Source organism: Oenanthe melanoleuca, chromosome 28, assembly GCF_029582105.1.
Source record: "Oenanthe melanoleuca isolate GR-GAL-2019-014 chromosome 28, OMel1.0, whole genome shotgun sequence".
Lineage (NCBI taxonomy): Eukaryota > Metazoa > Chordata > Aves > Passeriformes > Muscicapidae > Oenanthe > Oenanthe melanoleuca.
The window spans coordinates 492,456-561,226 of record NC_079361.1 but is presented as its reverse complement, the minus strand read 5'-3'; the positions used below and the strand labels follow the sequence as shown (position 1 = coordinate 561,226).

Here is a 68,771-nt window from a genome sequence, read left to right as displayed (position 1 = left end):
ATGAGGGCAGTGTGGGCAGTGAGGGCAGTGTGGGCAGTGTGGGCAGTGAGGGCAGTGAGGGCAGTGTGGGCAGTGAGGCCAGTGTGGGCAGTGAGGCCAGTGTGAGCAATGAGGGCAGTGTGGGCAGTGAGGCCAGTGTGAGCAATGAGGGCAGTGTGGGCAGTGAGGGCAGTGTGAGCAATGAGGGCAGTGAGGGCAGTGAGGGCAGTGTGGGCAGTGAGGGCAATGAGGGCAGTGAGGGCAGTGAGAGCAATGAGGGCAGTGTGGGCAGTGAGGGCAGGGAGGGCAGTGTGGGCAGTGAGGCCAGTGTGAGCAATGAGGGCAGTGTGGGCAGTTAGGGCAGTGAGGGCAGTGAGGCCAGTGTGAGCAATGAGGGCAGTGAGGGCAGTTAGGGCAGTGAGGGCAGTGTGGGCACTCCGGGCAGCGGCACTGTGTCCGCAGTGGGGTTCGAGGGGACTACCCTGCCCGGCCGTGGCCCTGCGGGGACTGTGGGTTGTCGGGGGTCAGACTGAGCTGGGTTAGGAGGAAAAAAGCTGAGGGAGAGCAGTTGAAGCATTTTAAAAGGTACAAGGGGAACTTATTAAAAATCATGTGCTAGAAATAGTATTTAACGTCTGGTGATTCCTGCAAGACATTTTAATCAAAGAGTTGATTTTTTTAAAAAATGATGGGCTTCTGGAAAGCTTTTGTTGCAGCTCCCAGGATGGCTGTGTCTCTGGGGCACAGACATTCACCTGATGGAAAGTCTCCTGAAAAAGGGAGGTTCAGGTAGATCTGCATCCAGAGGCACCTCAGCTTCCAAGTGTGTGCTGCTTGTGTCCGTTTTCCTGGAAAACTTCTCTTTTTGTGAATTCAAATTGAGTTGTAACTATTTGAATAGATTATTGGGGTGTAAACTAGAAATACTATAGAGCATGTTCTCCAGGTGTGTGTCAGCTCACACATAATTTCATTTTTGTATGTGTTTGAGATTCCCTGTGGACATTCACTTACTTATGAATTTGCTATTTTTGTATTTCTAAAAGAATATTTATAAAAGCACATTTTCCTGCATGTACATTTATATAAGGTGAAGGGATGATAAACATACAAATAATACTTGAAGACTTCCCCCAGAATAAGGAGAACTGTTGTAGCTGTTCTTGAAGATCTGTTATGTTCTATTCATGGCTGGGACACAGTGGAATGTGCAAAGTAGCAAGAAACCTTCTTACACTAATATTATTTACATTAACTTGGGAAAACTTCCATTTTCTTTCAGAAGGACAATAAGCAAGAAGTCCTACCTGAGCAGGAACTGGTTCTGTTGCCTAATGCTTTGTATTGCCCCTTCAGTGAAAAGCAAAGGAAAAGATTTTTCCTACTGAAAAAAAAAGTTATATATACCTATATATGTTTGTGTGTGTTTATGCACATGGGCATAAAGAAATGGCCACTGGAGTATTAATATAGAAAGAGGGACCCACCAGAGACTGGTCACATATTCCTCAGTTCATCTGGATCCAGTTGCAGCAGGAACACCAGCCTGTCATAAATCGGTGGCAGCAGCAGCAACATTAGAGAAAACCACCCCCTTACCCTGGGACATCCTGCAACAGTCCTTGTCCCATATGAGCTGGAGATGTTGTTGAATAGTATCCAACCCCAGCTCTATCACAACAACCAATCCTCCTAACAGCAGATATTCTTAAAAAGATGCAACACCTTGAATCCAGTGAGCCAAATTCCTCTACCTGACAACGGAGAAAGGCATCTTCAGTCTGAGCAACGGATGAAGATTTCCATTAACTGATGTTCCCTCACATAACCCAGATCTAGTTCTGGGCTCATGCCTGCAAGGACAGTGATAGTCTGGATAGATGATCCATGGGGATGCCAGGGACAGGTAACAGAAGCAGAACTGCTCCCAGCAAGGAGTACCACACAGGGAGCAGCCTTGGCTTGTGCTGCACATCTGAGAAGAGAGAAATTAGTTAACAGCTATGCATTTGATACCTGATATTATTTTGGTGTTTGTCATGCAGCAGGAGTGTTATGGAAAGAGCAGGTATTTTTCACATCAGCAGGACAGAGAGTATCTAATGGAGAGGAAATATGAAGCTTGCTACAAGCAGAAACTGCTGTAGTACCTGTAGTACCTTGTCCAGCCCACACTAGAGGCATTACAGAGGTTGGCAGAGGCAATGCCCCAGCTGATGCAGATGTGAAGGCACAGCCAGGCAGTCTCTGGAATTGATGTGCCATTGTGACTCTATCTAATGGTTGTCCAGAGAGAAAGGCCGAATTTGACAGAATTTTGAAGTATGTATGAGAGGGACGCCTCAACAGAAGGAAAGAGAGGATGGGAAAAGTGGGAGGCAACTCAAAATGATGATGGAATATGGTCTGAAGGAAAACTGGTCTGCCAAAGAAATGTTTAGTGGTGAGATGGTTTCAGGGCAAAAAGTGTGGGCAGCTTCAGGAATTTAGGCTGCTGCAAAAGAAATCACTAATAGGTGCCCAAAGTTCTCATGTAACAGACCGAGTTCAGAGGTACAAGGGTTAGCATGGGCCTGCTTCCCTTTCCAGTGGCTGAACAGAGGCTGTGGGCACCTCACCTCTAGCTGGGGATGAGAGTTTGCTGGTGATGGTAGATCAGCTGCCAGGCTGGGCAGGGCCTTTCCAACATCAGGGGTTGGCACGGGAGGAGTAGTAAATACCTAGCTAAGGGTTCCAGAGCTTATTGAAATAGATAGAGATGCTCATTTTACAGCAAATACAATCCATCAGCTGTACAAGTCTTTAGGGAGAGAGAGGAAATTACATATACCACATTACTCATAGTCTTTGGGAGAAGTAAAAGATAGTGAAAATATGCATGTACATTAATCTGAAATGGCCAGAAACCTTAAATTTGGCCCTGTGGGATGTCCAGAATACTCTGTGATAAGCCATAAGGCTGACACAAGTAGAAATTCTCTTTGGAAGACACCTGGCTATGCCAGGATCTTATATTCCAGCTATGACCAGCTTATTGGATAGAGACTGACCCAGTGTGTCACACATATGCAAAAAGGGTTCAAAGAACAAAGTATCCTCAGTGTTAACAACTCAACTCCCTGAAATACAGGTACATTATATACAGCCTGGAGATGGAATTTTAAATAAGGTATTCTGTAGAAAATCCAAATTAAGACCTAGATAGGAGGGGTCATGTGCAGTTTTACTATGTTCCTATTTTGCTGCTAAAGTTACAGGTAAGAAAAATTGGATACACTGTTCTCAGATCAACCAACCAGTAGATGATCTGTTCAATTATTTTCATTAGTGGTGACCAGTGATCAGTGTTGGGCCCAGTACTGTTTATTGATTATCTGCACAAGGGGACTGAGTCTGCCCTGAGTAAATTCACAGATGACACTGAGATAGGTGGGAAGGAAGGTAGGAAGATCTTGCAGAGGGATCTGCAGAGGCTGAATCGATGGGCCAAGACCAACAGCATGAGGTTCAAAAAGACCAATTCCCAGGTCCTACACTTTGGCCACAATAATCCCCTGCAGCTGGTAGAGTGGGGTAGAGTGGCTGGAAAGCTCCCAGCAGAGAAGGGCTTGAGACTGCTGAACACAAGCCCAGGAGTGTTCAGGCTAAGAAAGCCAATGGCACCTGGTCTGTACTAGCCATAGTGAGGCCAGTGGGGCCAGGGCGGTGATTCTTCTCCTGAACTTAGCACTGGTGAGGCAACACTTTGAGTCTGGGTCACTCAATTCAGGAAGGACATTTTGGTGCTGAGTGAGTCCAGAGAAGAGCAACAAAGATGATAAAGGATCTGGTGTCTGATGAGGAGCAGCTGAGGGAGCTGGGGGCCTCAGCCTGAAGAAAAGAAGGCTCATAGAGGACCTTCTCACTCTCCACAACTTCCTGACAAGAGGGTGGAACCAGGTGGGAGTTAGGCTTTTCTTCCTGGCAGCCAGCAACAGGACAAGAGGACATAGCCTCCAGCTGCACTAGGGGAAGTTTATGTTGGACATTATGAAGAATTTCTTCACAGAAAAGGTGATTAGACACTGGAATGGGCTGTCCAGGGAGATGTTGGAGTCACTGCTCCTGAAGGTATTTAGGAAAAGACTGGATGTGGTGCTCAGTGCTCGGGTCTAGTGGACAAAGTGGTGCTCGATCTTAGGTTGGACTTGGTGGTCTCAGAGGTATTTTTCAACCTTAATGATTCTGTGATCAACTGGTTGATAAATAACTGACTTCTAAGAATCCTTTGTGATTTTGTGCTGGTAATCTTTTAAGTATTTGTACACAGGAGTCTATGTTGTACTTCACTCTATTGGCTTTAATTCTGTTATTTTTTTACTTGTGATAATGTTGTCTATAAGGGCAGTACTCAAATGTCTTGCAAGTTTGGTGTTTTTTTTTCCTTTCAATACATTAGTAGGTATGCTCCACTAGAGCAAAGGGAGGGCTGTTGTGGAATGCTCCAGTGCTCAGCTCAGAAAGGTGCAGCACAAGCTGCAGGTTGTGCTCAGAGTGGGGGGAATGGCCAAAGTTCCCAGCAAGGGCTGGGACCTGGCAGTGACCCTTTGCCTGACCAAGGCCTTGGGGCCCTAGGGAGCCAGAAAAGCAGTGGCCAGTCTCCCTGGGACTCTGCAGGAGCCAGGAACAGGAGGCATGCTGAACATCAGCATCACGATACACACAACCCAGGGGGGCTTTGTCCAGGGTCCCTCCCAGGAGCACCATCTTGAGCTGTTCTGTGTCTCTGCACTGCAAAGACACCGGAGTCTGGGACTGCTGTGGGAAACCTGGGGCCGAGCCAGTGAGAGGAGCTGGTCTGACTGGGGGGGTGTGGGGTGTGCAGGGAGTCACACAGGGCCTGTGGGGTCACTGGAGCCACCTCTGCAAAGGGGATCCCAGCATTGCCAGTCTGGGTCTGTGCCGGTAGGACCCCAGAGCACAATCTGAGTGGTCTGACAGGGGAATTTCCTTACCAGTTTGCAGGTGGGACCTCAGGCCAATGCCCTGGAAGCTCGATGGCCTGTGGCCAATTCGAGGACATGTGGAATTTACAGAAAGGTTCTGCAAATGCATTCCCCCATCAATGATACACATCTGGTTTTGGTGACATGACACCAATTCTTCAATGCAAAACATACCACAAGCTCGGGGAACTCCTAGATGTGAAGAATGTGGGGACTATGGGCTCATGCTTCACCCCACATTGCCCCAGGACAGCATCCCTCTTCTAACACCAAGTCATCATCTCCACTCGCTGTAGCCCATGTTAAGACCTTGTCCCAGGGGATTTTGGAGCTGGATGGCACTCACAGTGGTACCACCATCATGTATTGCCCTTTAGAACTTATGGCAAGAACTCCCAGGCATTGGAAGAAGAAAAGAAGAAAGTGATTTTCATCCAAACTGATAACGGTGGTTTTTTTAGGCCTTCCTCCATTAGTGTTCAGTTCAGAACTAATAAAGTTACTTGTAATAATGAAAATATGATGTTCTACCGTGCAGAGCAAATCAAGGGAAGCAAAGGCCTCCTTTGCAGACCAGCAAGGAGCCACCCTCCTCTCCCTCTTGTCACATAGCCACTCACTGGCTGCTGCTATGGGAAACTCAGCATAGGATAATAGCCATTCCTAAGAGATTCTGCATCCAACATGTTCCAGCTTTGTTCCTTCTGATGTTATTTAAGTGTTCATCATTGGATGCTTAACACCCCTGGGTCTGCTCTAGTCACCACCCACCAAGGCATTTCACTGGGGTCCTGCAGGAACAGGAATGGCATCAACAGGAGAAAGTGGTAACACCTTCTTGTAGATCCTGGTGTTAAAACTCCCTTTGGCATGGAAGGATTAAAAGTCCGATGCTCCATGCTGTATATGAGCACCAAAACCCCTAAGAAAAGATTCCCTTCCCACTCCTTCAGCAATCACTGCCTGTCACAGAATAACATCTGGCCCAACCCATTGCTTGGCTGGAGCTGGGTTCCATGAAATTTTGGCTTTTCTTTCCTGCTGCTTCAATTGCCCGATATGCAACAGGGATACCTAGATATCTTGACAGTGAGATTGCAGTGTGCTTGCAGAATGTTGGTTCTCACTCATTCTCAGAGCCTGGGTCATTGACAGTCTGGGTGTCACCCCACCAAGCTATTGTACTGGTTTATGCATCTTTGTCTGCCCCCACTCATTTATTAGCACTTATTTTTGGAAATGGGACCCCTTGGAAACCATGGTCCCGCCTGTCCAAGGTGTTCACGTGTCTGAGGGAAGCTGGGAGCAGCTCAGAGCCACAGAGTCTGGAGGGTCTGAATCTGTCCCCACCCTGACATCGCTCCCTCTCTGAGCATCTCCCAGGGCCAGCAAAAACAAGCTCAAAGCCAACTTTTTTCTCACCATTGTCTCAGTCTTGTTGCTGCTCCCTCTGTGATACTGCAGACACACTAATCCTTTAGCTGGATAAACACTACTCCAGGGAAGAAGTAGGGCAGACCTGTTGTGATGAGCACAGCCCAGAAAGAGGGAAATGTGTGATGAGCAGAGCCACTTCCTTGTACACCACAGAGGGAGGGAGGGAGTCGGCAGTTTCCCTGCCAGGGTTTGTCCAAACACAACCAAAGGTGTCAGGCCAGTGATGGGACGCAAGTGTGTATAGTTTGTATGGGGTGACGAGCAGGGGGCCACCAGGGCAGCAGGGACACCCTTGGGCCCCCGAGAGGCTCCGTGAGGCTGGTCCTGCAGCCTGGACAGCGTTCCCAGGATGACTTGCTCAACTCTGCTGTCGGGAAGGTGAAGGATGTCCCACTTGGAGCCCATAAAGCCGAGGCGAAGGGTGGCTCTCCGACACTGCCCAAGTGGCCACGCGGTCTCTGGCTGTGGTCACTAGTCCCCTCAGGAAACTGCCTAGAGCCGTGCCAGGAAAAAAAGGGAAATGTTTTCCTTGAACAATTGTGTCACCGTGAGGGCATGTTTTTGCCAGAACAGCCTTTTCAGCTGTGTTCAGCAGGAAGGTGTGGCCGGGAGCGCTGAGCGGGGCAGGTAGCAGCCCGAGGGGGAAGGAAGGGGGCTGGAGCTGGGGCTCTGGGCGGCAGCCAGGTGTCCTGGGGCGCTGCTGAGGGCCTCCTCCTCTGTGTTCCTCAGTTTCAGTGCTGCGCTAATCCCCGGGCCGGGCTGGGCCGGTTATCCCCCCCGCCCAGAGATGACACCACCCCCAGCGATCGGGGGTCACTCACAAAAGGAGCGAAACCTTTCTCCCAGCGATCCCGCTCAACTCGGGTGATCCTCATCCCCCTGAGGGCCATTCCCCCCAATTCAGTGTAACCCCCTCACCCGAAAAGCTCCCCCTCCTCCGCGCCCCCGCAGCCCCGCCCGGCCCTCACACAAACCCCGGCCCCCCACTCCCGCCCCGCCCCGGCCCCGCCCCAGCCCCGCCCCGTCTCTCAGGTTCCCAGCTTGACCACCCAAGCACCGCCCCTCCCCAGCTGCCTCCCTTCGATTGGGCAGCGCTGCCCGCCAGTCAGCGGAATTCCCGCCGTTTATTGGCTGTCGTTGATGGGTCTGGCGCACCGCCCGACTCCTGCGGGCTCTGGCGGGTCCTGATTGGCCCGTGCGGAAGAACCCCTCCCCGGCTGGGCCGCGGTCGGTGCCGGGCAGGCAGAGGGTCGGCGCCGCCATCGCCATGGGCACCCGCGACGACGAGTACGACTATCTATTCAAAGGTACGTGCTCAGCAGGGACACGCCGCCGCACCGCGCCGGGCTCGGCCGGGATTAGCGGGCCGCGCGGGCCCGGGGCACCCGCCGCGGCCTTGGTGCGCGGGGCGGCCTTGTGGGCCCCCGGCCTGGTCTGGCGCGGGGGAGCCCCGGGGGAGCCCCGGGGAAACGCGGGAGAGCCGCAAGGGCCGATCCACCCCGATCCGGGCCGCGCGCCGGCAGCTGAGCGGCTGCGATCCCCGGCGCGACCGGAGCCGCCGCGGGCGGGCCGGCCGCGGGCTGGGGCTGTGCCGGTGTCTGTCCGGAGATCACCCAGTGTCGGGCCGGAGTTGCAAAACCATAAGCTTCGGTGGAGGCTCCTTCGCAGGTCCCCGCCGAGCGCCGGTACCGGGATCCCGGGGCCGTAACGTTGTTAGTTTGGCTGTGCTGGTGGGTGTTTTGCCGCGCCTGCCCCGGCCCCTGCCCCTTCCTGTGACATGTCAGGTTGTCCAGGGCTCTCTGAGGGCTCCGTGCTGCTCCTGCGCTGCCTCCGGGGGATCATCGCCGTGGGTGTCATCCCATGGGATGTCTTTGGGCTTTCTGTCCCGTGGGATGACTTCTGAGGCCGGGCTCCTGCCTGTCCAGAGGCTCAAGCTGACCAGTTTCCCGGAGCAGCCCTCAGCTCTGCCTGTGAGGCCCGAGGAGCAGTGCAGGTGAGTGTAGCACTTTCACCTTTGGTTTCCCAGCCTATTTTACATCAGATCTACTGTTGGTAGAGTGGCTGAAACCTGATTTTCATCCCAAGAGCTCACTTAGGGAAGAGCAGGGCTAACGGTGCCGTTGAGGGCTCTGGGGGTCACTTGCTGCTGTGACAATTTCCCAGGAATTTGATGTCTTTGTACCTGGATGCTCCCAAGGGCAGCAGTGATTCCAAACTTGCAGACCAAAAGAAAGAGCAGTTACTCCTCTGTGGGAAATATTTTATAGATGCATTTGCCTATTTGCTTTACTTGTTTTACAGTGGATTGAATCTTGAAGACAATGGAGGGAAAAAAGCCCTTATTTATTCTCTGCCTGTAAAGCAGAAGACCAGCTTGTAAAAATACACTAAATTGTCTGAGTCTAAAGTAGTTTCCTTCTGAAGTCTGTTTCTCAGGTGGTTTAATAGCCAGAAACTTCAAAGCCTAAAAATTGAACTTATTTTTTTCTTTCTCTGAATAGTCAATTAGCTAGGGAGAACTGCATTCACCTTTTAAAAATACTTGCTTTGAAATGTGTTTTTAATTTTACCTGGAATGAGACTCAACCTGAAGCCATTTGGTCAGGATCTGTGCTGTGCTGATGCTGCCACACTTTGTAGCCCTTAGAAAACGGGCTGAGAGAATTGTCCTTTTCTGTGCATCTTTTGGGAGGGGTTGTTGTATGAATAAAAAAAAAAAAAAAAAAAAGATAAGGGTTTCTTTGTGGGTTTGCTTATTTCTCTTTTCCTTCCTCTGAGGCTTTTTGGGATTAGACAAAAAATAATATAAATGGGCTCTGCTGTGGGACCAATCCCCTTTCTTGTCTTTCTGCCTCTAGTATTGGAATTAAACATCAAGGACAATTGCTGTAATGATGTCCAGGACTTTGGTTGATTTGTGGTTTGGCCTTTCTTAGCTACACAGACAACTTTTGAACTCTGTTCTGTCAGTCTGTGTAGTAGTCAGAGGTAGAAATAATGATGTAGGAGGATCTTAGTCTGGGAGAGATTATTTTTATTAAATTTAAGGCTTGACTGTTTCCCCTGCCACCTGTTTCCAAAGGAGAGCATGTGGCAGGCAATGACTAACTTAAGGTTTGGTAGCACTCTGGGAATGTGAGTGATTATAGTCAAAGCTGCTCTGCTGAACTAGTGCTTCTTTGTTCCCCATTTCCCATTTTTTTCTGTGTGCATCCCAGCAAAACTGCTTATTTTATTGATCCCAGCAAAATAAGACTTTTTACCAAAGTGCCTGAGCCAGCCTTTGGGGAAAGGAGCCAAACTGTGTGTGCAGGGCTGTGTGGGGTAGTGAGGCTGCTAAGAGCTGTGGCTGTGACCCAAGTAAAGCCAGTAGTTCTGGCCTCTATTCCCAATTAGTTTTGTAGTGGAGATGGTGAAAAAGCAGTGACTTTTCAGGATGAGTTTTGAATCCATTGATTTGGAATTGAATTAGTGACCTTTGAAGAGCTGTTAAAAATGTTGGAAGCCTTGTACCTATTAAATGTGATCTGCACATTAACTTTGCTCTTGAGAAGATTAGCTATTATCAGTGTTTATTTTAAAAATTAAATCTGAGGCTATGCAGATGTATGCTGGCTCATGAAAAAGGCAAGAAAAAAATCAGCCATAGGGAGAAAGAGCTTTCTTTTACTTTTGTGGGAATTTAGGCTGCCCTGATTAGTCTCTGCTTAGCAAAGGCTGTGGTTATTAAAAACAAATGCGTATCCTATTAGTCACCAGTATCTGGCAACCTTATGTACTTCAGATTTATCACAAACTCTGATTAGATGCTCTCTGCTAGAGAGAGTCTTAATCTTCTTAATCGCTTAAAAGTATATATTCTTTTTTCCAGATTAATAAATGAGTGTATTTACAATTCTGTCATAAACTCGATCTGTTTATTTTCCTTTTCTTACCAATGATGGCACTGGAATTTTAATTCTGACTTTGGCTCCTTTTGTACAAGGATCTCAATATACAGGGCAGGTGTTGCGGTGGGATTGTGCTGTAGTTCTGGATGTTGTAGACACAGGATGCAGGGAGGGTGGTGACTGAGTTGATGGATGATGGATAACCCATACAGTAGCAGGGGATGCTGGAGGAGAGAGAAAATCAGGAAATACTGAAGGATCAGGATTCAGGATATGAACAGGGCACTACACGAGGCTTGTCTGTGTGCTTAGAGCCACGTGAAGATGGCTGGTGCTGGTTATTGGTTCATGTCACTTCCAAGATGAAACCAGTGCATCTTTTCATCATCGGTGTGGCCCTTGGAGGCATTTGCAGAGTGGTTCTGGTAAGATTTGTTTAGGGAGTATTCAGACTCTTAAGCTGTCATTTGGAAGTTTTTTTCCTATTCTTCATGACTACTGAATTTGAACAGGCAATACTGTGTGGTGGCCTGCTACCAAATTTAGAAACTTTCCCAAGATCTAATCGCGTAGTCCAGAATGTTGAAGATACGTTCTTGCTCAACTCCCACAGAAAATAAGTTTGTCCATGGGGGGGGGGGGGGGGGGGGGGGGGGGGGGGGGCGGGAAAGTCTTGGCATTTTTCTCCTGAAAGTGAAAATGCTCTTTTAGTGCTCAAGATTGAGTATTAATAAGAAGCACTTAGGAACTCTAAGAATGCTCTTTATTGAATTGGGATTTGGTTGCCTTCCTTTAACTTCTGAAAAATGCTCTCCTAGAAGCTCTGCTGGAATGTGGGGCAGTACAGTGAAGGGAACCTGTGAATAACCAGCCAAAGTTGCGCAGGACCACTGGAATTTTCTTCCAGTGACAGATGGAATTAATGACCTGAGAGCCATTGGCATGGTTTGTGCCTCAAACTGATGCTTTTAAAATGCCAGAGGCCTGGGAAATGGCTAGTACATGGGAAGGCTGTGCTTTCTCCAGCTGCAAAGCCATGGGAAAATAACTCCCTTTGGTAACAGTTGGAAGCCTCAGAGGTCTTCCAATCTGGTCTAGCTTGTGTGGTGGATATTCTTATTTTTTGTTATGGTCAGGGTTTTGCTGTAGGACAGAGCCTACTCCAGCCAGCAGATCTCTGTGCAAGATGGATGACCTCTGCCTATTCTTGGAAGGTCCCATGGAATTAGTGTTGAAAAACTGTTTGTCTGGAAAATAAAGCTAACAAAATCCTGGAGTTAAAACTTGTAATAAAATCTTTTTTTATCTATCTGTTCTCATACCCTAAAAAATGGTTAGGGCCTTTTGCCAGGGAAGGCAGAGCACTGTGAGGAGCTGTTTAAGTTCTCCTGGGTGGGGAGTTGTGGTGCCTCGCCACGATGTGCTGGCTGCCCGTTCCTGCCTCTGTTGTGTTTTGCCTGTTCAGCTGTGCTAGCACAATTGTCTGTCTGTGCTGTCAGGCAGATGAGATGCTGGCGGGGCTCTCCGGGGCGTTTCAACAATGCCCCTGTGCAGCTCAGGAGCTGTCGCAGCAGAGCCAGGCTCCAGCAGCAGCCTGGGAATGTGCTCCAGGGGTGGGGTGGCAGCAAGCTGGAGCAGGGCACTGCCAGAGCTGCATCCTCTAACAATGGCCTGAGCAGAGAAAAGCTATAGCAGCACTAAAGACAAGTGTGATCCTTGGCCCTGGGAGAGCACTGGTGAGCTTATTCTGGAAATGTGCAATGAGAAGATTCTTCTGTAGTTGCTGGGGGAAAATTGGGAATTTTTTTTGCCCATGTCTGCTTTTCTCTAGGAAAAACAGACCATATGAATGAGGAAGATCAGCAAATCTGTATTTAGGGCTGGAGTAGAAAATATTCTCAAGGTTGGAGAAGCTCCAAGCCAGAGGCTGGCTGCCTTTCTTCCTTTTGCTTGAGCCAGGACACTTGAATTCCAAAGGGTATGTGATACAGTGTTTGCGACAGGAAGGGAGCATGGCTCAGCTTTATCAGCTTTGTTTCTCTCGGTTGTTTCTTGCTCTCATCGATAAGCCAAAAAGTAGAGGGAGCCTCCTGCCACAAAATGTACCTTTGTTTTCACAATTCCTTTCAAGAAAGCTGGGCTTTGTGTGTTGGAAGATCTCTCTGTACTTACATTTTTCTGTTAGCATGGCAGCACCACATGTGGAGGCAGAGGTTTCTAGCTCATCTCTTCTCATGCAGTCTACTACAGCTTGTTTTGCTGGATGAAGTTCTGCTTTGCTTTGTGTCTTTTTTGTAGTATCAAATGTCTCCTGTTTTCCCCTTTCTGTGGTGAATGTATTTATTAATTAAATTATTGAAATAAAACACCCTGTAGGACTCCAACAGGAACTGCAAATAATTGTTTACTTACCATGTTTTCAGTTTTTTAATAAAAATAGAGTATACCTATACTGTACAAAGGCTTTTGTTGGGCAGACAGGTCACCATGTTCTTGCCTGTAGTGTTTCTTAAAATTTGGGTTGCAGCCTTCCTGTGCCAAAGGTCGAGTGTGTGAGGGGCACCTCTTACCTCAGCCTGCTGCAGTGGTTGGGGCTTCCAAAGCACTGTTTGGCTTTGACAGTCACTGTAGCAATTTCTCATTTTCACCTCTGAGGACTGGGCAGCTGCTGACCACAAAACAGCTTGGGGCTCTTCTGGGGCTGGAGAAGCAAGCTGTGTATAGTAGACTGCGGTGTTGTCTGTGTTGGCTCTCCTGTATTATCTGACTGCATTCCTGATGGATGCCAGGCCTCACTGCAGTGTGGGGTCTCTGCTGCTGGTACGAGAAATTAATTGTGAAAATAATGTCTCTTCTTTCAGTTGTGTTGATTGGAGACTCTGGAGTTGGGAAAAGTAATCTTCTGTCACGTTTCACACGCAATGAGTTCAATTTGGAAAGTAAAAGCACCATTGGGGTGGAATTTGCCACCAGGAGCATCCAGGTGGATGGGAAGACGATAAAAGCCCAGATCTGGGATACTGCAGGCCAGGAGCGATACCGTGCCATTACCTCAGCGTGAGTACTGTGACTTTGCTCCACAGAATTCTAGCAGAGATGCTGCACATAAATGTATGGGTAGGGAATGAAACATATCTGGCACATGTGACAGAGTCATTGTCACAGACTTCAATATGGATCCAAGTCATAAGATAGCAAATACTTTTGTGTTCCCTTGATTAATATAATGAAAGTAAATTTTAGATTTTCGTGTTACTGTAATGGAAACAAGTGACAGCTTAAATCAAAACTGTGGGAAATTCTGTTTGAGTTCTGGGATTTGTTTTTTTGTGTGCGCTGAATGAACTGTTTTCATTATGTGGAGTGAGTATCATTTCAGATGGAAGCTGGGTACTGTTAGTATCAAGTTTTGGTCTAGGCATACTGTAACACCCATGACTTCTGGTCTCCATTGCCCCCTCAGTCTTGAGATTGAGGGAATTTTTAGGAAAATGTGCAGCACAAAGTCCCTTGAAATCTCAATGACTTTGAATTAGTCACAGCCCTGAAAATTAGGTCCATGAGCACACACATTGAATAGCCAGGAAGTAGGAAGGCAACTATAATAGTGCTGATTGTGCAGCATTAGGCACAGTCCCTGGAGGTGAGAAGCTTTTTCACCTATGGGACCTTGTTAATCCACAGAGGGCTTGAGGTCTACCTGTTTCTGTGCAGGCAAAAGTATCTGGCAGAGGGCAAAAGTATCTGGCAGAGGCCAAAAGGCAAACCCTTTGGTCAGGCCTGGTTCTCCAGGGCATTTTCTGATCAGTGAGTCGATTTTCTTACATTACAGACGTGTATCTATCAGTTTTTAAAGGTAAAAACATGTTTCTCAGTCATAAAGTGATTGAGCCATTAAACTCAAAGTAAGGGGAATTTTGTCAAGATGGGAGAAAACCAGGAGAGCCCGGAGCCCAAAGGGAGCAATCTATAGGAAAAGGGATGCAGAAGCAGATATGACAATTTCAAATTGCATCTTTTCTGGAAAAAAAAGATAGTGTGACTTTCTGAAATTTTTTGTGACTCTTGCTCTTCCTGTAAAAACTACTAGTCTGGTCTGGGTCAACAACAACAGGTTTTACTGCTGGGAGCTATTGCAGCTACAGTCCTGTGACCCTGCCTCTCCTTTGTGCTGGCACTAACTGCTGCTTGACACATCACTCAGCCAGTTCAGCCTGCTCAGCCAGCAAAATGCCAAACATCAGGGAAAAGGGAATGTTTTCTGATGACTTGGTGCCCTGACTCAGTTCAACAGTATGTCAGACAGCTGCTGCAGAACTGAGGAGAAATGGTAGGATTGTGTGGAAGAGAGATATGGATGTTACAGGATTGCTGATGCAGAGAGGCTTGTGGTGAGCTGACCCCTTGGCTTGTGTTGAAATGGGCCCAAACCTGTGCTGAGGGGGCAAACTCTGTTCCTGGATTAGAGGTTTGTGGATATATATACAGTGAGAATATAGCCCAGAGTCCCCTGTTTAATTTGTAGGACGGACAGGAGATATTTGAAGGATCGGGAACAAGTACTGACATTTTATTAAGGACTGTTTTCCTAGCAGAAGATTAGGTTGGAACTTCAGAGCAAGTTTCTGCAATGGTGGGTTTCTGCACACGGTTGGAACAGACAGGACGTTTTCAGTCCTGCTTTCTGTAGGCTCTCCAGCATATTGGTACACATAGTGGATTATTTTAGAAATGCCATTAGGAAAAAACACTGCATTTGGGACTTGGTTTTAGGCTTCAAAACCACTCCAGCTGGAGTATCTGCATCAGCACAACCTTTTCCAAAGTGGAAAGCATGATAGAAAAGCTAGATGGCCTGTTTGTGGCTGTGGCTGGGACAGAGCTCTGGCTGAAGGGCTGTGCCTCATGGTTTCAGATATTACCGTGGTGCTGTTGGGGCTCTGCTCGTCTATGACATTGCCAAACACCTCACCTACGAGAATGTGGAGCGCTGGCTGAAGGAGCTGCGAGACCACGCCGACAACAACATCGTCATCATGCTGGTGGGCAACAAGAGCGACCTGCGCCACCTGCGGGCCGTGCCCACCGACGAGGCCAGGGCCTTCGCAGGTTTGTGCTGGGGATTTGGGGCACAGGGCCTGCTGTGATCCCTGCTCAGGGCCTTTGCAGGTTTGTGCTGGGGCTTTGGGGCCTGGGGCCTGGGGCCTGCTGTGATCCCTGCTCAGGGCCTTTGCAGGTTTGTGCCGGGGCTTTAGGGCCTGCAGTGATCCCTGTCCAGGGCCTTTGCAGGTTTGTGCCGGGGCTTTAGGGCCTGCTGTGATCCCTGCTCAGGGCCTTTGCAGGTTTGTGCTGGGGATTTGGGGGCCTGGGGCCTGCTGTGATCCCTGTCCAGGGCCTTCACAGGTTTGTGCTGGGGATTTGGGGGCCTGGGGCCTGCTGTGATCCCTGTCCAGGGCCTTCGCAGGTTTGTGCTGGGGATTTGGGAGCCTGGGGCCTGCTGTGATCCCTGCTCAGGGCCTTCACAGGTTTGTGCTGGGGCCTGGGGCCTGCTGTGATCCCTGCTCAGGGCCTTCACAGGTTTGTGCTGGGGCCTGGGGCCTGCTGTGATCCCTGCTCAGGGCCTTCACAGGTTTGTGCTGGGGCCTGGGGCCTGCTGTGATCCCTGCTCAGGGCCTTCACAGGTTTGTGCTGGGGCCTGGGGCCTGCTGTGATCCGTGCTCAGGGTCTTCACAGGTTTGTGCTGGGGCCTGGGGCCTGCTGTGATCCCTGTCCAGGGCCTTTGCAGGTTTGTGCTGGGGCTTTGGGGCACAGGGCCTGCTGTGATCACTGTTTTGTACAGGCCTGAACTCTCACCTCAAGTTTTAATTTGAATCCTAAAAAGGACATTTAAGTTGTTGTTTTTTTTTAATTAAAATATTCTGACTTATTAACTAGCATGTATAGTTAGTTTTTTTGGAGAATTTTTTCATCATTTTTAGTTTGTGGTTTTCTGTTGCTTTTTAAATCTAGTGGTAGTTCATGTTTTTGAAACATTGTCTTTGAGCTGCCTGATAGCTGAAGATTAAATACTTCCTCTAACAAGGCTAGAAACAGTAAGCAACATTTAGAACAGAACACATCACAATAAAAACATAAAATATCACAATACAAAATGTCTGTCCTTCCTTCCTAGAGACCTGCTTCTGCTGAGTAGGTATCAATGTGGATAGCTACAGCTGAATGCTGAACCTTCTCTTAGATGGGGTTGTTGCTGCTCTAGGACACTGATGCATATATTAGTGTCATCTAGTCTCTCTTAAATGCAGCAGTCATCAGGCTTGAAAATTATCATTTGTTGGGAGAAGTCAAGTGGGTTATAGAAGATGCTGCTACTGCATTCCTTACCTGGCAGAGCACTGGTCAGATATTCTTTTTCCCTGAAAGGCCTGGGGACATTCAGCTTTTGTGTGGCTGTCAAGCTTGGAGGTGGAATGTAAGTGTACAACCTCTAAAACACCTCTCGAAATACTGCAAAGGCTTGCTTATACACACTTTCTGAAGTTTGCTGGTAAGCAAGTACCCTGAGGGTAATGAAGCTGCTTCAAATTTTCAGATGGAGGAGAAGTGACGTTTATCTAAGAGAAGTGAAAACAAGTTGGTGGGTGCCCCAGATAGCCTATTACTTTGGTCACTTGGTTCAGCTTGTTACCTTTGTCCCTCACTTCTTCCTAAGGCTGTTTTAAATTGCTAGTGATGGTCTAATTGTTGCTGTTTAAGCTCCATGACTGAAATGTGCCTGTTCCTGGGCACGTGATGCAGGACCATTCTAGGTATGATATTTGAGTGTTAATCACTCTCTTTTTTAATTTAAAAAAAATATTTTGCACTGTAAGAGGAAAGAAGAAAATAGACTGTGTTCCAAGGGGTGATTATTATTTGGAAGTGGGGTCTGATTAGGAAAGTATAGTTCTGTTGATCTTCTTGAGGTTGCAGAGGAGAATTGTGTCTCTGTAGTAGCAGATGTGCTTTTGCTGGGGCTCTTGCTCAAGGTACCTCTGTGTGATCTGTAGCCAGAACAGAAGGATATTTTGTGTTGCTTGACTGAGCAAGGGCTGCAGTGGGGAAAATGTTCTTGCACTTTGGGCAAAAGAGATGTTGTTGAACTGCAGCACCGAGGTGTTCTTGTGCAACAGGGAAAAGAAAAAAAATTACTGTGCCCTGGATGGTTTGGCCTAAAATAAAAGATAAAACCTCAAAGTAAATGGGAAATAAAGTGTTATTAAAGTTTTTAACTGAACCACTTTTTATTTATTACAGAAAAAAATAACTTATCTTTTATTGAAACATCTGCTCTGGATTCAACAAATGTAGAAGAAGCCTTCAAGAACATCCTTACAGGTATGGTTTGTTATGGCTTCAGAGGAGCTGCTGAGGTGGTGGATGTTCTTCCTGGGCACGTTTTGTAGTTTTGGAATTACATTGGGAACGATGGTTAGTTTGCAAGCTTTCTAATCTCACCTTTGTGTTCTGCCTCCCACCCCATACACTTGTTTCTGTCTCCTGAAAGTGTCTATCTCCTGATGTTCTATAAGTTCAGGCTATTGCAATAGCACTGTTGTAAAGGAATCTAGTAATTGTACTTCCATGCCTGCACAAAATCTCAGCAGTGAAGCCCTAGCCATGTTGGAAATTAAATGTTCCAGTATCTTCTCTTGCAGCAAAGCAGACTGGTACCATTTTCAGACTACTGAACTCGTTCTCAGCTGATTGCAAGGGTTATAGGTGACTGCACCAACAGGATCTTCTGCAGAGAAGGACCCAGGGATTCTGGTGGATAAAAAGTTGGCAGTGAGCCATGGGCAGGGACACGTTCCACTGACCCAGGCTGCTCCAAGCCCCGTCCAGCCTGGCCTTGGACACTGCCAGGGACGGGACAGCTGCAGTTGCTCTGGGCAACCTGTGCCAGTGCCTCACCACCCTCACAGCCACCAATTCCTTCCCACTATCCCATCTAACCCTGCCCTCTGGCAGTGGGGAGACATTCCCCCTTGTGGTGGCACTCCAGGCCCTTACCCAAAGTCTATCTCCATCGCTCTTGGGGGACTGTAGATATTGGGAGTCTGCATTAAGGTCTCCCCAGAGCCTTTTCTTCTCCAGACTGAACAACCCCCAGTCTGACTCCAAGGTGCCCAAGAAGAGGCAGACAGGAAAAAAGGGGTAGCCAAGCTGCCTCTATAGGTAAGAAACCTGACAGATGAGGAATGGGTTGTATTTGCTGCCCAGCAGATCTGTGTTATTAGAGCCACTAGTGAAGGAACTGGAGTGTGAGGCAGACCAACTGCCCAGAGCTGGAGCTGGGCTGGGTTCGCACCATGTAGCAGATTCATGGCTGATCTGGGACACTTGGCTAGGTCTGAGGCAACTTCCCTGGCACTTTGAGAGAGGATTTTAGTGCTCTGAGTGTAGTTCAGCTGTCACCATCCATCCTGTCTTCCCTTGCAGTGTTTTCTTGAGACTGACCATGGTTAGAGATGCTGGCCTGAGGACACTCTAGAAGAGCCACAATGCTATAACAACTCAAACTGAGGTCAGGCCTGGAAAAACTGAACTCAGACCCCTCTCTCTCACAGCATCCTGGGCTCCCAGATGTGTTGAGATTGTCCAGTTTGGGTAACAAAGGTACATGGATAATAAGAGTGAGAAGTCATGAAAAGGCTATTGCTAAAGTGATTACTCCTGGGGAAGAATCCTCCTTCTGAGAGAGAAGGAACCTTTGCTGTGTAGAGTAGTGAGTTGGGAGCCACCACAAGGGACTTGGTGGAGGGAAGAGTGGGAACAGCAGGACAGGAGTTTCTTTACTGGCCACTTGTTTGAGGAACCACTAAGGACTGGAAGAAAAAGCCCCCACAAAAAAAAACCCAAAGAGTTGCTCCCCCAAAGCAAAGGGGACTTGACAACAACTCTGAACAGTTCAAATTCAAATACAGTACTGAGGAGGAAAGAAAGAGGATGTGACAGCCTCTGAACAACCCTCCTCTTCCTTTTCAGCAAAGATCTATAGGCAGCCAGTGGCAACAAGATTGGCCTTGAGTTAAAGGTTTTCATTTTAAACATAAATATGTGCACATTCTTAAAAAAAAAAAGCAGCTTAACAAACAACCCCCAGAAACAAGCCCTGCAGAGTCCTCCGTGATTTTTAATCCTAACTAAAAGCTTTGGGTGTTGCTGTTTTAGGGTTGTGGCTGTATAAATGTGACCATAATATTTACCACAGACTTCCAGGGAGGTATTTGCCCTTTTCCTGTTTCACAATGAAAGGAAGTTGGATCAAGGGCTTATAGTCAGTGAAATAAGTAACTTAAAAACCTTTCCACTTACAAGATTTCTCCTAACTGTGCAGCTGAAACAGTTTGTTTCTGAAAGCTTTTAAGCTGGCAGTCTCTCTTCAATGGTTACAGCTTTTTGGATCTATGTGCTTTCAAGCCTAAGTTAGTTTGAGTCAAATAAATTCATTTGGAGAAGGATGGGGCTTTATGGACCCATGCAGCTTTTTGCTGTCATAAGTAGGAAAACTGATGTGTTGCAGAGAGGAGCATTGCTGTTACTTGGCAGTAGCAGGCTGCCAGGAGCAGAGGTGGGCATCAGCTAACTTCTTGCTGCTGCAAAGGTTTCCCAGCATCCTGGTGATTTGTGTTTCTAGAGTGTGCTGCCCAGTTTTTCTTAATTACAAAGACAATGATTTCCTGTTTTAGAAATGAGCATTTCTGCTCCTTTCCCATTTGAAAACCCTTTTAATAATCTCAATTTTCACAGAGTCATTGAAAAAGAATGGGATAGGAAGTGCTGTTGCAGAAGACAGTGGGGACTCTTGTCTTAATAACTTTTCCAGACTGAGCTGGTGTATTCATTCTGGAACTGGAATGGCAGCCAGATGTTACATGCCACATCTGGTTAGCCTAGATTCCCTTTCAGAGCCCTCTTCCTTGTTCAGGTGGCTCAGCGCTGTGCCCGTGGCAGCCGTGCCCCGGCTCTGACCCCTGTGCTCTCCTTGCAGAAATCTACCGCATCGTGTCGCAGAAGCAAATCGCCGACCGGTCTGCGCACGATGAGTCTCCTGGCAACAATGTCGTTGACATCAGCGTCCCACCAACCACCGACGGACAGAAATCCAACAAACTCCAGTGCTGTCAGAACCTGTGACCTTCTCTAGATGACTCTTGTGCCCTCCACTTTGTCTGTGCTTCATTTAGAAACTTGTGTGCACTTCCTATCTCCTGTGATTCAGTGACTCCCTCCTCCCTCCTTTACTCCCAAATCTCCCCTCTCATATTAGAGCTTTAATTGTAGGGCTAACATCCCCCTGCCTTTGAAACCCCTTCCATGTGGTGACTTCTGGGCTTGAAATGTAGTCACTGATCTGATAGACATGTTTGTGTTGGAACATCTGCTGCTGGATATTATCCCATGAAACACTCTTATCAAATAGGCTTGTTTTGGTTTTGCTAGGGTGTTGGTTTTTTTTTAGTTTGGTTTTGTTGTTGTTGTTGTTTTCTGGGAGGGGAACAGTGGGACTTGACTCTACCAGTTGAAGAAATAACTACATTTAGGTGACAAGGTATTTTCCTCCCATAGTCAAATATCTCTTTTTCTTGTGTTTCTGTAAACATGGGGGAGAAATTAAACTAGCTGTCCTGCCAAATGCTCTGTTTTCTGTCCTGATGAAATCTCACAGTGAGGATTTTAGTGGTTGCACACACATAAGGAAATAACTGTTGAAAATAACATTACTTATTCTGTAATTACCCCTAATACAGTTAGTCTGGCTGTGTAGCTTACTGTTTCCTGCTTGGGAAATCTTTCTCTCTTCTTATTTTATTTGGGAACAATGAAATATGTCTGCATCATTTTCTTTGCCACCATGAATGCCTGTGCAGGCTTTATGAAGTGGTGTAATATTTATTCATGGCTTATGTTAATCAGTTAACATTATTGTACAGTAAGTGCCAGCGTATTGATTTCAGAAACTATTTGCAGCCTGTACAAGTAGGCTTCTTTTGTACTGTAGGTCAGTGTCTGAAAGCAGGATCTGCTCTAGTTCCAGGGTTGGTTTTTTGTTTTTTTGCATGCTGCTTTTTCTCTAGATCTCTTCTGCCCCTGTCTGAGTGAGTGAGGCAATATTTTCATGTCACATATATACCTGCACTTGTAAGGGTTTTGGTTGTTGTAGAGAAACACAATACTTTATACATTTTGTAAAACTTCTGCAGATCCATAGTATCTGGAACTTTCTCTTCATGATCTTTCACTATTGACTGTACTAAAATGCATAATATTAGGATTTCACATAATACCTACTAACCTGTTGTTTTCTTACCGTTTTACTGAACTGCAGACTGTAATTCTTAAATGATTGTACTTCACTGATGTAACAAATTTGTCATCAGCAGGCTAACTACTCTAATTCTTTGTTGTGCTGAATGGGAAGAATGTTACCACAACTTTGTGTAGTCAGTCTCTTGCTTGCTTGTGCTAATCTCTGATGGCTTTTCATCACTCACTAGTTCTTGCACACTTGTATCCCCTCCGGTATCCACTGAATGTTCTGATGGCAAATATTGGGTGAAACATCTAAAGGAAGAGCTGGAGACCATCTGCTGCTCCCTGAAGGCTTGTGGAGCCATTTGCAGTGAGTTTTTGCTCTCTATTCTGAGCCTGTACCTCACTGGATGAATCCCAGCTGCATATTAGTGAGTTGATTTTTCTTTACTGATACAAAGCAAATATGAAACTGTGAATTGTGCTTGAAGAGGAAATCTGACATTCCAGTCTCAACTGTTCTGTCTGGTTACGTAATAAAATTAAGGGCAGTTAACTCTGATGGCTTTTCTTTTATAAGATTTCCTGACCAATGCCTTTAATTTTGTACCTTATGCACTGAGAGGGCTGCAGCTTACAATGCAGGATGCACTTAGTGCCTGGCACTTCCACTGTTCAGCTTTGTTTAGAGGTTACATTCAAGGTTAAAGGCTGCATGCTTGCAGCCTATTCCCATTGAATGAGGGCATGAATTCCCCTGTAGGCATCACAGGCCTGTCCTAAGGGTGTTCCTGTCCAGGAAGCACTTGCAACACTTGGTATTTACTTCACTAGCATTCTGTTGAGAGAAGGTGGGAACTGGGAAGTCTCCTTTTTGGTGGTCCAAGACCAGAACATAACATGCAGTCAGTGTTCAGACAGCTGGCAATGTCAGAAAATTCTGAAATATTGAAAATATTTCATTCAAGAACAAATGGACACTAGTGGAGCTGGGCTCCTTAATTTTTTAACAAACTTTATATAAAAGAAATCAGTTGGGTAGCATAAGGAGGAATTCTACTGTTAAGAAGACTTATTAGTTCAGGGTGATGTATTAACATTAACTTACTCTGCAAGTCCTGTTCTTAACATGAAGTTTCTAAAATCAGTCTGGCCTGGTGTAAGAAACCAAAAAACAGTTTAGTCACTTGCTTGTCTCTTGAAAGATTTTCTTTAGTCTTTGACTTTGTGGAAGGCTCTAAACTTTGCTGCAGAGTTCCAGTGAAAGGTCAGTGTCTAGGGTTTAAGTGCTGTTAAATTTATGGGTATTGAAGAGCTCTTGAACAACTCCATTGTCCAAAGCCCCCTCAGCACCAGTGGACCTTGGACCATTCTGTAGTGTTTGAGATACGTGGTGTGACAGGGAACAGCCTCATGCCCTTTGCTGGGGGCACCCAGGACAGGGGAGCTGTGTGTGTGCACATGTGCACCCACACAGCTCCTGAGAGCACTGGGAACAGCCTGGGGGTTTTAATGCTGTAGTCCCTCAGTATGGGACAAGGCTCTTCCCCAGGCTGCTGTGCTGTTCTCCAGGCAGAGCCACAAGCCCTTCTGTGGGTCTGATGTGCTCCTGCCCAGACTAAGCACAGAGCTGTTTGTGACAATAGAAAAAGGACAGTGGACCAGTTCTGCCAGGTTAGGCCATCTTCCTCTGCACAGGCTGGGGAAGATTCTTCTGATTTGGGGTTCCTGGTGTTCTGATGAAGCATTTTGCCCTCCTTAGAAACTTAGAAACTACATCCACAATCCAGCCCTCTACTGTGCTGGAATTGCTTAGGGGAAGACTTGGAAGAATCATGAGGAAGCTGGAAATGCTGAAGAGCTGTCTGACATTCAGAGCAGCTCTCCAGTAGCCCAGACTCCTTAAGTATGCTTTCCTGATGTGGAAATTACAGACTACATGTAATCCCAACTGAACTGCTTCATCCCACAGCTTTGCTGGCTGTGTCTCAGTATTACTGTAAGGAAAAAAGAAAAGGTTACAACTCTCTTCCATCTGCCACAAGGGATTTGAGGGCTGAATTTGGCTTTTGTAAAACTGGTAACAGGAAAGATGCCTATGGAAAAAAGGAATGTGTGCTCTGCCTGCTTTACTTGGATGTTGAGGCTGACTTTCCTTTAACTACTGAAAACACTACAAAGCCCTGAGTGCTGTCAGTAACACAACCATCAGAGGGTCCTCTTGATGTCTAGAACAGGTCTTTTAATGCAAAATTAGGCAGAAGTCTGTTGTGCTGCCTCTCTTCTTACTGATGGGAAGGGTGAAGGCCAAGATGCATACATAAAAGTGACTTGGCCCTGAGCACACAAACAGCTACTTGGTAAAATAAATACCTTGGGTAGATCAGATCCATCCAGCCTCTTTTTCTGCAAAGTCAGTGCTTCCAGACAGGTGAGTTAGTCTGGGATCTTCACTGGAGCCTGCACGGAGCAAGGAAATTTGGCCCATAGAAAAGTTTTAAAGCTCCAAACTTGTATAACTATAAAAATGCTGTTGATGGGTGACTGCTTGCTACTTTGTTAAAAAGATTTCAGTGCGTGCTGTGGAGGCCATCGAGGTTCGGTAGAAAGCAGGCAGTTTGGTGCCTTCCTGCCCCTGTGGCAGGTTTAGAGGCAGTAAAAAGATGATGGGATCCCAGAGATATCCCCATCTGGGTGCAGTTCTGTGACCCCCTGGTGACCAGCGCCTCTTGTGTGAACACAGAGCTCTTTGCTGGGCTGGGAAGGGTTGGGCACAGCCTTTATTTCAATCAGTTATTTAACAAAACCTGTTGGAAAAATATACAGGAGGTATTTTTGCTCCTGGTGATTTGATCCCTGCATGCTGTACTGCTCCAGAAGATGGGGGTGGGATCTGTTTCTGGCTGAGTCTTACCAAGGCTTGGTGATCATTTCCATTCCAAGCAGAAGGAAGAACTTGCTTTGAGGTTCTGAACTCTGTAAAAGAAAAGAAGATCCCAATGAAGTGGGTCAGTCACTTAGGGAAGATTTTTTCCTCCATAAAAAAATAGAACACTGTTAAAAGTAGGAGCCTGAATTTCAGCTAAGGCAAATCAGACAATTGGAGGTGAAGAATAATTGTCCTTCAAGTAAAGCACAGTAAGTGGGGGCTGAAGGGTAGATTCTCTTGACTTGCAGACTCTTAAATGTAGTTGGTGATTTATGGATGTTTCCATGGAATGAGTATCTCCAGGGCTGCACTGTTTCAATAAATAACAGCAATTCCTATTTTACACTGGTCAGATAATGCATGGTAGTGTTGACTATCAGGCTTTGTAGGCTATAAATAGTAGTGGGCCTTTATGCAAACCAGAGGAGAGGTTCCTTTCATTTACTTTTATTCCTGGTTCCTGTGTTAAGTGCAATTCACTTTGTAAATAAACACATCACTCGATTTTTGTGCATGGTTATGATGTATTGTGGATATAAAGATTGCCAAATCATACCGTCTGTGTAAAGTTCTGTTCGAGACACAACTGCAGAATAAGATGGGGAGGCTCGCGAGGCAGATCGCGGGGTGGGGCGGGGATGCGTGCCCTGCCAGCGCCCCCGGGGAGCGGCAGGACCGGGTACACCCTTCCCCCGGGGCTTCTGCACGGCCGCAGGGTGCCGCGCGGGGCGGTGTCCCGCTGCCCCCGAGCCCCGTATCCCCGAGCCCCGGTGTCCCGCTGTCCCCCAGTCCCGTGTCCTCGAGCCCCGGTGTCCCCGAGCCCCGGTGTCCCGCTGTCCCCCAGTCCCCTGTCCTCGAGCCCCGGTGTCCCGCTGTTCCCCAGTCCCGTGTCCCCGAGCCCCGGTGTCTCCGAGGCCCGCTGTCCCCCAGTCCCGTGTCTCCGAGCCCAGGTGTCCCGGTGTCCCCCAGTCCCGAGTCCCCAAGCCCCTGTGCGCGGCCACCGCGGGGCCGGGCCCTTCCGGGGCTGGGGCGGGGGGCGGAGCAAGAGGGGAAGGGCGGGGCCCGGTGCGTCGGGGGCGGGGCGGGACGGGGGCGGGGCTTGCCTGCAGGGGCGCTATTGGCCGCCGGCTGTTGCCAGCGGGGTCGCGTTGCGACGCTGGAGGGTTGCCCGCAGTCCATTGGGCGCTCGGAAGCTGCGTCAGCGCGGCACGGGCGGGGATTGGCGGGCGGACGCTGGGGGCGGGGCCCGGCCGCCGCCGCAGCCGGCGCTGGGGCGGCGCGCGCCGCGCTGAGGGGCCGCGGGCGCCGGGAGCGCAGGTACCGGACGGGGGGGGCGGCCGGGCCGGCCCCGCGCCCACCGGCACGGGCAGCGCTCCGGCGCGGGGCTGCGGCGGCGGGAGCGGCGTCCCGGCCGGGCCGGGCCGAGGCGGGCGGGCCGTGGGCCCGGGAGCCCTGACAGCCCTCCCGGTGTCCCCGCCGAGGGCTGTCCCTGGTGCGCGGCCCCGCTTGTGCTCGGGAGCCGGAGCCGCGCTGCAGGTCTCGAGGCCTCGCCCGCGGAGCGACTGCCGCCGGCTCCGCTGCCCGCGCGGGCCCCGAGCGAGACGCTGCCGCCGGTACGGGCTGCGCTGTGCTCGCTGTGCTGGGTCCCCGCGCCTGACCGCGGCCCTTCCCGGCCGGGCGGGCTCGGGTTGGGTTGGCACTGTCCCCGGCAGCGCCGGGGGTGTCGCGTACAAACATCACCAGGGACAGAAGTGCCGGAGGTTTGAGAAGCGGCGTTTGTTCATTAATTATTCTTCCCCGGGTATAAGCAGTTATTAGGAAAAGTTTTCTTTGCCAGTGGGCAGCCGTACCTGTTTTTTCACGTGTTTGGGAGCGTTCTGATGCTTGTTTTGCCTCCCGAGCACACGGACACGCTGCCTTGTGTGCAGAGATTTCCCAAGAGAATGAGCTCGGTGGCACAGCACAGCTGAAGAGGTTGCTGCAGTCCTGTGTCCGAGCAGCAGCTGCTTTCCTCTGGTGTAAGCTTAGGGTTTGTGATAGACTTTTCATAAACCGGCAGTCCTTAACTTTCTGTAATTTAAACTCAAATTTCTTGAGCCAGCTGAGTCCGTGACAGGCCAAAACTGCTGGTTTGTGGTATTCATCCAAGGGACAAGCCTGTGGCTTGTGCAGGAAGGTGATTGTGATGGGAGGTGTTTTTGTTGCAGTCTCAAACACTTGCTTTTGTTACATGTTCTAGATCTCGTGGGGGGACCAAGATTACAAAACACAACTCTATGCCGTGGCCTTGCAGGCTTCTGGAGTGTGCACTGCTTGCATGTAGTGCCCTCAGAAGTGGTGCCACTAAGGCGAGGTGTGATACATCTGCACTGCATGGTGCTGCTGGACCAAGGACAATTTAGGCTGTTGTCCTCTTGGAGGGAGCTGTGCAGAGCTTGAGTTTTGCAGGCAGGCAAGTGGGGTGTTGGTGATGATGATGGTGAACTGGAAGTGTTGGGATTATCCAAAGCAGCTCTGGCTTTTTATCCTGCTTGTTTGTATTCAGTGTTCTGTCTCTGCCCTGATGTGTGTGATGAAGAGCCATCAGTGGGAATGTGATTCTCATCCCACTCTGTGCCCTTCATTTGCTTATCCCTAAGGAATTGTTTCTATCCCTCTCTTAACCCTCTCTATTACCACTTCTTCATTTTCCTTGGCACTCTCATTCATTTGCTTCACTCTCCTTCCAATAAGCATTTATCTCTGTGTCTTTCCCTTCTGATGCAGTTTCTAGCACTTTCTTGACCTTTTTCCAGGTTCTTGTTGAGAATTCCTGTGATGTCACTGTGGTCAGCCAGCTGCATTGGCTGTGGCTGGTCCCCTTTGTTGCCCTGCTTGTGGGGACATAAAACCCTGCTTGGCTGCCACTCACACGTGTGCAGTATAATCCCTTGAGCAGCTGGACGTTAGTCTTGGCTTTCCAAGTCTAAAGTGTTTGAATACTTTTCTACATCTCCAAAGGATTATGCAGGGGAGTGTTTGAAGGCTGGAAGTGCCCTGGTTTTTCAGGTGTGTTTGAAGCTGTGATGGTGTCTCACCCTTCAGAAACAGGCTCGAAGGGAAGGGAGCTGGGACTCTAAAATCCCTTTGTCACTTGCATGGTGACAGTGAATTTAATAATTCTGGTTGAGAACAGAAGGTCTAACTACCCCCAGTGCATGCACTGGGGAGCGTTGCAGGCAGCCTCCATCAGTAGGGAAGTCTAAACTTCGCTAAGAGCAGAGCAGGTGGCATAGGGAACAGCCAAGTGTGAGCCTAATGTGTAGTTCATGGACACTCTACACCAGCTATAAAGCTGGGGGTGTCTGTGTGTGGTTAGCTGATCAGCACCACTGCCTAAGTGGAAACAGAAAATAGCATTGGAACTAATGTTCCTTGTTTTGGATGTGTTTGCTCTTTTTTGCTGTGGATTGCACAGAAGCTGCAGGGTGAGCTCACCCTGTTCTGGACTCCAAGGGGACCATGCAAATGAGTAGAACTACAATGTACTGACTGTGAGCAGCTTCCGACTGAGCTCTTGCCTTCATGGATTCTGGGACAGGGCCTTTCCTCTTCTAGGTGATTGATGATGGCCCACATCAAGCTCGTGTAGGACACAATGTGTCCCTGGGAGGAAGTAAGCATGAGTTTTCATGAAACAGCATGACCAAGAACAAGTCACAATGCATTCATGGCAAGCTGAGCTGGGTATGGACTCTGAGACTCTGTGAGTCTGAGGGACTGTTGCAAGTCCTCAGGATATGACTTTGTAGTGGTTCTGCAGATAGAGGCACAAAGCAAAATGGGCATTTGGGGACATTTTTCACTATTGTTTAAAATATCCTGGTTTTTCACACTATGAACCCAGAAGCTTTTCTTAGAAAATGTAGGGAGGCATCCAGCATTGTGAACTATAAACTACAGGATGAGTTTATTTTTTTATCCACTTGACTTTGACTCAGCTTTGGATATTTGGAGATTTCAGAGTTTCCATTTCCAAACTGGAAAAAACCTCCAGACTGAGGTTTGAACTGGTGTGTCTCTTCTCCCTCCTATTCTAATTTACTATGGTTAATTTATGCTTCTGTCTGCTCTTAGCTCCCACCTTTTCCCCAACAGAGAAATGGTCTGACACTTGTCCCCTTGGAAGCATTCTGGGTATATCTCAGTGAATGACATCTGGGCACACAAGCCACGAGGAAGTCTAAGCCTTGGGACTCTTTTCTGTGAAGGAAATGAGCACAGCACCAAACCAGAGTAGACAAGTGCTCTCCATGAAGTCTGTGTCCAAGTCTCTGGTGGTAAAAATGACGCATTAATCTGTGCTGAGGCTTATCAGGTGTGGCTTATCAGCACAGTCATGTCATGCACATAAACAACAGGATCTCAGCTTCTCCAGTCCTGGTCTTGTTCTCTCTCCAGCTGTAGCAGGTGTTCCCTGGAACCTGTATCTTTGTGCCATCTTTGTTGTAAGTAGACCAGGTCAGCTGTAGCTCATTGCTGCAGCCATGCAGCTCAGCTGGGAGAGGGGGTTTCCCACTGCACCTGGCTTGGGAGAGCTCTTGGGTGCTCCTCTTGCTGGGTGAAAGCAGGCAAGTCACTACTGGGTGTCTTAGGGTCTTGTGCACCTTTCCTGTGGGTGGAATGTGCCTCTCCTGCTGTGCAGTTACAGCCTGTGAGAGCCCTAAGCACTGAAGGTGAAGTGCAGAATGACAAAATCCTGAAAGCAGGTACTGCTGGCAGTCCTGAGGCAGGGACTGAACCCTGTGCATCCTCCAGTGAAGGAAGCAGCCCAACAGGAGCTGTACTAGCCTGCAACTCTTCCTGCCCATCAGCCTTGCAAATGCCTTTGCTGCCCCAAGCCTCTCTTGAGCAGTGTTACTCTTTGGAATCTGTCATTTGCCCCATTTCATATAAATAGATGTAAGTTTTAGTCCAGATTTTATGTAGCAGTTCTAACTAAACTTTTGAATTCCTGATAGAACCTGAGATGATTATGTGTGGTTAACCTCAAGGACAGAAGTGCTGTAACTGCTGTTGTGATTTTAAGCAGTTGTCACAAAATTACTGATGAACTGAAGGAAACATTCTCCTCCAGTTCCTAAAGAGAGAACAAGGGACAAGGAGCAGTACTGGCTCAGGAAATAAAAGTATAAACAGATCAAACTTACCTTCTAAAGCACTTTTCTGAAAAAAGGAGAATGCACCAAGCTTGTGTAGTCTTGGCTTAAACAGTGATTTCTTTGTTTGAAGCTTTGAGAGCTTTAGTCCTGTTTTAGCTGAAAGCTTTTTGGGATTGGATTTGAGAGTGGTGGGAGGGGAAAAGTAAACTTCAGTTCTGGACTGTTTTCAATTTATTTCCTCCCAGTTTTTCTTGTACTTCCCTGCAGACAAATCAGACAAGGCCTGTGTCCAGAACAAGGAATGCAGCCTAAACAAAACATTGCATACTGAACTAAGAGAGTTTTGCAGCACAGATACCAATTGTGGAGTTTCACTTGAGGATTGAGGAGGGAATCTGTAGCAGTAAGGAGTGGGCAGAAGGGAGACACTGGTACAGTTGGCTGGGATCAGTGAATCCTTCTCTCTGGCTGAGCATGGGGATGCTCTCTGTTGGTGTCTGGAGCCCTCCAGAGCAGAGTGGTGAGTCACAGGCACCAAAGTGGTGCCTTTCCCGGAAAGCTCTTTGAAGGCTGGATGTTCTGAAGAGATTTGTGATACAGCTAGGTTGAAAAACATGAAGAGTCAAGTTAAATTCCAGATCAGATGTCTCGTGGGAGCTGAGTGTGCTGCCTGGTTTCGTGCAGTGGTTGTGTGCCGGCCGCGCTGCTCTGAGCAGTTGGGGGAGCACAGCTGCTGCATGCTCTGCTGGGGGTTTGTTCCAGCTGCAGCTCACCCCCAGCACAGTGTTGTTATTGTATAGCAGTGTAAATGCTTTAGAAACCAAGAAGGAAAACACTGGGAAGAATGCAATGTTTTGCATCCTCCTAAGTCGAGCCCTTCAAGGGACTGACCAGTTCCATGGTGTGTGGGCACTGCAGTCTTGACCTGGTGCATGTGTTACTGCTACACTAAAATTCTATTTCCATAGGTATTATGCACAGCTGGAAAATCCATTTGTTCTGAACAACCTGCAACTACCTGGCAAGTGACTGTGCAGGGTTGGGGAGCACTTGAGCTTTGACCTTGCTGCAGAGGCTGCCTTTGTTTAAAGAGGAACTCCCTGGAGCAGTAGAGCTGGGAAGCAGAAGTGTCTGCTGCTGGTGTTTTGTAAAGCATGTGGGTGCAGAGAGATGTGAGAGGCACCATGGCTCTGGTCCCTGCAGCACTGCAGGGCTGTGCTTGTGTCTGGTGGGCTGGCTGTTGTCCTCAGTGATAGGTAGCACTCTGGAAGAATTGTTTTGTAGGCATGATAAACATTTTTTTTCCACCCTGGTTCATGGTTTCAGTTTCAAGTCCTTCTAGTGCATCTTTCTTTCCCTGGAAAGAGTGAGAAAATGCAGAGGGAGGTGGGTGCAGAGACTGTGTAGTTGCATTATGTAGTGAGTTGTGCTGCTATTCACCTCTAAAAGCTGATGTCTTTTGAATCCTCAGAGGAGTAGCAGGTGTTCCTCATGTCCCAGCTGGTTTTTGGTTGTTCCCTTATGAAAGTCATTATTAAAGTGACTGAATGTTGATTGGAGGTACTCTCTGCAAAGAGTTTTCTTCTAGTGTTGCAATTCATTTTTTCCAGATGTTGGTAATTAAAGTGCAGTAAACTTTCATACAGGCTTGTGGCAGATAGAAAGTCTCAAAAGAGCTGAGATAACTTTGTTCATTTTGGCATTCCAGCTGTAGCATACAGCCTAATCGTTCCCAAGCACAGCAAGAAAAAAATTGTCCTTTAGGCTTCTTCTTTTTATACTGATTTTTTTCTCAATATCTAAGCTAGAATCTTTTACTTCTTTTTGAATATTGAGTAACTTTATTAGGCAATGAAGAAATCTCGTTTGAAAAACAGTTGGTGAACAACATGATAGGTACCCTGAAGTCCAGGGAGCCCTGCTGTGTCCACGTGAGACCCATGCCTTTGGCCTTGTTTAAAAGTTAGGGCTCTCACCTGCTGGGAGCCCTCCAAGCCCTACAGGAGCTCTGCCACAGGAGCTTCATCTTTGCCAGCCAATAGTTTAACATTGCTTCAAGACATGGAGATGAAGTGAAACTACATCATGTTGATCTACTATGGATGATCCCATATGCTGAAGTTTTGAAGAGGAGGGATGTCTGTGGATGCTGGCTTTGGAAAACAGCAATTACTGATCACCAGAGCTTGCTGCAGTATTTTTCTACCAGTGGGGAACAGAAGTCAGATCCTGGCAATGTAGTCTTCTTGGAAAAAATGGAAGTGGAAGATTATCTCTTCATCTGTGTCTGCAAGCCCATTTGCCATAATCTAAATAATCAAGTCTTCAGAGATCTTCTAGAATATGTTTGAATAGTTTCTTGGTATAGAGAAGTTGTTTGTCCCCAGCAAGCAGCCAGTAAGTGAAGCCTTGAGTTACCATTGACTGCTGCTGTGTTTTTGGAATAGTGGAGAGGCAGCCCAGCCAAGTCTGGCTGTGGTCAGATACAAATGTGACAAGCACAGGAGTCCAGAAAGGCTGTGTCCTCTAAGCTTCTGACCTCCTCCTGGCTGCTACAGGGTTAAACTTGGAGCATGTGTTTTTAAACTCAGCCCCAGGGTTGAGGCAGGTGAGCCTCTGGAGTCACTACAGAGCTTTTGCTGTTAAAGATGTAGGAGGAGTTTCCTGGTGTGAAGCTTTATCAGAAGGTTCACAAGCTCCCAGAATGTTATGCTTTGATTATTTTTTTCCCTGGCTTTTTGGGGTTTGTTTTGAGCCCAGGGTCAGGGCTGTCTCCTGGCTCTGATCCACAACATTGCTCCACTGGCATCCTCTGAAGAGTAAATCATGGCTGAAGTTTTTACAGCACCTCCTTTAGCTGCAACTTCCAACCAAATGTTGCAGGAGGGACAGGAAATAGGGAAGCTCCTGGAGAGTGAAATGCTTTCCCAAATTTTAAAATGTTTTAGGAGCTGTGGCATGGCATCAGATGTTATTTTGAATATTGAGGTATATGCCATAAATGCTGTGTCACTTCTCACTGGACAGGGCTCCTTGCACCTTGACTTTAGAGCTGTTGTGTTCAGATGACTTCTGAGCATAGGACTAATGAGATTTCTTTCCAGACCCTGAGCAATGGGAAGAGTTGCTGATGGGTCAATTGTGGGCAGATCCTGTGCTGGCTTTTTGGGTACTTTTAAGGTGTTACGTAGCAAACCTTCAGGGTAACTTTGGGGAGTCAGTTGATGTATGAAATCATGTATTTTTATTAAAGAACAAAATAATACTGTGGTTTTCAACCCTCAGCAGAAAGTACATTTAAGCAAACAAAAGTGAAAACAAAGCCCTGCACAGTTTGGACCAGCTCTTGGGGTATTTTCTTTGCTGTTTTTGTTTTGGATTTTTTCTTTAGATTAATCCTCTTCTACAACCTTTTAACAGCAGGGAGCACTTCAGGCCACACATCACATCCCATCTATGTGTATCTCTGGTGGCTGTGTCTTAGGTGTGTGATCACTTGAGTGTGAGGGTCTAGAGGCCAGATGTAGAAGAGGGGGTACTCTGCCAGTAACAGGTACATCAGTGAGGCTGATGCCTCAGCAGGCACAACTGGTGCTGGAAGTATGTGCTGCACACCTGGGATTGAATCTGGGCCACGGGAAGATGTGCATTAGCTGGATGAGATGGGGTGGGAGCAGGTACTTAGATGTGTGCAGCAAGCGATTCTCTCGAGAAAGCAAACATCTCTCGAGATGGAGAGAGATGTTCAAATGGTTGTAGGGCCCAGGATTTGGGAAGTCCAGTTTTAGTGGTGAAAAGCAAAGCACTGATGATTGGAAAAGTCCTGTACCAACTGAAAACCTTCAGTTCACTGGTGACATTTGAAATGACAAAACTCCGGTGTCTGTGTGCCCAAAGTGGCTAAAATGGCTTTGGAAAGCAGGCTGCACATGTGGCAGGGTCAGAAAGTCCCCAGCCTACAGATGGGTGGGCTATGTTAGCTACACAACCTGGTTATCTCTGGTGACACCATGGGTGAGGTGCCAGGGCTGGGGTGCAGTAATCAGGGAGGTAGGTTGCTCAGTGAGAGGAATGGACTTGGCCTCTGGCAGCCTCACGTGTTGGGTTTTTCTTGGTGGAGATGTCCCAGGGAAGCCTGGTGTGTACACACTGCACCCAAAGCAGGTACAGCTGGCTCTGGTTCCAGTTTACTCTGGATCCTGTCAAAGCTGCAGGATTGCTCCAAGGCTTTAGCCTGTTTGGGATATTCATTAGAGGACAGGCCATGAGCAGCACAGCAGAGCCACGACCTGCACCTGACAGTCTCTGTTTCTGCCATCATTTGGCTGAAGCCTTTCCTGTTATCTTTCTCATCTTGACTGTGTTTTTCCCTTTGTGGCTTTGATCCAGGCATTCATCTGGCCTGCTGTAGTTTCCCTGTCTGGAAGAAATAACTGCTTTGTCCATCTTCATAGTCCAAGAGAGCAGAGCTGGGGGACCCTTTAGCTCCTTGACTCTTGCTTACTTCTGCTGGGCACACTCATTGCCTTTGGATGATAGAAACTGGATTACATATATCATTGCAGTGTGTGAGGACTGATGAGGGGTAGTATCTTGCAGGCTTGTTTCACTTCAGCTGTGGAGCAGGATCCTGCACCAGCACCCCAGTCTCTGCCTTGGAGCAGTGACAGAGCACAAGCTGCTCTTCAAGGAACTGGCTCATTTTGCTGCACGTGTTTGAGTTTTGGAATTCTAGTGCAGAATTCACTCCTCTGAGACAGCTTTCCACAAACAGGGTTTGGCTTTTTTCAGTTTGAGAATTTTCTACAAACTCAGCCCTTTATATTCTAGATATTCTGGATCTGCTCAGAAGCTGAGGATGCAAAATGTTGCTGAGAAGAGACTTCCCATTTATTTACTTATGTCTGACTGTGGCAGCAGAGGGAATGTTGATAATAAACCTAGTGTTTCTGAGAATTTTTTACAAATGTGGACAAAAAATGTATCCCCAAGGAATGGGCTCAGAAAACACAGGTGCTTAGGAAAAAAAAAGTGTGTGGTTCAAATCAGCTGTTTGGGTCTTGTTTCTCACCCTGGGATTTCAATGTTTCTGCTATAAATGGAGCTGGGGAAGGGGCTAGAGCACAGATCTGATGATGAGTGGCTGAGGGAGCTGGGTGTTCAGGAAGGGAGGTTGAGGGGGGACCTTCTTGCTCACTAAAACACCATGAAAGGAGAGTTCAGCCAGGTGAGGGTCAGTCACTTCTCCCAGGTAACAAGTGACAGGAAGAGAGGAAACAACCTCAAGTTGTAATGGGGAGGTTTAGGCTGAAAAAATTCCTTTATGGAACAGGTGGTCAGGCACTGGCACAGGCTGCCCAGGGCAGTGGTGGAGTCATCATCCCTGCAGGGATTTTAAAGCTGTGTGGATGTGGCAGTTGGGGACATGGGTTAGTGGTGGGCTTGGCAGTGCTGGGGGAGCAGTTGGACCAGATGATTTCAACCTGAATGATTCTGTGAACACTGGGTTTGGGTTGCATTAGCTGTTGGTAATTGTGAGAGAAGGCTGTGTGTTGATGAGCTGATCCTTCAGGGATCAGGAAAGGGACTGACTTGGCTGTACACCATGGTTCATGTTCCACGGGGTATGGAACTGGGACCTGAGTGCACTGCAGATGTTGTCTTTGGATTTCAGTTACTTCTTTACTAACCATGAAAAACTTGCTGCTTTTCCTTCGTATTTGCTGAATGGCATGAGTCAGATGTTAAAGCAGTGACTTCAGGTTCCACCCTGGGCTGGACCCTGACAAGGAAACACCACATAACTCGTACCAGAAACCCACGTGTTTCCTAAGAATGGCAGGGTGGCCATTCCCTTCCAGCCCGGGCAGGGCCATGGGGCTGCCTGTGTCTGTCAGATGTGCAGTATAAATACTCCCAGGACACAGTCAGTGAGGACAGTTTTATTCCAGTATGCAGAATGGACTTTTTCCTCTGGACTTTAAAATAAACAACATTTTGGCCGAACAAATGGATCTGACCTTTTTATTAAAAGCATATATCTTCTCATGCTTGTTTCAGTAAGAGGTTGTTAATTTTAAAGAATCCCTTAACTTGAAGAACAGCTGACTTAAGTAATTCCAACAGTATTTATCATCTTACTTTTTGCTCCTTGAAGTTAGAGAGTTTGTAGCCTTTTTTTTTTTTTTTTTTTTTTGAGGAAGAGAATTAAGAAAAGTACCTCTTTGCACAGGTGGAGAGAGAGGCTGAGTCTATTAGGTTAATTTCTAAGTTGATTAAAAGATTCATATTCATTTTGATCTGCCCACAAGCTCAAGCTTATTCCTGCTCAAATACAAAGGAAGGATTACAGATAGTTATCAAGAGCAGCTTTAAAAAAAGAGATTAGAAAATCTTCTATTAGAAATTAGAAGCTATTCTGTAAAGTGAGGGGATGCTACCAAGGTTGGCACTGGTTCTGAGACACCAGTGAAGGGTTCTCTCTCTTGAATGCATGTGCACAAAGGAAGCTGTCCTGGTAGATGAAGCCCTTGGTTGTGTGAGTTGCTTAATTTCCAAGATGTGAAAAAGCACTTGTGCTTACCAAAATCAGTGTTTTCAGGGCTCCAAGGATCATTTTCTTGTACCAGCTTTTTTGTGTTTTTTCCTCTGTAGTGTGGCCAAGCCTCTAACCAGGAACAAACCATTATTGGCTTAGTTGTACCTGACAGAACTGTAGTTTCAGGGGAATGATTGACTCCTGTTGTGCTCAGAGATCTCAAAACAAAAAAGCCTTTCCTTGGATGGGATGGTGAGAGTTTGTTTGCCTGCTCCTACCTCCAGGATCGAGGTCCCCCCACTTCCCCAAAACTTAACAAACCTAATTGTTTTCATATATCTTATTTGGGGTTGTGGTTATTTTATTTCCTTTTATTCCTTCCCTTTTTTTCTTTTCATTGCTTTCATTTGAACTTCTTTTGTGGATTTATTCCATCTTGAAATCCAGCCACCAGGATGAGGCAGCATTCCAGCTCTGATCCCAGCAGCGCTGGCGCGCAGGGATTACTGTGCGTGCCTTACATAAGGCAGTTCTGTTTACAGACACAGGGATTTTGGTTTTACCAGCAGTGCAGTGTTGCTGGATTGTGTTCAGCGTGACTCACTGTAACCTCAGCTCTTTATTTCTGCACAGCTGCCTCTCAGGGACCAGGTTAAAGGCAATTGACAAAACCAGGATTTTTCTAAATCTGTGGAGCATACCTGATTTTGGGGATGGGATGCCTCTGCCAGGGAGGAATGTGGCTGTTTCTGGCAGCTTGGGCGAGCTGCTGCCTTACCTCAAAGGCAGAGCTCTCCTGTCCACATGTGGCTCACCAGAGCCAGCTCCTGGTTTGCTGTGTTGGGGTTTTCTCTGCATCTTCTCTCCATTTTTTGCATTTTCTGTTTGGTCCATATCTTCCCTTTGCTGGGTAAATGTTGAAAGTGTGCTGGTGTGCTTTGCTGTTTGCAATGGCTCTTGCAAAAGTCATGATAGGTCTGAACAGTTGAATGGGGAAGAAAGGAGGCAGGCTGGCATGCTGCCCTTCCCAGGGAGGATTTTTGGTGCTTTTGGGAGGTTCATACACACACATTCACTGTTGGGTGTACCACAGGGGATATAGAATGATATGGGATAGATATGGGAGCATGTGCATTTCTTTAATGAAATAAAGAGAAACAAGATCAAAGATGGGATGGGGAAGCATTTTGGGCTTGGACAGTCTTTCAAGTGCTCAGAAAGCTCCTGAAGGCAGCTGAGAGGGGCCTCCTGAACCCAGCCACATAAAGTGGTTTAGGTGCCCTGTTCAGGTGAAATTTTGCTGTATTTATGGATAGTATGAACGTAAGTTTTCAGGATGGCTCTAGCAGCACAGGCCCTAAGGGGGCTTCTGGTTGCCTCTCCCATCTGTGTGTCAGCACATTCAGTTTGAAAGGCTTCATCAGGTTAGAGGGTGATTACCAAGAATTTTCTCTGGGAAAGGCAAATTTGCAATTCTGATGGTAAGTTATATAAGTAGAACACTTGAAGCCTTAATTTTATGGCAAGGCAGCCTGACAAAGCCTATTAAAGGGGCCAGAAGAGTCACAAAAGGCGTGTTGGTTGGGGCCCCGGGGCGCTGCTAGCGGGAGCGGGTGGAGGATAGCGAGGGGTCGGGCACTGCGGTTCTGGGTTCTGACTGTGGCTGTTGCTGCAGGTCTCCCGGGTGCCGGGCCCGGGACAGAGGGCTCGGAGCTGCCATGACGACGGGCGACTGCTGCCACCTGCCCGGCTCCCTGTGCGACTGCCCGGGCAGCGCGGCCCTGGCCAAGGCGGTGGAGGAGTCGGCGCTGGGCCGCCCGCAGTACATCACACAGGTCACCGCCAAGGACGGCCGCCTGCTCTCCACCGTCATCAAGGCGCTGGGCGCCCAGAGGTGAGGCTGCTGCGGGGACGGGCTCGGAGCTGCGGCCCGGCTTTCCCCGCCCGTACTGGCTCAGGGCTGCGGGGGACAACCAAGTCTTGTTTGGTGAAGGAGTTTGCCAGGGCACTGGTACTGGGTGTGAATGCTCGTGAGCCGGCTGCGCCCACGCGTGCCCTGCGCTGGGCTCCCGCTGTCCCGGCCTCTGGTGGGTGCAGCTGGGGCGGCACTGGAGGTGGGGCCGTGTGCTGTTCGTGGAGATGCTGGAGGGGCTGGCAGGGGAGCACAGCCCTTGTTCCAGAACGTCCATGGAGTGAAGGCGTGGTGTTGATCTTCAGCCGCAGGGAGGGGCGTGTGTTTGTGTTGCTGGAGCTACAACATCCAGCTCTTGCTAGAGGGGACACATGGCAGCTTCACTGGCTCAAACTCCTCCTGGTGTGACTTCTTGTCATTTTGAGTGTGCTCCAGCGTAGAGGACATTTGGCAGCATTGTTCAGTCCAGCTACTGAGAGTGGTCACATTTTGTGTTCAGAAATCCTGTCTGAACAGCTGTTACTGTTTTCAATTTAGTCAAAATTTCAGTTTAGTCAAACATTAATGCAAGGTGGAAGCAGTGATTGCAGACCTGGAGGAGGGATACAGGGAAGCTGGAAGAGTGTAGAGGCAAACATAATTGCTGCATCTGGCAAACCTGGAGCAGGTCAATAAGAATCTGAAAGTAATTGAGCTTGTTCTTTGGCAGTAGATAGTCTAGGTCAGAAGTTGTTTAACCCTTTAGAACTTGTGGGCTTGTAATAATTGCAGGGAAAACTGCCTGGAAACAGGTTAAAAAACCCCAACAAGATTCCTTATGTTTCTACATGGACACCAGTTTGTTTCTTTTGGTGGTGGATTTCAGTGCCTTCCTTGTCACCAGCACTTAGTACAGCAAAGCCAGGATCAGCATTACTGCATTGGAATGTTGAATTACTGATAGGGTGTCTTCAGCCTGCTGGGAAACTGTGTCTGGATGTGTATCATGTGGGAGTGTGAGCATGCCCCCACCCTGGGGGAGAAAGGAAGGAAGGAAGGAAAATTAAGTCTGATAAGAATTTTTTTTCATGCACTGTCAGCATTTTTTTTCATTTTGGATTGTTTCTTGGTAGCCAAGGTTATAGTAATGCTCTGGAAATATGAAACTTCTCAAACAGGAAGAGAACGGGTGAAATATCTTACAGATGCTTTTCTTAGGAAATGACAGATGCATGAGAGCACTGGAGGCTGTAGGGGATTGTCTGTGTCACTAGGGCTCTGTATGCAGGCTGTTCTGGTATAGCATTTTATGGCAATAAATGTTACAGAATCATCAGTAATTCAAATTGGAAGGGAATTCCATACAATGTGTGATCCAGCCTCCTTTTAGAGTAAGCCTGCTCAGAATCTTGTCTGATGTAGTTTCCAGGATCTCTGAGGATGAACTTTCCACCACCTCCCCAGATTCCTGTTGCACATTTTGCAGGGATTGTCTTGGCTGAAGAAGTCCCCTCAATAAAAGACATGTAAAAAGGAGGAGAGAACATGGGTCAGCAGTTCACCAGTGATGTTTGGCAGAGAGAAGGGGATGGTATACATTGGGTATAACTTTCTTCACAGCCCTAAATATGAATAAAAGTCCAACTGGGATGAAACTGGCTAAATATTGAATTGAAAGTGGTAGAGGTTTGCTGTGGCACACAAAAAGAGGGATCTTACTCCTTCTTTAGTAAGCTGACATGCACTTCCTTGCTGGCTCTTCTCTTTCCTTCATGTCCCACCAACCTGTTTCCCCAGCATGCTCCTTTTCCTTGAACTGTGCTTCTATGCCTCACTCTTGCTTTCTGTGCAAGCTAATGGAAGTGGTGCTGCTGCTTTTGAAGATTGCTAAGTGCTTGCTCTGACTGTTGTGTTGCAATCCCACAAACTTCTGCATTCAAGTGGAGTTTCTTGAAGTCAGAATAGCAGTGCAGTATGAACTGTGATATGGGTTCAGTGTGACTTTTGTTCTGTCAGCAGTATCTAGAGAAAGGTGATATCTGATACCTCTCTCCTGGACTTGGAGAGGGCCTACAATAGAGTCTTTGAAATAAAGATGTTCCTTTTTCACCCTCTCTCAAACCCCCAAATTGGCATGTAAGAGGAAAACTGTGAAATAAATGGCTGTTTGGAAGGTGGGAAGTGAGATACTAGTGAGGGCCTGGTTTCCATGGTCCAGGGAAGGCAGTCCTGCCTGGGCCTCTGCTGTCCAGCATTTTGTTCCTAAATTATCTCAGTGATTGGTGAATGCTGAAGAGATGAACTAAACTGCTGAGAACAGCAAACTTTGGTGTATAGAGCCATGTGAGGCTTCCCAGGGGGCCCAAAACTTCCTCATCATGGGCCTGCCATATGTGGCACAGGGCTGCTAAGAAACCTGTGCCCTGGGATGCCAGCCGGGGTGCCCCATCCCTGTAAGTGTTCCAGGCCAGGTTGGCTGGGGCTTTGAGCAAGCTGGTCTAGTGAAGGGTGTAGCACTGCTTGCTGACAGTCAGTGGTGCCAGCTGAAGGTGTGAGGAATATCTTGGGCACAGATTTGACTGTGATGAGCAGCTCAGGCCTCCCGCAGGGAAGGTTGCAAGTGTCTCTGAATGTGTTTGTTAGTTTCTTTGGTAGGTATCTCCAGTTCTGTGAGGTTCTGTATGATTCTGTAGTTGGAGCTCGTGCCAAGGAGGTGTTGCTCTTGAAGCACCAAAGCATTTCTGCAGGCACCGAGAGGCCAAGAGCAGCAGAGCAGTTGTTGCTCTGGGGAGGGTGTGGAGAGTTACTGTGTAGTGGTGGGCAGAGGGTTTGTATTCTGGAGATCTTGGTCTGGGTGCCTGCTTGCTGTGAAATATGTTGTGTTCTTGGAGGTGAGCTTTCAGGGTCAGTTCAGTTATGTCTTGAGATATTGCTGTTCCTTGTGCAGTTCCTGCTGAGCCCAGGTTGCAGAGCCAAGGTGGGCTGAGAGTGGCTGGGTGAGCTGGTAAATGTGACCTGATTGCCAACCTCCTGAGTGGCTGTAGGTGGCTGGGGCGTGTTGTGGCTACTGTGAGTCATTTGGCTTTGCTTTGGGCTTTTGGATTTGCATGAGTGCTTCAGGCTTGGTGTTGAGTTCAGCCCCTGCCTACTGTCAGCAGAGCTGCGGACTGCAGGATGTGTGCTGCAGTCACTTCTGGGGCCAGCTGAGCTGGCCAGGCTGATGTGCCATCTCCTCTTGTTGTTATGGGTCTTCCAGATTTTAAATTATCTAAAAAGTCCTGAGCAGCTCCATGGTCCCCTGAGACCAGGCTCCTGGCATGCTGTGCCACACTGCCTGCTGTTCATGTGCCTTTCTGGGGCTTGGTGGGAGCAGACTCTGTGGCTGTGTTGTTCTGCCTGCTCTGACTGTGATTTCATTCTGTTTGTCTCTCGTTCTGCCTCTTTAGTGATGGTCCCATCTGTCGAATCTGTCATGAAGGTGGAAATGGGGAGGGACTGCTTTCCCCATGTGACTGCACAGGAACACTGGGCACCGTGCACAAGAGCTGCCTGGAAAAATGGTTATCCTCCTCCAACACAAGTTACTGTGAGCTCTGCCACACAGAATTTGTTGTAGAAAGAAGACCAAGACCTTTGACAGAGGTACCATTTTCTTCCTGCTTCATTTTTATTTCCATATCATTTGAGAGAAAATGACTGATTGCCCTACTGTTCTTGTAGTTCTTGCTGTCTCCTCCTCCTTGCAGTACCTTTGTATTCACAAAGAAGATCTGTTTGGAGAGATAGAGTCCCTTGTCAGACCAAGTGATGTAGCTGCAAACACTCAGTAGAGGTGTTTGGGGCACCTCCTACCTGTGACCTGCCCATGTGCTGCCTGCCAGTGGCAAACACTGTGCTTGTGGCTGTGCTTTAATGCCTGAGCACTCCTGCATGTGCCTTCCTTGTTATGTTCTGTTCTGAAGAGTGAGATGTGGTGATTGCTGATACTGTTTCTAAAAGATCTGTCTTCACAAACTAGTATTGATGTGTGCTTCAAAGCCTTTAGGTCTTGCTTCTTCCTGCTGCTTTGGGCTTCTCCCAGTTGAAGGAGAAAACAGGACAGGGCTCAGCTGGTCCTTATGTTCCTCCATTTATTGACCATAGGAGGATCAGTCCATCAGCCTCCCAGAACTGGAACATACAACACAGACTCTGGCTGGTGGGTTGGGTTTTTTTGTTTTGGGAACAAAAGGCAGCATGGACCAGGCCATTGTGTGACCTCAGGGTTCAAGTGTACATCCCCAAAAGAGGAATAAGTAAACTGGTGAGGTACAATACAAAAGGCTTAAGGGTTTGTTTTAGAAGATGGTTTAATATGTCTGCAGTTGAGTGAGCTCTCCTGTGTCAGTGTGCTGCTCTTGGCTTGAGGGTTCCTTCAACATACTCTGCAACTGCAGAGAAGCATCACTCTGCAGCTGGAAATTTACACTTAACAGTTTTGGGTGCCCCACATTCCTGCAGCCATCAACAGTGGGAGGTATGGGAGCTGATCCTTAGCAGCAGACTCCTGTTAGCTGTTGGCTGTCGCAGGTTTGTTGCTGCCTGCCAGCAGAGTGTGTGTGTGGAGGCAGGGTTATTTTGGATTTGTAGTGGTGACTGCTCTTGTCTACTCTTTCCTTTCCCTTGTCCCATCAGTTAGGTCAAAACTGAGTCACAACTGGAATTCTAAATTGCTTTTCACATTTCTCTTTCTGTTCCCATCAATTCCAGAGATTGCATCTTTTCTCTCTCCACCTCCCTCTGGAAACAATATTTGTTCCCTCCTCCTTTCCACAGTCCCCAGCTGTTTCTCACACTCCCATTTTCTCCTAGTGAACCTTGGAGTGGAAGAGAGTCCACCAACTGGGGAGGCATTCAAGCTTCAGTTTGCAAAATGGATATTAAGTTTTAATGACTGTTAAACTTAAAACTGACTGTCATGGATTTGACAATGCCAGACCAGGAGGAGGCTTTACCCTACAGTGCTAACCCAAACCATCTAGCACAGTAATTTGTATGAGCATTACCTCAGTGATTACTGCTGTTGAGGTCTTACTGCTTCTCTCCTAGCTGCTCAAACATGTAAATTTACATTTTGGCCAGTATCTCTCAAATGGTTGTTTCAGAGGCTGCAAAACACTGCTTTAAAACGTTTTGGAAGGGCTATATCTTGGCTTTGAGAGCACAGTGCAGGCAGCCTGGGGCAGTGAGCTTGCTAGAGCTTATGCAGGCCAAGTTGAGAGTGCAAGTCTCATATGTTTTAGTTTAAGAGCTGGTAAAATATTCCTGTTCAGAAACAAACACGTGGGAGTGTGTTCAGTCAGCTTTCACGATGCTGTGGCACCTCACAACAAGCAAAGGCTTGGAAACTGCACCCTCAAATAAAAGCTCAAAGGCCAGTGTGTACTGGGTAAGTTTTTCCTGTGGCACCAGCTCTGTGCCTCCATCTGACATGAGGAGCTTGCTAGGAGAGTGGGACAGAAAGGTCTTGTCTGTACTCCAGTGTGGGTAAATGAGTATTCCAAGACAATCAATTTTAATTCCTGTTGAAATTTGTGAAAAGCCCCTCTGGGCTAGAGCCTGTAAGGGGTATCCTGATCAACAAAGAAACTGTGAGTGCTGAGGTGATGGGTGGGCAGAATTTAATTAACTCAAACACAGGAGAACTGCTGTTGTGCTTTCAGAAATGAGTGGACTCCCTGAGCCATTACTGCCAGCTGGCAAAGGCTTTGGGATTCCAGTGATTTGTTACTTCTGGTATTTTGTGAGCATAGTGAAGGGGATGATCTACTCTGTTGTGGTGTCTGCTGGGGAACAGCTTGCCTAAAGTGCCTTGTGAGCCTGGAGGCTGGTAAGTCTGATGGAAAGTCACAGGTAGCTGGCTAGAGTGATCCCTGCTGCAGAGCAGAGCCTAACGTGCAGCTCACCTTCATGGTACAGCCCCAGAGCAGCTTCCTTTCCAGCAGCTCAGGGGCAGTAAGGTTTTCCCTGGCTTGGAAAGCAGCATATAGCCTGGTTTGATAGAGCCCATGGCAGATGGAGTGTGCTGGGTGCTGTTCCTAGCAGTGTGTGCTGGGACGTGGCAGAACCATGGCAGCTCATCAGCACGTGCTCTGTGCCTGGCACACCACGGCTGGGGGGCTCCAGCTAGAGCAAGATGGTTCACCTGCCTGGAAAGCCACCTGGTTTTGTTGTATTACTTCTACCATGCTATAAACCCTCTGATCCTTGCCTGGAGCCTGGGGAAGTGACCTGGAGTTCAGTTTCTCATTTTCCTTGGGACCTATTACAGCCACTCTGAGCTCCTGCACCACTGCAATCTGTGCTGGGCAGAGGCAATGGCAGTGAGTGTGCTTCATCCTGTGAGCTTTGCTGGGGCTTAGAGGTCAACTGACAAAGTGTGACTGCTTTGGGGAGCTCCCACTGGTAGCAGAGGCCCTGCCCTTGGTGCAGAGCCCTTTGGAAGGAGCTGATAACCCCTTGGCCAGCTGGCTGCACTTTCTATTAATGCTCTGCCTGCAGTGTGGTGCGATCTCATCCCCCTACCAGACCCGGCTGCAGCTCTTCACCAAATATTTTTAAGAAGTGTCACCTCCAAGTTGTTCATCTGTTTCTGAGAAGAGGGCTGGGGAAAGAAGCTGCTTAGTCATTTAAAAACGTCACAATTCCCCCAACCATCTTATCTGGGAAGTTCTTTGCCTCTTGGTTGTGAGGAGGGGTGGGGAAGGTTTTGAAACTTCGGGGGAAGTGATGTTTGTGGTGAGTGTGCTGTTGAGGAGCCCTGATAAAAAATCCACTGCTGCCAAAGTAAAGCTGTGAAATCAAAATAGAAATTAAGAGCAGAGGATAAATGGGTGGAGACTAGGACTAGGAATGATGTGGGAGCGTGCTGCATGGCAGAAGAGTCTGTTCCATGTGTGAAAGGCTGTCCAAGCATTCTAGCTCTCTTTTGCTGTCACCTGGCCACAGGGGAATTTGGTAACATGCTATCTGCTGCTGCTGGGCCTCTGAGGAGAAAGCAGCTCATGCTGTTGGTTCTGCCATCTCCTGCCTTTCCAGCCTGGGAAAACTTAGAGTTGGTTATAGTGGCTGTGGCAGTCACTGGTCAGCACAGCTGATCTCTGGGAAGGGACCATCAGCTTCATTAAGAACTGGCTTTGTCCATGTGGTTTTGAGATCCTTCAGAAGGAGAGGGCCTGAGGCTGATTTTGGGCTGCCAGAGACATTTTGGTGAGTGCTGGGGGGAAGCTACATGGCCAAGTTGAAATGCTTCTATGTAAACTTCCTGATTTCTTGGAAGTCAGGAAATGTCACGGCCAAAGTTGCCTTAGGTTTTACTTGGGGCCTCTTGTCTATTTGTGTTACAGTGTGGTCTTCATGGTCACAGGCTGTCTTCCAGAAGCAGTCCATGGATGGAAGATGCTCACTCACTAGCTAACTGTGTTAATCCTCCTGTGTTAATCCCTGTTTACCAAGACCAAACTATTTATTTTCTCACAAGCTTCTCTGGAAACTTACTGCTGTGAAATCCAAGCACTTCACAAACAGTAATTGAATTTTTCAGCCTCCTTTACAGAGGAAGGTGTCGAGTTTGTCCAGCATGGATGAAAGATAATTTGTTAATAAAATTGTATTTTTGTTTTCTTTAAGCAGGCATTGATTTATGTTGTGGTCCATTCAACATAAAAACATTAACAGTGTTGACTGCCAGTGTGCTTGATCTCTGAACCCAGAGCAGGGAACTTGTCTGAGCCCAGAGCCAGCTCTGGCAACCACAGACTGGCCCATGGGTGTGGGGGGAAATATCTCCTGCAGTTCAGCCTAATTGTGCTATTTTATAACTGAGAAGATGGTTGAAAGCTAAAAAAAACCCATGAAAGGATTTTGAAAACTGTCAGGCTGTGAGATCACTGGGCTGAGTTGGGGGCATGTTTTGAACACCTGCAGGTGGAGATTGAGAATTCACCTGGAGCCCTGGGTGGAGAGTTTTGTAGCAAGAAGTGCAGGATGCTGCTGCCTGTGCTGTGAGAGGACAGAATGGCTTCTGCTAGGCTCTGGAGTGGTCTCCAGCACAAGACAGTTGTGGACCAGGGTTCTTGAGTAAGGAGCATGTCCCCAGCAGAGAATAAAATGGCCAAGCCGTGGAGAGGGATGGTTTTCCAATGCTTATTTTTCCTATATGATTGTTAATTAAATGGGCCTCTATATGTTTGCAGGGAAGTGCTATGATTCCAGGACACTCTAGCCAGCATGGCTGGCATAGTAAAAACAGGCAGAATACTTTCTGTGTTCCCTGAAAGATTTCAGCATTTGATATTTAGATGAAGTGTTTGAAGTGTAGGTTGCAGCAGACACAGCTCTCCTGGAGGAAGTACTTTCCTCTTTGTTCTAATAATATAATGCACAGGAAATGCCCAGTTGCTGCCCAGGATTCTTCTTCAGGGAGTATCTGTACCTTTGCTGGCTAAGTTAGGATGTGCCAACTTGTCTGGAGAAGCATGCCTCCTCCTGGCTGTAGGAGAACCAGGATAAGTGGTGTTACAGGCAGCTCGTGTGTGAATCAAAATGTTGCCTCCCCTGCCTCTGTCCTTAATGTTCTCCCTTCCGCATAAACTCTTCTCTTTGGTCTGAGGTAAAATCCATCAAAAACCTATTTTCTCTTACAAAGTGGTTTTACTGCTGGAGATACTTTATTCTTTGGGATTTCAGGCAGAGCTGTGTGGATGGAGGCGTTTGGGACTGTGTTGGATACGTTGTGTATTTCCAGAAAGCCTTACCAAGGGTGACTCTCTACAGCCACAAGTCCTGCACAGCTCCTGGCCTTCTCCCTGGCTGCAGCCCTGCCCACAGAGGGAGGTGGGTGTGTGGGTTGGTCTGTATTGATAACACAGACCTCAGGCTCAGTACCTGAGCTCACTCCTGCCCATTTTTACTTTCCCACCTTACCAGCAAAAGTATTTTCTTTCCATGGCTGCCTTGTTTTGTGTGTTTTGCTGTGGTACCCACCCTCTCATTTCTCTCTTCAGTTCATTAACTGCTTGTGAAGTGTTTTAGCTTCAAGCTATTGTTAATTTTATCCCCTCTGAGCGTTTCTCGGTGGGCTGAAGAGATATACCACCTGCAGCCCAAAGACTCCTGTTTGGGGCCATCTGCCCCTGCTGTGAGCCAGCTTTGTTTCCAAGGCACAGTCCTGGCATGGGGAGGGGTCAGGTCAGGTCTGTGCCCAGGTCTCTTTGGAAATGTCCCAGGATTGCAGGTCAGGCAGGTGTCAGAGCAGCAGCTGTTTAGTCCCAGCAAAGATCACTCTGTACTCCAGAGGAAGGGTGTATTCACACATCATGTAAATACCAGGCAGAGGAGCCAGGAGGTTTCAGGTCTCTGTTCTGAGAGAGGACACAAACTGCTTGTGCAGAGACCAAAGGCTCTGGCTTTGCTGAAATTACTGGGATTTTGAAAGTCAACATACCCTCATGGTGAAATCTAACAAGTATAATGCAGTATTTGATCATAATGCTTCTGCCAGCATTTAATACCTTTGCTAAGGCAAAACTCATTTAAGACATCTCACTAATTCCAAAAAAGATTTCTCTGGTGAACCAGTCACTGTTGGAGCAGTCCAGCCACACCTTTTGTTTCCCTGTTTCTGTCCTTGCAAGCAAATCTCTTCAGAGAGTCCTAAGAAAATTCTGCTTCCATGTCTTGAGTGCTGATATTTTCCAGCAATGTGTGTTTTAACAGCTTTATTTATAAATGGGCTGCTTTTGTGATTCTGATGTGCTCCTTTGCCTCCTCAAAACAGCTCCTCATTCCAAGGGTACTGTGCTGTACAGGAGCCTGACAGTTTTTTGCTCCTACTGTTTTTCTTGGAGTTTATGGTGCAATTTTGATTAAAGATGGTTACTTTTCAATGATTGCTAATACTTCTGGTTCACTTAAACTGGATATTTTATGGTCAGTGGATTTTTTTTTTTGTCTCTTGAAAGTACAACTTTAAAACACAATGTCATACGCAACAAAATGTGTTTGAAATTCTCTGAGGAGTGACTTGACTGTGTGGATCACACGAAAGTAGGGGACACCTCCCATGGTCTGTCACTCTGCTTCATCTCCTGAGTCTCCTGCACCTCTGTGGCTGTGGGAGGTGCTGCAGAGATGTCCCTGGAACATGCACAGGGAGGTTGGCAGGCAGGAAATGTGATGTTACTCCTGCTTACATTATTAGGGAAAGAAGTTTTGCCTCTGGGCACAGTGCCTGGTGCAGTGCTCACTGCCCGCCCTCCAGTTCAGAGAACTGAGCTGTGATATAAGCTCTCCCCCACCCTTCCTCCAGCCTTATCTTCCTTGCAGACAGACTTTTCCCTTTGCTTTCCTCGAACTCTTGTGCTGCACTCACTGCACTGTTGTCTAATCCGTGTTCACCTACCCTTCCCCAGCCCACGTCTCTCCTTGCTCAATGCATGCCTCTTTTAGACTCCTGGATCTAGTGAAAAACAAATCCTTCTTGCTTCCAGCTGTTTTCCCACTCCTCTAATCTTTTCCTTTCTCTCTTTACTTGAGTTTGTTGTCTGGAGATGCTGGCCATAGGTCCAGCCATGAGATCCTCTTGGTACTTCTCTGTGCAGTCCTGGGCACTGCTCTGCACAAAGCAATGGCCTGTTTGGGGCCAAAACAGGAAATACTTCACCCCTGCACTCCAGGTACTCACCAGCACTACTTTTCCTTACCTGTCCATCTTCACAGCTTGTCCAGTCCTGTCTGTGCTGATCCAGAAGAGCAGTGAGTTTTCTCTGAGGTGCAGCTGCTGGCACTGCTGTGATCCCATATTGGCACATGTCGTGGTGTGGCATGTGCCACCAGCCATGGAAGCACATGCTGCTCTGGAGGGAAGTGTCCCAGTGACCTGCAGCACTGCTTGGGTCTGTTCCTCTCCTGTCCACCATTTCTAGTGCTCCTGAATCCCTTGGGTCAGCCCAGAGCCCTGTGCTTCCAGCAGCTGAGGGTGTAGGGAAAGCTTTCATGCCTGTACAAAGAGAGATTTGGTTTGTGGAGCATTGGTGGCAGGTAGTTGAGGAAAGGAGGATGAGAAGGGGCAGCTTTGTGCTGCAGCATTTAACTGCTCTGTTTGCAGGGCTAGGGGTATTTCTGGGTCTTGACTTCCTGAATTCTGGGTACTCTGTTAGAAAACATCCCTTCCCACCTTAGTGAAGGTGTTCCCTCTGCTGGGGCTGCCCATGGAGTTTGATGGCCTGCAGAAAAGTTTTGGTGCAGGCCCAGAGAAGGGATATGAGAGTCCCTTATATAAAGCTGTATTTTTTTGATTCAACATGTTCCTCAGGACAGCGACAGGGCTAAGAGTGCTGCTGTGATCAAATTAATGTGATTTTTTTTTCTGGCTTTTATAGCCAGGCACCAGGTTAGCAGCAGAAGGAAAATCAACAGGTACCTGAGAAGCCACAGGCTAACTGTGTCTCATGGGCAGAAAGCATGTGGGATGTTTTGTAATGCAGCCACATGCTTGTGTGGTACTGTGGCTGTGAAGTGCATGGGGAACTCTTGCAGGGTCAGCTGGTGAGGCTGGCAGGTCACACTAGTCCTGACTCTTGCCCACCAGAGCAAGTGGTCCAGGTGCAAGGCAGGGAGAGACATGAGCACGTGGTGGCTGCAGAGCACTGGTCCCTCCAGTGCCAGTACTGTGCTGTGGATGTGTTCATGAAACAGGCTGACAGCTCACAGCCATGGACATTGAGCCACATAAGGGAAGCCAGCTGTAAGAATCAATGAAAGCTCATTTTTAAAACACCCATTTTTAAGCCCCCAGACAGACTGCAAGGTGCTGAGTGCTACTGGGAGAGTCCCTCTTCTATCCACTCCCCTTGGTCCCAAGGGACAGAATGCAGCCCAGCCTTGAGATACATGGCACAGCAGGTGCTGGAATGGTTGGGCTGAGAGACTGCTCTGATATGCTTTGAGTTCTGCTCTTGGCTCCCAGAGGAATTGATGGTATCATGGTGCCTTTTACTGCCTGCTCCCCTCCTGCCTCCCATCACCTGGGCTAACCCAAGCTTCATGGGCACTGCAGCACCCAAATGTCAGCTTCTCATCATCCCATAGCCCTGCTGTGGCTCTAAGAAATGAGCTCCCTTCCACAACCCTGCTGATCCCAGTATCTTGAAAAGCCTCAGGATCAACCTGGAGGACAAAGAAATGTGGTTGTACCCAGAATTCTGTCACACAAGCAGAGAGAAGTTGTTGCAAGAGGATCTAGGGCTCAGTTCTCAGTTCAAAGCCCAAATGGCAGCAAGCAGCCACCTCTGCCTCTTTCCTTTCAGTCTCAGACATGATTGCAGTGTGGAAGCTGCTGGAAGAAGACCAAGTTATGCTTTTGTTGCTTTCTCATGCTTACTTGATAGTTTTCCCTACAAAAAATGTTTGATCTGTCTGACCACTTTATGGATTGTTTGCAAAGTTTATTTGAAGTCCCATATGCACCAGTGTGTTGCTGTGCCAGAAATTCTGCACCCTTAGAGTGGCTTATTGTATTGCATTCTGTTACTGTGTCAGTGCATATTAGCAAAGTAAATCAACTACTTCAAAAGGAAATTAATTTGCTTCCTGCCTTTATATGTTTGTCTCCCATCTTGGGGAGGAGGAAGGAGTTTCAAAAGGCACAAGGAATATAAAACAGAATTAAGATGCAGTAAAATACCTATCTGCCTGAGTTTCTTATTGTACAAAGGTCAAAAGTGCCCCAAGATGTCTTTGCAGGGAATAGGGTGCTCTGGGCTTGCTGCTAGAGGGAACTTGGTCCAGATGGGGTGATTGGCACTCATCTGGGTGCTATATCACAGGCAGCCCTGTCCTGGTTGGACTGGGGAGAGCCTGGCACGTGGCTGGGTTTGAGCCTAGGGCTGCCCAGGAGGTGCAGTGTATGGGAGCAGCTTTCCTGTGCCATTGAGTTACTGTCTACCCTCACTTCCTCCCAGGACTGCTCAGACTCCATGTGTGGTCTTTATTGTCCCCATCAGCTCATCACACTGATTCCTCTGCAGAGCCATACAAGGGGGGACCTGCAGCTCTGCCTCCCTTCTCCTGTCCAGACAACAGTTCTGCCTGCTCTGAAAGCTGCCCAGTGGAGAAGGACCTGGTAGTGCTGGTCAGCAGTGGCTGGATATGAGCCAGATAGCCAAGAAGGCCAATGGTACCTGGCCTGTATCAGGCATAGTGTGGCCAGCAGGACCAGGGCTCTGACCATCTCTTTGTGCTGGGCACTGGTGAGGCCCCACCTCAAATCCTGGGGTGGCCCCTTAGTCCAGGAAAGACACTGAGGCACTGGAGTGTGTCCAGAGAAGGGCAGCAAAGCTGGAGAAGGGGCTGCTGGAGCAACTGGGGGAGCTCAGCCTGGAGAAAAGGAGGCTCAGAGGGGCCCTTCTGGCTCTGCACAACTCCCTGACAGGCATATGCAGTCAGGTGGGGGTTGGGCTCTGCTCCCAGAGAACAGGGGACAGGATGGGAGGAAATGGCCTCAAGGTTGGCAGGAATGATTTAGGGGGAATATTGGGAAAAATTCTTCTTGGAAAGGGAGCAGGCTTCAGGACAGTGGTGGAGCCACCATCCCTCGAAGTGTTCAAAAAATGGGTGGATGACTTGAGGGCATGGTTTGGAGGTGGTTCTGGGTTGGTGGTTGGACTTGATGACCCTGGAAGTCTTTTCCAACCTTAGTGATTCTGTGATTCTTTGAGGTTTTCTTCTGTCTGTCCATCAAGTCACATTCGAAATGGTTTTAGAATCAGTGAAAGTTCCTTGACTGTTACCACAAAAGTGTTCAGGTGATTCAGGTCACACCCCTAAAATATCGTGGTTATGAGTCCTCCCAGCTGAAATTCCTGGTCAGGCTCAGTGTCCCTCCCAGGTGCTGCTGTTCCTGTGGCTCTAACCAGTCCTGCTACCCCACTATTCCATGCCCAGGTTTGCCAGCTCCCCCTTCTTTTTCCCATTTCCACAGAAGTTCGTTGTGCTTCCAGTCCCATTCTTGCCCTTTTGCTCTGTCTCACTGATCATCCCTGCTGCAGTTAAATCTGCACTTGCCTGTGTGCCCCCTGCCCTCTCCCCTCTGGGCCTGCTCTCTCTGCATGCCTCTGGCCAGCCACATCCTCAGTTTACCTGTGCTAAGGTCTCACTGTGTATCTGCCACCGCCACTTCTGCATTGCTCCTTAAATCGTGGTTTCTGAGTGGGAAAGGAGCTTTTTGTGCAGAGTTCCCAGATGGATCCCTTCTCAAGCTGTCTGTTCCAAAGCAGGTACTGCACTCCAAGTCTGGCAGCAGGATTGGCCTGACAGCCCAGACTCTGACAGTCTCTTCCCTGCTCTGCCTGTGCCTTTTCAATAATATTCTCCAAGCTGTACTTAAAAATAAAATTTAAAAAATCCTGAATGAGGCAGTTGTCTTTGTGAGGAGAAGGAAGAATCTGCAGGCCAGCACACACAGATCCCAGTAAAGATGTGCTGTAATGATTTGGTATCTGTAGGAACCACAGCTTCTTACTATTCTAAAAAAGGAAAGGAAAGGATGAAAATAGCATAATCCTAGGAAAACAGAACAATTGCTGTGAAGTTAACTATCTAAAATGAACCCAGACTGGAAGCAAGTCAGGACTCCCAAAAGAAGGAAACACTTGGAGATTGCCTGTGAAACTCTAAAATGCTGTGATTCTCCCAAAGGAACCCGAGGGCTAGATTTGGGACAGATGCTCTTATAGCTTGGCCTTGCTGCAGACCCCAGTGCCCGTCTTTCCCACAGGTCATTCACCAGTTTGAGTCCTGGGTCTGTTTCTGTTGAAGCTCAATCCAAGACTTGTCAGATCCACATTAGGCCAGGCTTTACTGGACTGACATCCTGCAGTGCCTGCTCCTCACCATCCAGAGGAGAGCCCAGGAGCTTCTGTACTCATGACTGCCTTCCCCTGTGCACATTCCCTAGCTGTTTGTTCCATTCCCATGTCAGTTGTTGAAGCTGGCGTTGGCAGTGTCCGGTTCTGTTTTGGAGAAGGTGCTGTGGGCGAGGCAGGGCAGAGCTCCCCAGACTGACCGCTGTCCCTCCCGCAGTGGCTGAAGGACCCCGGGCCCCGCAATGAGAAGAGGACGCTGTTCTGTGACATGGTGTGTTTCCTGTTCATCACCCCCCTGGCGGCCATCTCGGGCTGGCTGTGTCTGCGCGGGGCCCAGGACCACCTGCAGTTCAACAGCCGCCTGGAGGCCATCGGGCTCATAGCACTCACTATTGCACTTTTCACCATCTACATCCTTTGGACACTGGTAAGTGCCAGCTGCAGGGTCCTGCTCCTGCTCAGACAGGAGCTGTCCTGTGTGAGAACACCTTGGGCCCTTCCCTTCCTGTCCATTTAGTTATCTTCACGTGCAGGCTGCTGAGAATGGAAAACCACTTCCTGGTCACCTGCTTTCCAGACTGTCACAGTGTACCCCAAGTGTCAGGTATCCAGCACAGGTGCCAGAGCTGGGATGGGTCTGGGTCAGGCCGTGGCCCATCTGTGGTTCAAGAAGAAATACAAACTTGGTACCTGGGCAGTGCAGGGGAAAAGTAAAATATGGAACACATTTGACTCCTAAATAATTTACCACCGTGTCCCTCTGTGCTTTTGCTGCTCAGCACAGACTGGCTTTGCCCAGCTGGGGTGCACATTGGCCTTGGGGGTCTCTGGCCACAACTAAACAAACTCCTGTGCAGTACTTTTCAGGTGCATGGAAGCAACTCTCTGGCCCTGGGGAAACCTATGGCTTCTCTGATGCTGGGTTGTGTAGTCAGCCATGAGTCAAGGCTTGGTAGCCAGCCTGCCCTGGCCCACTGCTTCATGGGGGGTACTGGGGATTGGCAGGAACCTGCACTTGAGCCAGTCTAGGTGTTGGACTGATCCGTGCTGGGAGAGCCTTGTTTGGCATCTTTGGATGTGCTGAATTAGGGGGCCAGGAGCTTGTAGCTTGCTGAGAGCTGAGAACAGGACAGGGAATGCGGGTTTGGGTGTGGCACAAGCAGAGGCTCAGCCCCTCCCCAGGGCCCCGGGGCTGCTCTCTTCACGGGCTGCCAGGCCAGGGACTTCCGTCTGTTTCCCATTCAGTTACTGGGTGGATTTCTGGATTTGGATCTTGATTTTGGCAGTCCTCTTCTAAGCCCTGTGTGTGCTCATGCCCTTTTCCAACTGTTTGCTGGGAAGCACCATTTTGGGAAGGGAAGAAGTGCACTTGTTGCATGAGTAGTGGGACCCTGAAAAGCTGGCAGTCCTGTGGGCAACAGAAATTCCCCAGTCCATTTCCTTGTTATCTCATGTTCCAGTTTCTCAGAGCTACCCCTTCCCCTGGGGCTGGACACTCCTTACAACTCTCCCCCACAGACCTGGGAGTCAGGGCAGGATGAGCTGGTACTTTAACTGGGGCAAAGCTGGAGCCACGTCTTGCATAGGAGCCATGGAGGAAAGTTTCCATGCTGCATGTTCCTGCATGAAGTTTGTTTCCGTAGGAAGCCAGGCTAAAATTGGAAACCTTAAGTGTTTCCGTCTTCTCTATCTCAGGGCTGGTGGGGAGGAGCTGGAAACCTGGAGGAAATGGAAAAATGTTTGTGCAGTAACGAGTCCTGACTAAAATGGCTCTAATTGTGCTGTGCTTTTCCTCGAGCAGAGGAGGACATTAGGTGAAGCCCCTTTATTCCTGTTCAGCTCATTCAACCCCAGGCTGTGCAGTACAAGGGGCCAATATGTGGGAGGGGGTTCCAGTGTGAGGGCTGTGAGAGAGGCTGTAGCCAAGGCTGCATCTCCTTTGTGAGAAGCAGGAGCCTTCCTTGAGGTTTCCACCATTAGCTCCCCCATTCTCTGAAAACTGGGAGATGAGTTTGTCAGCAAACAGCCAGACTTATTGCTACAGTCCCTCTGCAACAGTAAGGAGGGGTGTGCACTGATCAATAAGCTCAATTACCTCAGTGGCACAGCTTCATTTCTCATAAAATGTGTCATAGGCCCATCCAGAAGTATTAGTTTTACTGAGTTTTCTGTGTCAGATGCACTTCCTGGTACATCCTCCCTGCCAGCTAAAGGCTTCCAGTGAGAAAGGCTAGTTTAGATCAGTGGCTGACTGGATTCGGTGTTTAAGTCGAGCTCGAAGCTCCCCTCGCAGGGCTGCTCTGAAACTGCAGGCCCAGCTGGTGCCTCTGCTGGGCTGCTCCGGGTCCTGCAGCCTTTACATCCTCCTCTGTTCTCCCTCCGGGTGGACAAGTCTCCCAGGCCACGTTGTTGTCAGGAAGAAACGAGTCCAGATGCTGTCCTGTTGTTGCAGACAAAGAAGGGAAGGTTTTTGTGCAGGATGGAGAAGGTCACCTGGGATCTGTGAGATGGGAGGAGGCTGCTTGGACTCAGACCCTTGTTTTGCTCACCCAAGGTGCTGGCTGCAGCTTGGGGCTGGATGAAGAGGCGAGTTGTAGCTCATCCCCACCACATTTCACCAGCCCGGACCCAAAGGCAGCTGAGCAAACCCCGCTCACTCTGCTGGTGCTGCCCACAAGGCCCCTTTGGCTGTGCCCCCTCAGCCTGGTATCACCAGGAAGGGAGGATGGCTTGTCAGAGCCTGGGGACACGGGGTGCCCCAAACCCTGCTCAGTGCCGGTTCCTTTGCCTCAGAGCCAGGAGTCTCTGGCCGAGGGGCGCTGGCATGGGGCTGTGCCAGTGTGCTGTGGCACGCGGGGGTTGGTGACAGCTGCGTTCTCGCCGCCAGGTCTCGTTCCGCTACCACTGCCAGCTGTACTCGGAGTGGCGAAGGACCAACCAGAAAGTCCGCCTGATGCTGCCGGCCTCGCGGAGCCCCCGCCCCGTGCCCCACTCCCTCCTCGCTGCCAAGCTGGTGAAGAAGAGCGCGGACGAGACCACCGTGTGAGCCAGCAAGGTGGAGGCTCGGGTGTCCCGGAGAGCCAGGGAACGTGGCAGCTCTGAGTCATCCCACCCAAAGGGACTCTACGCTCAGCACGTGCTTTAGACCTTGGCAAAGAGACACGTAATCAACATCTGTGTGTGAAATGGCCCGAAAGAGCCCGATGGCAGAAAATGCCTGTCTGCAGGGACACTTTCCTATAATGAAATACCATACGTGGAAAACATCTCCCTCTATATATATATATATATATATATATATCTATATATAATATTATTTTTTAATGGCCATGTATATTGTGTTTCAATCCTTTTGTGTTGATGTTCTAAGCTTCAGGATAGAAGCTGGCAACCTGATCTCATTCAGAGGTTAAATCAATGCCTTTTCTCCAAATGAGCATATGAAGAACACTTTTCATCAACCATTCTTGAAAGTCCCCTTCTCCTTTGCACTAAATTGGTTTTGATATACTGCAGCAGCCTTCCCGTTACTCTTTGGTCTCTTTTGTGGTGTTCTGTCCTTTCTAGAAAGTTGAGTGTTTTTAATAATTATTACAATCCCAGAAGGAGTAAAATGACATAATACCGAATGGAGACATTTTGTATTGTAAAGTACTGTAATTCTGAGAATTTCAAAATCAGTTTCAGAATGAGAGAATATTTTCCGGTGCAGACATGATCTCACAAACTGCTTTCCTTGAGATCCTGGCTCATCCCCAGGACTCGGATGCACTCAGCCCTTGGTCTGTCTGGCAAAGGTGGATGGAGGATCCCAGGGTGGGGAGAGATGGCTCCATGCTAGCTAAGCCCATTGCCTTTTGCTCTGAAAAGATTGAGAAAGGAGCTTTCCTGACCCCAGAACTTGGGAGTTGGAGTCTCTGTTTGCTGATGTCCTTTGGCCACCTTGAGGCTGGACCTCCTGTAGCATCAGTTTCACTCGTACCTTAGGGGACAGGCCATGCCCTGCAGCGCTGGCAGGTGCTCTTGGCTGTCTCTGTGCTTTACTTGCACATTCCAGAGGAGCTGCTGGGACTGGGTTCATCCTGGTGGTGCTCCCTGCCTGTTGTGTCCTCTAGTGAAACCACCCCCACCCTCAGTTTGCTGGTTTCCAGAGAACAGGCTCTGGGGGGGGTCCCTTGTCCTATGGGGCTGGTGTTCCTCCTCCTCCTCCTTTCACCTGCATTTCCAGCACATGCAGCTCTCAAAGCCCTCTGTTTCAGAGTGCCCCCTCTGCCAAGAGTCCCCCTGGTTTGGCTTTGGTTCTTGCCTCTGCCACCTCCTCATCCTGCCAGGCAGCGCCCATGCCTGGTGCTGAGCTTTCCTGAGCCGATTGGCACAGGCTGTGAGGGCACTGGCAGTGACACTGCCATGCCAGGTGTGTGTGCTCCAGCTGCTTTGCTGGAGCCTGGGCTCTGGCTCCATGGTGGTGAGGGTAGAGAGCAGGCAGGAGGCAGGCTCAGAGGGGCCTGTGTCCTTGCAGTGGGTGCTGGTCATGCACTATTGTCCCTTTGCCCCTTTGCTGAAAGCAAGTGGGTCAGTGCAATGCCTTGAGAGATGGAGATCTGTAATTTCCTGAATTCAAAGCACCATGTGCACTTCTTCCTCTTTCTTCTCTCTAGCTGCAAAGCAGGATGTGTTTCCTTATGTGTTCCCTCACCCTGAGCTGGAAGTTGCTGGTGGCCTGAGCAGCTGGGAGCAGTGTGCCATCATGCCCAACAGGATTGCTTTAGCCCTGGCCCCTGGTCTGTCTCTGCTCTCCTCTCCCAGGGTTCTGGTGCAGCTTGGGGATACCCCAACATATCTTGCAGCAGCCTCTCTGTGCCCTGAGATCTGCCCTGAATTGGTCTCCCTTCCAAGCCTGCGGAGCTGGTGTGAGCATGGGGTGAATGTCCTCTGCTACAGCCAGGCTGCACATCTCTGCTCCCCTCTCGTGGCCAGCCCCCCACTGTCCCTTCCCTTCTTCCACATACCCATGGGTGTGTGCCCTTTCCTCAGTCATGCACTCATGCAGGGATTACTCTGCTCCTGGTACTCTTGGTGGAGAGGCTGCTGCAGTCCCTGCTCCAGTCCCATCCCATTCCCACACAGGCACTCCCCACTCTGCACACCCCTTCCATGGCAGCAGACTCTGCACCACTGCTCTGTGCCTTGTCCTGGGTGCCCTTTCCTTCAGCCCCTTCCCAACAGCCCCCTTGTCACCAGGACATCATCAGTGAAGAAAAATGGGGGAGGTGGTTTAACCTTCCCAGCCCTGGCTGCCTCCCAGGAGCTTGGTCCTTGAATGCACCAAGTTCTGGCAGGTGATGAGGGATGCTCTCTCCCGCAGCACGTCTCCAGGGTAAGGACTTCATGGAGCCAGTGGTCCAGTTAAGAAACCCACTGTTAATCCAAATATGCAACTGTGAAAGCCAGAAGCCCCTGGCTGGGGCAGTGGGGGCCCAGCCCTGTGCTGTTGTGTGGCTGCAGCTGCACTCAGCATCCGTGACTTTATTGTCATTGCCAATAATTGGAGTTGTTGCATGTGCCCCTGCAAGACCCAGTAGTGACTCTTTGAGTCTTGTCCTCCTTCCCAGAGGAGTTGTTCAGCTCGTGGATGTGGGCAGTTGGTGTCTGACCCACCACGTTCCAGTGCATTCTGGGGAAACGGGCTGTGCAATGATGTAAATAAAAGTGAGACAAACTTTGGGTTATTGTGTTGTTATTGGAGGGGCCAGGGCTGCAGAGCCCAGGCTGCCTCCCTGAAAGTACCCCAGCTCACTACCAGCTGGCTCTGAGAGCCATCCAGGGCCAGCACCAAGGCAGGGGCTGCAGGGCAGAGTCTTGGGCAGCCATCATTCCCTGTTCTGGGGAGCAGTGAGGAGGCTCAACATCCCCTGCAGCCTTGGCCCCTGGCCCTGGATCTGTGTTATAAATCTGGTCATGCCATACTTGCAGGGTGGAGGGGGTTGGAAATTGTGAAGCTGCCCATTTAAAGTGCCACTCAAAGCACTGCAACACCAATGTTGGATGCATTTCCAAGGTCCTGAATAAGGCTTTAGCCTTGAGCAAGACCTTGGATGAGTTTCCTGGCCAAGCTGTCAAATCAAGGATTTTCTGGGCTTGTTTATATTAAAAGAAAAAAAAAAAAAGGTTTAAAGAAAGAGTGTGCCATGGTTGGCTCAGCCAGTCCTTTAAAATAACACTGTGATGTCACACAGCGGTCTGACAGGGTGGGGGGAAAAGCAGCATCTGCAACAGGAGAACAGCATAAAAGGAACACAAGTCCCTGAGAAAGCCTCACTGTGGAAAAGGAGTTTCATGGGAAAACAGTTTCATGGGAAGGGTGTTCAGTCACAGTTGCTTGGCTGATGTGCTAAATCCAGGCAAGCTTTGCTTGGAGTGTGTCTGACAGACCAATGCATTCTTTGAGATGCCTCCACTGCCCACTGCTGCACTTTTCCCTGGGAGCAGGAGGGTCCCAGGGGTCTGATCACACCCTGCTGTGGACCAAGGGCTCTGGGAGCTTGGGAGTTGCCCAGTGGAGTTGCCCAGTTGGGAGTGGCCTAGTGTCCAGGCACTGGTTGAGGAGGCAGCAGTCACTGCCATGATGAGCTGTCTGTGCCCACTCTGGGTATGGGACAAACCTCCCAGCCCCAGTTGTCCCCAAAACCACTCAGAGCCCATGTGGGTCCAGCCTTGCTCAAGGACCCTGGTGTTCCTTAAGCCTTCTTACCCGTTGTGGCTCCAGTTCTCTAGCACGAGGGCTGAATTTAAAGTCCCCCAAGTCTTTGTGGTGCAATTCTACATGAAATTGTGTGTTTCTCACACAAATGCTGCAATTATGCAACTCAGCTCCCAGAGAGCTGATTTTTTAAAATGTAATTTTTGTGGGGCACATCAAAAAGGAAACCAAGGCACAAAATTTACTCCCTCCAAACCATAAAATTCCAGTGAAGAGGTTCCCAGACACCAATCTGTTGAAAAACCCAACTTTTCTCCAGTCTGAGGGACTGAGATGGCTTTCAGAAAGGAATTTATTCTTCTTGATTGAGGTAGGTGTCCCTAACTGCATAGCACAACTCTTTTGGGGTGTTTTGCATGACAAAGAACAAAAATACAGAGCTAACAATCTGCCATCTCCATACACCAACCTTCTGCTGTGAACCTCTGTCATGGTGTAACCCCAGCTGACAACTAAACACTGCACAGCCACTCAGTCACACACCACTCCCCAAGAGGCATGGGGGGAAAAAAAGGAAAAAAAAACCCTTTTGATTTGAGCTAAAAACAGTTTAATAATTGAGACAAAATAATATGTAATAATACTAACAATAATAATAATTGTAATGAAAAAAAAGTGGAACAAGTGATGCTCAATACAGTTGCTCACCACCCGTTGATCTGTGCCCAGCCTGTCCCCCAGCAGTGATTGGCCCCTCCCAGGCAGCTCCCCCAGTTTACACACTGGACAGGACATTCTGTGGTGTGGAATATCCTTCTGGCCAGTTTGGGTCAGCTGTCCTGGCTGTGCTCCCCCTCCAGCTTCTTGTGCAGCTGCTTTTTGACAGAGCATGAGACACAGAGAAATCCTTGGCTTGGGTAAACACCCCATGAGTGATGGTTTGGTTGTTGCTATCAATACTATTCTCACCCTAAATCCCAAACCCAGCACTATGCTGGATACTGAGAGGAAAGTTAACTCTACCCCAAGCAAGACAGGACAGTCTCAGAGGCTCCTGCCCATGGAGAGTAGGAAGTGCCTCATTGGGAGCAGAGATCCCTGTGCTACCACAGTGGAAGAGGCTTAGGGCAGAGCTCTGGGGGCAGATACCTGGGATCAACACAGTGCTGCAACTTTGCAGCTCCTGGAGTAGAGCAGGGAGACCAATACTGTTGCCTGTGCCCAGATGTCACCACAGCAATGACAACTGGCCAACCAGAAGGTCCAACCAGAGAGAGATGAAATCTAGGCTGGACCCAGGCAATGTCCTCTTCACCTACATCCACCGTCTCCTCTCCTAAGGATAGGATTTAGCAGGATCCTGTGAGCTGGGACCTTGATGGGATGAGATCAGAGAATGACAGATCTGTGGGAACTGCCTCTCCTGTGGATTTCAGTGCTTCCCTTCCTGCACTGCTGCCAGTGCACGTCAGGCAAGGAGAGGCTCTGGATGTGTGGGAAAGATAAGCATTATCATGAGTATCCAGCTATGTTTGGGGTTTTTTAACTTGAAAAAAGCCAGAGGCACTACTACAGTACCCTTGGGGGAGCTGGACCCTGCTGTATTTTCCATGGCCTCGTACAGAGCAGCTCTGCAGGTCCCTGGCACTCAATGGTGTTCCCTTCGTGGGGCCACTGGGAACCAAGCTCTTCCCTGTGCTCCCCATGTCCCCTGCACTCCCAGCTGAGGGGTGGGGGGATGAAGGAGGCTCTGTTGTGGTGTCCACCTCCACGAGCTGCCAGTCATCCCCTTGGTGGCCAGGGGATCCATGAGAAAGCATCAGGATGCAGGACCCTCCCAGTTCCCAGCACCAAAACCCAAGGTGATGGCATTTGCCTTCCCAGTCTCTCCCCTGCCCCCCCCATGTTCCCTCCCTGTCAGGGGCACAGCTTGAGCCACGAGTCCATCCCCACCCAGAGCCATGGGCGCAGCCCCTCCCCAGCACACGAGGCCAGGCAGAAAGCAAAGATTGGGGCTTCACTCTCAGCATCAGCAAAAGTCACCTGCTTGTCTGTGAAGTCCAGGCAGATCAGGATGGCCCTGGGGAGGCAGGTAAGGTGCAGGGGGATCCAGTCAGGATCACTGAAAGCATGGTACTGCCCAAACCACTGCCCCACAGCCCAGATCCCCTCCTGGGGCGTAAAACTAAGGACCCCCTTCCTCCTGACAGACTCCTGGGCCACTCCCACAGCCCACCAGTCCCCTGCCTCGGCCACCTCCACCTCCCAGCAGTGTCTTCCCACAGTGAAGCTCTGGCTGCCCAGCACACACGGCTCCGTGTCAAACCGCTCGGGGTTGTTGGGCAGCAAGGTCCACTCTTCCCCCCGGGCCACCCCTCGCTGGTCACTGGCCAGAATGAGGAAGGGGTTGGCGGTGTCTGGGTCCAGAGTCACGTCAGCTGGGGACAGAGGAGGAGAAGCTGCTCAGAACAGGCAGCCCCAGGGCTGCACCCACCCCAGCAAGAGAAGGGACAGGAAGGGACAGAAGGGTGAGTTCCTTTTCCCTACAGTGGGAAAACCCCCTAGCTGGACTGTCCCTGTCTCCCTGCTGCCCCAATTCTGTCCCTGCCCCAGGGCCCATGGCACACATCCTGGCCAAGGAGACCTCAGTTTCCTGGAGGAGAAGGCACCTGAGTGAGTGGGTGCACATCTGCAGTGCAGCCACCTGGACCTGAGCCTGGGTGTCTCTGGTGCTGTGGGAGGAGAACAGGCAGGTCAGGGCACTAACCAGTGCTGACCACAGCAGATGTTACCCCAAGACCCATAACCCATGGCCCCAAATTCATGTCTCTCTATCAGCAGTGGAGAGGGCCAAGGATGTCAGCTCAGGAGCCTTTGGTGCTGGAGCTGGGTCTACAGATAAGCACCAAGAGTTCAGGTGGGAGTGTTGCAGTCACCAAGTCCCATCCCATGAAAAGCCTAGTCTGGGGACAAGCCACAGTGCTTTCACCTTCAGTAGTTGTCCCACAGCAGAAGCAGGATGCATTTTCTCAACAGAGGACAGTTCCCCCTCCTTTTCCCTTCTGAAAACTCACCTCTTCCACTCATCTCCTCCACTTCATCCGTCAGGGTCTCACTTTCTACTCTCCATGCTGGATGCCAGCATATCAACAGTCAATCAACAGGATGGGATACAGGATTCACTGCTGAAAGTGGGAATTGCAAGACTCAAAGACTGTCTGAGTATGATAAAGCAGAGAAGGAATGATGAAAAGGTCACAGCATTCAGCACTTTTTAGACAGCCAGTACTCACCTGCTCAGCCTGCAGGCTGTCTCCAGGAAAGCAGGTTTGGGATGGGTTGGAAGGTCTTCAGTCTGCTCCCCACTCCTCTGACCCCCTCATCTGCTCATGGCTGGACTGAGCTTGCCCAGCACTTCCAGCTTGTCTGAGTGAGCAGGGCACAGTCCAGAGGGGCTGGATGGCCTGGAGAGCAGAGCTGGGAGTCTGTCTGGGTACCACCCCACTGAGCTTCCCCCTCCCCTTCTCTGGGCAGTGACCTCCCATGCCCTGAAGCTGCCAGCCTGCATGGGACCTCATCCAACACTTGAATTTGGCAATTCCTCCTATTCCTGCAGTGCCCAGTCCTGTTTGCATCACAGAGTCTGCTGCATATCCCCTCCCTCGGCCCAGCTGCAGGTGGGTGATAAGAGCCCCTGAGTGCCGGAGGAGTCTATCTCCCTGTGCAGGGTGCTCAGAGTCCTCCTGGGCCACAGCAGCACAGGCACCTCCAGCCCCTTGGGATGGAACCTGGGGACACCAGCTGCAGAGCAGTGGCCACTGCTCTGGGTGTTCAGGCTGCCTTCTGTGAAAAGGGGAGGTCTGGCTCCTGCCCTGGCTGTCTGCCCAGTTTTGTCCTGCTGCATGGTTCATGGTGGAGATGTTTGCAGGGCATGTGTTACCTCGATTGCTCAACGGGTACATGGGGAACAGCACGTGCTGGGCTCTGCATCCCACCTCTGTTCTCCAGGCAGTTCTCCAGGTGTTGAGGGATGACAGCCTTATTCCCAGTCACAGGGAACACAAGGCTTTCCATTCTTGTTTCACTCTGGAAGGCACCAGCTGAGCACAAATAAAGCAGGATGTAAAGGCAGCTGCTGTCAGGTGGCTTTGCAGACACCCCTGTACACCCTCTGCCTGCCTGAAACCCCTGCCTGGAGCTTGGCTGCCTTGGCCAAGCTCACTGACCAGTTCCTTTTGCACGCTTTTGGCGTGTCTGACACCTGGTCCTCCCCAGCTCCTTCCACTCCACATGGCCTTAGTACTCACACCCTTCCCTTGGCACACGCAGCTCTCTGGGACAGACAGCTTTGATCCCCAGCTTTGCACACCTGTGCAGGCTGGATTTCCCTGGAGCAATGCCCGTGGGATTGTGATCCCATCTTTAAGTTACAAGGTTCGATTATTACACTTCTTTCTGCTGTCATTTGTTGTTGGGGGTTAGGATTTTTCCTTTAGTTTCTTTCTCTCAGGGAATTTTCTCCCATTTGTTGCAAAGAGACAAAAGCACTGATACTTAAGAGAGACAAAAGATATGGCCAAAGAGAAGGAGGAGGAGGGCAGCTGGCTGCACTATGGCAGCTGAGGGGCATTCTCTTGGGAAGGGCAGAGATACCGAGAGGTCCGGGTTGGCACGCTCTCGCTCTCGACATCACAAGTGAGACTGAGGAGAATCCGCAGCCACTGTGGGATGGCATCTCCTGCTGCCTTCTCCTACCATGAGTGAAGCTCTGCTCGAGAGAGCGGCCTTTGCATTGGGACCTTATTAACAACTGCCTCACCAAAGAAAGGACCCTCACCATCTACTCGGGTGCCTCAGGGGAAACCCCAGGATCCCTGAGCCCTCTCCCCCTCTGCCACTGCTGCGGGTTTTTCACTGCACTGTGCCCCAGCACCCTGCGGGCCGGGACAGCCCTGGGCTCCTGCTACAGCTGCGGAGTTTCTCTGACATTTCGTTTGCTACTCCAGATGCTGCACATCCCTGCCTTCCCAGCTGGCTACTGAGAGATTCCTGCTGCAGCTTCTTTTGCTGTCCTCTGCTGCGGGGGCCAGGATCGGCTGCCTGCTGAGGGCTTGCAAAGGAAGTCTCTGTCTCTGTCTGTCTGTCTCTCTGTGTCTGTCTGTCTGTCTCTGTCTCTGTCTCTGTCTCTCTGTCTGTCTCTGTCTCTCTCTGTCTCTCTCTCTCTGTCTCTCTCTCTGTCTCTCTCTCTCTGTCTCTCAGCCGCCATTGCCGTGTGGAGAGGCGGCTCCGCTCACACCACAGCGCCCCCTGCAGCCATGGGGGAAGCACCGCACCCGCCCTGCCCGGCCGGGAGCCAGCAGCGCCCCTGCCGGCTGTGCCCGGAACTGCAGCCACGGGGAGAGTGCCTGGAGCCGAGAGAAGAGACTGACTGGGCCTGTGGTTCTGGCTGAGACTGGCTGGGCCTGTGGTTCTGGCTGTGACTGACTGGGTCTGTGGTTCTGGTTGAGACTGACTGGGTCTGTGGTTCTGGCTGTGACTGACTGGGCCTGTGGTTCTGGCTGTGACTGGGTCTGTGGTTCTGGCTGTCACTGGCTGGGCCTGTGGTTCTGGCTGTGACTTTGTCTGTGGTTCTGGCTGTCTCTGGATCTGTGGTTTTGTTTGTTGTTACTGCTGCTGCCGTTGTTTGTCTGTCTTATATACATATTGCTGGGGGTTGAGTGTTTTTCTATTACTGTGTCAGTTTAAAGAATTTTTCCCATTATGATGCCAATGGAGCTGGCCAGGTTACACCCAGGACCTTTGATTACTCTAGACAAAGGGGTAGGTGGGAGCTGGGCTTCAGGAGGGGACTCATGTTTCCGGGAGCTTGGAGGAGGATCTCCCGTCTCCAGCCACGCGGCCGAAAGCAGGAGAGCCAGACCCTCTGCGATCACCTGCCCTGCATCTGCCCCGCTGCAGCCTCCTGCCTCTGAGGACACAGCGAATCACCTGGACACAAACGGTGAGCGAGGAGCTGCCCGCTCCAGCCGCTCCCACCTGAGACCAGCGTGGCCACAGCCGCCCCCTCCCGCCTCCGCTCCCGCCTGCTCTCTGCAGCTGGGGGGCTTTGTTCCATCTGCAGCACCAGGACCGAGCGCAGAGAGAGTGTGCCTGCAGCTAAAGAAAGGACTGGAACTGAGTTATCTGTTCTGTTTTGTTGGTAATTTTAGCAACTGGTGTTGTTTCTGCTTGTACGGTTAGATATATTAGTAAAAGAGCTGTTATTCCTACCCCCTTATCTCTGCCTCAGAGTCCTTGATTCAAACAATTATAATACTTGGAGGGAGTGGAATTAAAGTCTCTATTTCAAAGAAAAACTTCTGCCTTTATTGGCAGACACCTGTACTTCAAACCAGGACACATATATATAGTAGTAAAGAATTGATATTCCTTTTTCCATATCTTTGCCTGAAGCCTGTTGATTCCCAGGTTATAATAACTTGGGGGGAAGAGGTTTGCATTTTCCCATTCCAGTGGAGGTTCCTTCTTTTAAACCAGGACTGTTGTCCAGGTCTGTGTCTCTGTAATCTTTATTTTTTGCTTCCCTCCTTTCCTTGTCAGCCCTTTTGGCCAGGTTGCTTTGTCCCTGCAGGTTCCCCGTGCCTGGCTGGGCTGGGAGGGTGCTGCACCTGGCTGGGCTGAGCTCCAGGAGCGCTGCCTTTGCCTCTCTCAGGGCAGCAGATTTCCCCAAAGGAACCATCCTCAATGGCCTCGCCTCTCAGCAGAGAATTGCTTTAATGCAATTTTTAAGCTAGTGCTGGGCTTTGCTGCCACCCTGGCACTGCCTCTGGTGTGAATCCTGGCTCTGTCACCTCCCTCGTTCCCAATGCCTCCAGGCTTATAGCAGGGATTGCACACTGCTGCCAGTCCAGGCAGCACTGTGGGAGGAGGCTGTCACAGGCAGCCCTGGAGTGTCTCTGCAGCAGGTGTGTGTCTGTGCACGCTGCCAGGAGGTCGTGTCCAGAGCAAAAGCATTGCCAAAATCCCCCAAATTACTCAGCAACTTTCCTTTTGGAGCAGAGGCAGTGCAGGAGGAAATGAGTGCCAGGCTGGGACAGGGTGACATTTTTGTTTCCTTTTCAGGCAGGGAAAGCCTTAGCTGGGACCAGGGGACCTCTCTGGGTGATGGCCGAGCAGCTCCTCCTCCAGCTCAGAGTACAAGAAAGAGCTCAGGGTCTCCAGCTATGTGGCATTTTTTGGCAAACTGCAGATGGAAATCACCTTCTGGCATCTGCCAGAACTGCCCATGGTTTCCACCGCTTGTTAGCAAAGTGGAACCAAGTCAAGTTTTTGCTGAATCAAAAAGCCAGAGCACACTGTCCTTTTCTTTCCCCTGGGAAATCTTCACAACCTTTTATACTAGTCTGGTACTTAGTGTATTAAACACTAACCAACGCCAGGCTGAAGATGGAAAATCAATTTCAACCTTTGATATCTGAAGTTCTTCAGTAGGCTTTACAAAAAGGGGCTGGACTCAGCAATGAGTCCTTTTAAAACTTAATTTGGCTTTTCTTTTTTTATCTTCACTTGACTTTCCTCCCTTTTGCCCTTTCCCTCTCCTTCATCTCCAAGTGGTGCTCCAGTGAAGAGGATGCTCCCCTGTTCCCAGCTCCTCTACTCTCTGCCGGCTTTTGTCATTTACAGTTTAGTTTTCCAAGTGTCCTGAGTTAGTGTTTTGTCTGCTCCTCTCCCGCTCCCACACCTCGCTGTCTGCATGGAGCTGCCGCCGGTGCCCTTCCTCCCCCCCTGGGGGGGGTTGGTGCCCCGGGGCTGTGCTTGCTTGGCTTGCCCTGCTGCCCCGGCTGCTGCTGCTGCTTGCTGCGCTAGCTACCCCGGCCGCTGCTTCTGCCCCGCTGCTTTTGCCCTATTGCTTCTGCCCGCTGCTGCTGCTGCTGCCCCGGCTCTGTCCCGGCTGCTGCCTTCCCCTCCCCCTTCTCTCCTTCAGCTCCAAGATCTGTACCGGCTCCGGACGGGACCTGGACATCAGAGACTGCCTCCGGAGCCTGCCCAAGAAGCTTCTCGCCCTTCCCAGCAGCGACCGTCTCTCACTTTAGTAAAAACAGTTCTTTTGTCATCTGGGATTGTACTTTCCTGTTGCTGGGAAGTGTTTTTCTTGTGTTTGTTAATAAACAAGTTTTTTCCACTTTTCCCCCCGAGTAAAATTCTCTCCGAGCCCAGTGGGGGGGAGGAATTGTGAGGGGGGTTTATTTTGGAAGGCTCCTTTGGAGGCTTTTCCCCAGTTTTGTCCTAAACTTGGACAAATAATTTGGTGGCCCGTACGGGGAACCAAAAAAAGTGGAAAAAACTGTGTAACTGTATATAATGCTGTTTGGAATGGATTTTAGTATGTGGTTCTGGATACTGGAGTTTTTTGAGGTTTTAATGCCTCTTTGGTCTCTGGGGTTATTTTCCTGCCCGGAAATAGCTCCAGTACTGTCCCTTATTTGTAGTTTTTATACTAGAGGGATAATGACCAAAATATTGATTAGACTGGGCTTAGTTGCAATTGCTTGTAAGAAGTTTATGAAAATGCTGGAATCGGTTCCAGGGATATCTTCTGGATCCTGGTTATGGATATGCATCCAGTTTATTAAAGGAGAAGCAGGGGAGGAGGCTTTTCAGCCTTTGCTTCCCTTTGTCTCCTCTGAATTTTTTACCTCGTTATTAGGATATGTGCAGTTCTTCTTTAGTATTAAAAAGATCATCTTTCTAATGTTTAATGTTGTAAGCTTCCTCTACACAGTTTACAGTTTATATAAAATCAGGGCTAAGATTTCTAGAGGTGCTGGTGTGACTCCTGATTTAGCAGCAGGACAAAGTGTGAGGAGTCCTGAGTGGTGTGGAAAATGGCAAGACCTGGGCCAGATGTTAAAGGAATTTTCTGATCCTATAGTTTGAGATTTTTCACATGAGCAAATTCAGAACCCGGCTAAGGTGGTAAAATATGTGAAAGAAAAATGCCACAATAGCTCCAAGGAAAAAAAGATTACTACAGTGAGCTGGGCTCTGGCGTATGCTTATCGTACCCTGTTAAATAGTGAAGA

The 68,771-nt window shown here is 49.1% G+C and overlaps 3 protein-coding genes across 5 annotated transcripts; 2 read left to right on the top strand and 1 right to left on the bottom strand.

Moving 5' to 3' along the window:
* The first annotated feature begins 7,524 nt into the window (after positions 1-7,524).
* RAB11B (RAB11B, member RAS oncogene family) lies at positions 7,525-25,070 on the top strand. The gene is made up of 5 exons (XM_056512464.1): positions 7,525-7,708; positions 13,153-13,348; positions 15,207-15,400; positions 17,588-17,668; positions 20,325-25,070. Exons 1-5 carry the CDS (start codon positions 7,669-7,671, stop codon positions 20,468-20,470), a joined length of 657 nt encoding a protein of 218 aa, XP_056368439.1. The 5' UTR covers positions 7,525-7,668; the 3' UTR covers positions 20,471-25,070.
* Positions 25,071-25,753: 683 nt separating this feature from the next.
* MARCHF2 (membrane associated ring-CH-type finger 2) lies at positions 25,754-58,712 on the top strand. 2 transcript variants are annotated; one of them, XM_056512457.1, is made up of 5 exons: positions 25,754-25,832; positions 37,870-38,088; positions 41,532-41,727; positions 53,206-53,415; positions 55,876-58,712. In XM_056512457.1, the coding sequence occupies exons 2-5, from the start codon at positions 37,913-37,915 to the stop codon at positions 56,032-56,034; spliced, it is 741 nt and encodes a 246-aa protein (XP_056368432.1). In that variant the 5' UTR covers positions 25,754-25,832; positions 37,870-37,912; the 3' UTR covers positions 56,035-58,712. The 2 variants fall into 2 exon arrangements, with proteins under 2 accessions (XP_056368432.1, XP_056368433.1); XM_056512458.1 differs by lacking the exon at positions 25,754-25,832 and adding an exon at positions 28,919-29,002.
* A 1,249-nt stretch (positions 58,713-59,961) lies between these two features.
* LOC130264364 (thaicobrin-like) lies at positions 59,962-64,942 on the bottom strand. Of its 2 annotated transcripts, none has more exons than XM_056512465.1 (3): positions 62,982-64,942; positions 62,763-62,873; positions 59,962-62,126 (listed from the first exon to the last, which is right to left on the bottom strand). In XM_056512465.1, exons 2-3 carry the CDS (start codon positions 62,773-62,775, stop codon positions 61,606-61,608), a joined length of 534 nt encoding a protein of 177 aa, XP_056368440.1. In that variant the 5' UTR covers positions 62,776-62,873; positions 62,982-64,942; the 3' UTR covers positions 59,962-61,605. The 2 variants fall into 2 exon arrangements, with proteins under 2 accessions (XP_056368440.1, XP_056368441.1); XM_056512466.1 differs by having other exon boundaries at positions 62,763-62,870; positions 62,982-64,576.
* Between the last annotated feature and the right edge of the window lie 3,829 nt (positions 64,943-68,771).

Coding starts and splice junctions, on each gene's coding strand:
- MARCHF2 (XM_056512457.1), top strand. CDS start 37,913: ATGACGACGGGCGACTGCTGCCACCTGCCCGGCTCCCTGTGCGACTGC. Junction 38,089..41,531: donor AAGGCGCTGGGCGCCCAGAG/GTGAGGCTGCTG, acceptor CTGCCTCTTTAG/TGATGGTCCCATCTGTCGAA. Junction 41,728..53,205: donor GACCAAGACCTTTGACAGAG/GTACCATTTTCT, acceptor TCCCTCCCGCAG/TGGCTGAAGGACCCCGGGCC.
- RAB11B (XM_056512464.1), top strand. CDS start 7,669: ATGGGCACCCGCGACGACGAGTACGACTATCTATTCAAAG. Junction 7,709..13,152: donor GTACGACTATCTATTCAAAG/GTACGTGCTCAG, acceptor CTCTTCTTTCAG/TTGTGTTGATTGGAGACTCT. Junction 13,349..15,206: donor TACCGTGCCATTACCTCAGC/GTGAGTACTGTG, acceptor TCATGGTTTCAG/ATATTACCGTGGTGCTGTTG.